This window comes from Grammomys surdaster, unplaced genomic scaffold (assembly GCF_004785775.1).
Source record: "Grammomys surdaster isolate TR1022 unplaced genomic scaffold, NIH_TR_1.0 205, whole genome shotgun sequence".
In the NCBI taxonomy this organism is placed as follows: Eukaryota; Metazoa; Chordata; class Mammalia; order Rodentia; family Muridae; genus Grammomys; species Grammomys surdaster.
The window spans coordinates 6362843-6432543 of NW_021604650.1; the positions used below are offsets into that span (position 1 = coordinate 6362843).

At 47.4% G+C, this 69701-nt stretch overlaps 3 protein-coding genes and 1 non-coding gene across 8 annotated transcripts in view; 3 read left to right on the top strand and 1 right to left on the bottom strand.

The window, feature by feature from the left end:
* Positions 1–653: 653 nt before the first annotated feature.
* Positions 654–38444, top strand: Nap1l4 (nucleosome assembly protein 1 like 4). 4 transcript variants are annotated; one of them, XM_028770983.1, is made up of 16 exons: positions 654–732; positions 8237–8271; positions 10040–10098; positions 11702–11801; positions 14098–14239; positions 14406–14492; positions 16296–16427; positions 18320–18391; positions 22464–22603; positions 24774–24919; positions 27194–27216; positions 27663–27782; positions 30383–30412; positions 31541–31597; positions 33093–33128; positions 37417–38444. In XM_028770983.1, exons 2-15 carry the CDS (start codon positions 8258–8260, stop codon positions 33096–33098), a joined length of 1128 nt encoding a protein of 375 aa, XP_028626816.1. In that variant the 5' UTR covers positions 654–732; positions 8237–8257; the 3' UTR covers positions 33099–33128; positions 37417–38444. The 4 variants fall into 4 exon arrangements, with proteins under 4 accessions (XP_028626816.1, XP_028626813.1, XP_028626817.1 ...); XM_028770980.1 differs by lacking the exon at positions 33093–33128; XM_028770982.1 differs by lacking the exons at positions 654–732; positions 33093–33128 and adding an exon at positions 5669–5727.
* Positions 19047–19173, top strand: LOC114624362. The gene has a single exon (XR_003711911.1). It is a non-coding gene; the product is annotated as a small nucleolar RNA SNORA54 (small nucleolar RNA).
* An 11295-nt stretch (positions 38445–49739) lies between the features above and the next one.
* Phlda2 (pleckstrin homology like domain family A member 2) lies at positions 49740–51181 on the top strand. Its single transcript, XM_028771251.1, has 2 exons — positions 49740–50657; positions 50904–51181. Coding segments are annotated over exons 1-2 (426 nt in total). The 5' UTR covers positions 49740–50232; the 3' UTR covers positions 50905–51181.
* Positions 51182–53161: 1980 nt separating this feature from the next.
* Positions 53162–69701, bottom strand: part of Slc22a18 (solute carrier family 22 member 18) — a 25003-nt gene continuing 8463 nt past the window's right edge. For both annotated transcript variants that reach the window (XM_028771260.1, XM_028771258.1), the window contains exons 6-11: positions 61581–61693; positions 60669–60776; positions 59580–59680; positions 55451–55552; positions 55076–55196; positions 53162–53409 (exon numbers count right to left, since the gene is read on the bottom strand). In XM_028771260.1, the coding sequence (XP_028627093.1) occupies positions 53222–53409; positions 55076–55196; positions 55451–55552; positions 59580–59680; positions 60669–60776; positions 61581–61693 (733 nt within the window). In that variant the 3' untranslated portion in view covers positions 53162–53221. The remainder of the gene's footprint in view (positions 53410–55075; positions 55197–55450; positions 55553–59579; positions 59681–60668; positions 60777–61580; positions 61694–69701) is intronic.

Sequence of the window (69701 nt, forward strand, 5' to 3'; positions counted from 1 at the left end):
AGAGGTGCTGCTTACTGGCTTGGGCAGCTTTCTTTCTTACAAAACCCACCATCAGCCCAGGGATGGTATTACCCACAATGGGCTGGGCCCTCCCCCATCAATCATTAAGAAAATGCCTTACAATTGGATCTTATGGAAGCATTTTCTCAAAGTTCCCTCCTTTCAGATAACTCTAGCTTGTATCAAGTTGACACACAAAACCAACCAGTACGGATGTGTTGAACTTTTTCTATCAGAAGGATAGTCCCAGGCAGGCACCGTAGTCAGAGGGCCAGAAGGCCTTGGGAAGTAGGCGGTGCTTTCCCCAGGCCGGGGAGGGCAGGGGTTTGTAAGTAATCTGGGAAGAGCGCTGCAGACAAGGCCCAGGAAATTCAAACCCTAGAGATCATAGCGGGTTCAAGCTACAAGTCCAAATTCTTACACCCGCCCAGCGGCCCCTTTAAAGAAGCACGGAGCTGCGCGTGCGCCGGAACAAACGTCACTACTCTATTTACATATAGCTCGCGGGCTTAGGCTCGGCGCCATGCCCCCCTCAACAGATTTTGATTGGATGTTGCCTCTCCTAGCGTGGGTGCAGTTGATAAACAGCTCTATTGTCCATTCGTCGCCCGTTTTGCTCGCAGAGGGCGGAGCCTGGAGATACGGCCAATGGCAGGTGGTTTTGTTGGCGACCACGGCGGCGCAGCCCGGGAGCGAGCTTAGGACGGGCGCCACTGCCGCAGGAGGCGCGAGGTGTGGTGCTGGCGGGTAACGGCGCGGCGGGCGGCTAGCGAGGGACTGGGGCGGAGGAGGTGGAGGCAGGGGGTGGGCGGCGCGGGCAGGCCGACGCGCCATGGCGGCGAGCAGAGGCGGGCGGCGGCCCGGTCAGAGGTCCGTGTGGTGGGTGGCGGGCGATGGCGGGCCCGTCCCTCCTCCGTGCAGCCCCGCCCCCGGCTGAAGGTCAGCTCGCTTTGTTCCCGCCGCCCGAGAGCCCACGCGAAGCCGCGCAAGCGGTTCCTTGAGGGGGATAAGGCCTCCCCAGCGAGGCGGGCCTGGAAAGGAAGGGGTCTACTGGGCCGCCGCCTCGCCCTTCCGGGCTTTGCATGCTCTCCGCACAGTGCCCTGGTCAGACCTCACTCTCTGAGCCTGCGGTGCAGGCGGAACTAGCGTAGTGACACACACTGAGGCTTGAGACCCGTGCGCCTCTAACGGGTTCAGGGTTGCCATCAGTACCCCTTCTCCCAGGGGTATCCTTGAGGCAAGTTGCCTTGCACGTCCTCCAACTCTGCTTTGCTGACTTTTGGAGGAATTTCCGCGGTAGCTTCCTGCGCGTACGCTGCCATAACGAGCGTATGCATATTCCCCAGCAATAAGACTGAAGTTCAAGTTTTTGGTCCAAAAATTACATGTTTTTAAGTTACACTGCCGCCTTCCTGTCATAGTGTTGCCTCCTCTCGGTGACTAATCTCTGCTTACTACACACCAGAGGCTCCTTTAAGCTCCTGACGTGTCTAAATTCCATTCACAATAATACGTGATTTAGGTGCAACAGGCTGAGTGTGCCTTAGCAAGAAACGGCTGAGTTCAGAAGTGGTTCGGTTTGTGGAATATTTGTAGGTTTGACAGATGAGCATCTCTAAACTGAAAGTACAAAATGTGTCATAAAACTCGAAAAGAAATGAGTTTGGGGATGTTCTGATTTTTTGGTATAGGAGTGTTCGACCTGTATTGCAAATTAAGTCCCTTAGGTTTAGTGTGATGGTAGTTTGCATCTAAACTCAAATAGATTTAATCTGGCTCAGTTTTAATAATAAACATTTATTATTAAATAAATACCGTATTGAAACAAATACCATTCAGATGAACAGTGAGATTCAGAGAAAACAGAGCTTTGATAGGATTGGGGTAAAAGAGAGATACTTTCACCTGTCGGGTAGTCTACAGTTGTATCATTTTATGCCTTTAACTAAAGTAAATGCTGTAAAACTCAGTTGTTGGTCTTTTTTTCCTTAGTTGACCAATGTTACTGGTTCACAATGTCATAGCATCTAAACACATTTTGATATTTTAGCTTTAGGTCCAGAACTGTTTTTCAGAGTTAATATAGAATCACTAGTGAAAATAATAGCGATTTTATCATTTTCTGGAATTTTGTTACCAAAGTTCTGGGGAACAATGTATATATTTTGGGATCTTCTCAGAAAGATCATGGCCATTATGGCTTATGAACTGGCCATTTGGCTTTGTGTAGTTGAGTATATAGAGTTTACCAGTGGGCAATAAATAATACTCCTGCAGGGATGGTATTCTTAGGGATGAGGTAGTTCACCACTTTGGTCTAACATTGTACTTGAATCTTAAAATGTCCCAACTAAGATAGATGTGGCAGTATACACCTATATTCCCAACTGCTCTGAAACGCTTTAAAATCTATCTTGATAACACAGCAAGATCCTATCTCACTCCCCCCCCCATTTGCCTCTTGTTAGTGAAAGTATGCTATGTCCCTGCTAGCTGTCTTTATGCTGTATATAAAGGTTTGTGTTGTATTTGTATACAAATAAAATTGCCAGTACTTAAAATTTTGTCTTTGAAAAAAAAAATTCTGGGCAAGAGAGTAATTTAGGGGTGGGAGAGATAGCTTAGCAGTTAAGATCATTGGGTGGTCTTGCAGAGGACCTGCGTTTGAGTCCTGTACTCATAGGGTGGCTCCTAATGGTCTATAACTTAAGTCTTAGGGTTCCAGTACCCTCGTCTGGCCTCTGCAAGTAGTGCACAGACAAGCAGGAAAACCACCCATAAACATAAATAAGTTAAACATTTACGAAAGGGTGGTTTAAATCTGTGAAGGTCTAAGGGCAACTCTCAGTATGAAATAGGCAGATAGATGAGTACATTGCTGCTTGGATCCAGGCCCAGGTGACCTGTTTTGAAGAAAGAAAGAAAAAAAAAGACAGTAGTACTGAGCTGTTGTGGACCTCTAGCCAGTGAGCACAAGGTTTTTTGTTTACTTAGAAGGAAGGATAAGTGGATGTGCTGGCTTGTATCTGTATTCCAGCACTTCAGAGGTAGTAGAGGCAGGAAGCTCGAGGCCAGCTAGCAACTACTACAGCAAGAAAGATGAAGTGTGTTTAGGCATTTAGAATTAAAACTGATGTCATTTTGCTGCACTTATTGCTGTAGTAGAGGAAGATGCTAGGGAAATAGCAGGGACTTCTACCCTCAGCCTTTGTTAGGGACTACTACCTGACAGTGGTAGCATGAAGGCTTCCTAGACCACACTTGGGAGACCTGTCATTGATCATAGATCTGGTGGGTAAGAATGGGTAAATAGCAGAGCCTTGGATTGGACTTTTAGGCATTTTGAAGACAAAGTTGGTGATAGGGTAGATTTGTTTTCATTAGCAGTCCAGTCTCCTCTGTCTTCGGTAGAGGAAGCTCACCTGCTTTATTTTGGTCTGCTATTGAATTTTACAGTAACAGGAGGCATATTTTATTTTTATAGTGTGAAGACTACAGATTTACCTTTTGATTTTGACTGCTTGCTGCATAGCCTTAAATTCCTTTTTCCTGTGTTTGTAACAGTATGCTTCAGTCTTGTGTCCAGGAAACTCAGTCTAGTGAGGTGAGATTAGCTCTGAGCTTGCTTGCTTGCTTGCTTTCTTCCTTCCTTCCTTCCTTTTTTTTTTTTTTTTTTTTTGGAGACAGGGTTTCTCTGTGTAGCCATGGCTGTCCTGGAACTCACTCTGTAGACCAGGCTAGCTTTGAACTCAGAAATCCACCTGCCTCTGCCTCCCAAGTGCTGGGATTAAAGGCGTGTGCCACCACTGCCTGGCAGCTCTGAACTTTATGTACAAAGAGACAATTATATTTATGATTTAAGTCACATACAGTTACTTCAGAGTAGCTTTATGGCTTTGTGTCTTAGTCATGCAAGATCTCCAGCACATGTCTAGGGTCTCCAGTGTAAAGCAAATAGTGAGTGGTCTTCTCCTTCCTGCAGCAGGAACAGGTGAGAGTCAGATGTGGGAGGATACTTTTGAGACACCAGAGTCTTGGGAGGTTGTTTGTAATTTCAAATTTGAGGGAAGAAAATAAATGCCTCTTAACAAGAAGAGATAGTCAGTGCTGGATTAAGAAAACTGTTCTAATATCTGCTTGTTCATATTTTCATAACTTCCAAGTGCTGCAGAGGTACCTCTCCTACCAGAGGAGCATTTTGCTTGAGGGGGGAAAAAAACCATAATTTTTCCTTTCTTCCTGAAGCCTGGTGGTTTGGCCTCTAGAAATCTCTGGTGAGATGACCTGCTATTTTCTGCTGGAGGTATTTCAGTACATGTTGTAAGCAGGTGTGACTAAGGAAATGTCCTCATCTTGTGTCTTCCAAAATTGCATAGGATAGGCCAAGATGTTCAAAGGGAGTTCAGTACCATGGTACTTACATCCAGGGATTAACTGGGCCGAGATATCTGGCTACCTGTTTCATGGCAAGTCCTTTGCTAAGCCCTGAACTCTGCATTGAGTCAGTGGATATGCTCTGCCCTCCTGAAAGTTTTCCTTCTTTGGTCCTTGGCCCCACTGATGAGAAGTTTCAAAAGTAAGCAGAAAAGCACCACCCAGCACCTGCACTGATCAATCTAATGTACATCTGGTTGCTTAAAAATATTATGGACTAACAAGATGGCTCAGCTGACAAAGGCATCTGCTGCCAAACCTTAAGACCTCAATGTGTTCCCTGGCTCCACATGGTTAAAAGGAAAAAACTGACTCCTGGAAATTGTCTTCTGACCTCTGTGTACATGGCACAAACAACCCCCCTGACCCCTAAGGGCCTTTTCTGATCTTAAGTTGCAAGTCAGTACTCCTGGTTACACATCCTTATCTTCTCTGGGTCAGCCTGTCATCTTTCAGACTGTGAACCAAGTTACTGTGCTTTAGAGTTCTGTTATATTTGTATACATACATGCATATGTGCCGGAAGTAGAAGTCAGAACAACTTTTGGGAGTCTATTCTTTCCTACCATATGGTTCCCAGTAATCAAACTCACATTATCAGGCTTAGTGGCTAGCACCTTTTATCCACTGACCCATCCCTCCAGGCCAGTTTAGGTTAATAGTACTCATTTGTTTATCTTGTGTTAAGATGTTGAAGACCTTTGGCTTTTATGAAGACAGATAATATATAAAAGTGTAGTGTGAAGTGTGATGCCACTCCACAGCTTATGCCTTTCTTTGTCTTTCAGGAGTGCCAGTTTAGGTGTTCATGGTTAAGAGCACTGGATGCTCTTGGCAGAGGACATGGGTTTGGTTCTCATTACCTATGTGGTGGATCAAAACCACCTATAACTCCAGTTGCAGGAGGATCTGGTGCCCTCTTCTGGCCTCCTTGGGTACTACACATATATGCTACACATGCAGGCAGACATTCATATACATAAAAGATTTATTTGTTTGATTTGTTTTTTAATCTTTAAGAAGTGGCCAGTTTAAAATTTGCTATAAAGTTTAAAGTTTTTCTTCTGAAAGTTTTTTTTTTTTATGTTTGGAGCAAAAAAAAAAAGAAAGGAAATGAACCTAAACCTCTGTATTCTATTAACTTAGTATCCCCTGATGACTGTCATAATCTAACTTGATTGTTAGGGTTTTTGTTTGTTTTGTGTTTTAAGACAGGTTCTTCTGTAGCCCAGACTGGTCACTAACTCGCCATGTAGCCAGCATAACCATACCTTTCAAGTCCTGGAATTACAGGTGTGCATCATTATATCTAGCTCTTGATGCCTTTTAAAAGTAGTTTGCCTAATAAGGCTTTGTGCTATGGCTTCATAAAACCAGTATTTAACCTGTCATTTTAACCTTAAAAACAAAATGGATGTTTCTCTAAAACCTGCATAGCTCTTTATGACTTTCGGTGTTTGGTAAACATAGTAAGGGATGGTGCTGGAGCATGTGCTGGCACTTTGTCTTGCCTTGGTCTCAGTGTTCAGAGAAAAGAATCACGGGGCAGGATAGTCTGTGTGAATGTGTCATAGAGATGGGCTGGCTTGCTGTACCACTGTGGTGAGGCAATTGACCGTCACAAGTGCTTCAAGTGGTTGTGGCTTCTCAGTCTTTGATGGTGAGACTCATGTGCTGAGGATTACTGTACAGCTGGGAAGGGGTGGTGGGCTGGGAGTGTAGTCTGGAGAAGCTGCTTTTAGTCATAGGTAGGTAATGGAGTACTGTAATCGTGGAGCCGAAGTGTAAGGAGTACCCGTGTGTAACCACCTCAATAGTATTTATTATTCATTCTTTAACCCAGAAATCTTATATGAAAATCTTGCCATCTAAGTTAAGAATAGCAAGAGGTAGGAAACCACATTTGACCTAGGTGTTCAGTGGAGACCATGAACAAAAATATATAGTAGAAAAGCCTTGTTGGACATCTGGACAATAGTGTTTGCTGGCATTGAGAATGGTGAACTTTGTAGAGTAGATGTAGGAATGTAGATCTTGTGGCCAGTGGGTTTGGACTCCAAAGAAGATCTGTGGTCTGAGGAAGATTCTTTAGGGGGTGAAGCTGAGTGTGGGAAGCTGCTGTGTTGCTGTGGGTTTGGTCATCTGCAGTACTATTGTTGCTTTACTCTTTTTGCTTCTATAAAATAACTTAATTTAAAAAAGACTAGTCATATGTACTGGCTGGTTTTGTGTGTCATCTTGACACAAGAGTTCTCAGAGAGGAAGGAGCCCCAGTTGAGGAAATGCCTCCATGAGATCCCGCTGTAAGGCATTTTCTCAATTAGTGATCAATGGGGGAGAGCCCCACTGATTGTGGGTGGGATCACAAGTGAGCTGGTGGTCCTGAGTTCTATAAGAAAGCAGGCTGAGTAAAACAGGGGAAGCAAGCTAGTAAGTAGCATCCATCATGGCTTCTGCATCAGCTTCTGCCTCCAGGTTCCAGCCCTGCTTGAAGTCCCTGTTCTAACTTCCTTTGGTGGTAACAGCAATGTGGACGTGTAAGCAGAATAAACCCTATCCTCCCCAACTTGCTTTTTGGTCATGTTTCATTGTAGTGATAGAAACCTTAACTAAGACGTGTGACGTGTTTTTGTGCATTTTGAGTTTGTTTTGAGACAGAGTTTCTTGTGTATCCCTGGCTGGCCTGAACCTCAATATGTAGACACTTGCCTGTGCCTACCAAGTCCTGGGATTTAAAACCACCTGCACATATTTTATTTTTAAACAATAAAAATCTAATAGAAGATTCAGCTAGTTAACTGCGAAACAGTTGTCCATCATCACTCTTGCTGGAACTGTTTTTCCTGTCTCCTGTTTTCCTGGCAGGAGCATAGCTTTCAGAAAGTCTCATGTACACTTGGCAAGTGTGAGGGGCTATGTATGGTTGCCTCACTTCATCATACCCCTTTGAAGTGAGACAGTTGCTTTGAGATCAAGTATTCTTACAGAGTAGTCTTGTGGAGTGTCTCATGGTGTTTTTACAGTGCAGGTGGCATAAAAGATAGATTAACATTATTCCATATATTTGAGAGACAGTTCAAACAATGTGCTTTTGAATTGTTTGAATAAGTTGCTATGTGGGTCTGTTAGGTTTACTGTAGAGAGAAGGCAGATTAAGATTCTGTTCTTATTATGAAGTCTGGTCACATTAGTCTGGTCAGTGAATCCAGAGTGATTCAGAATCATTCTGAATGATGTGAATCCAGCTCAGTTTGTAGCGTACGTGAAGCCCTGGGTTTCATACTCAGTCCTGCATAAGCCCAGCATGCTGGTGTATACTTGTCATCCTAGTACTGGAATGTGGAGGCTGAGGGTCGGACATGGAGGGTCATCAACTACAAAGCAAATTGAAGGCCAGGCTGGGATACATGAGACCTTGTCACATAAAAATTTTTTTTTAAGTAAAGCATGAAAATTCACTTCAGTTTAGTTTTATCTTTTGACATGGTCTCATTGTGTAGCCCTTGTGAGTCCAAGAACTCTCTATACCTCAAACTCATAGTGATCTATTTGTGCCTGCCTCCCAGTTGTTAAGATTAGAGACATGCACCACCATGTCCAGAGAAACCTAGATCTATCTAAATGTACCTGTCTATGAGATTATACATGTGCCTGCTCATATAACTTCAGGTCACATCAGGACATTTCCATTTCCTTCAACTGCCATGACTGGTGGAGTGCCATCATGGTGTTGGCAGGGTAATGCAACATTTGTGTGTATGTGTGTGTGTATGAATATAATTGTGAACTTTCTCATTTGTAGGGGACAAAGGCATTCGTTCAGATGGCAGAAAACAGGTAAGCCAAAATGGACTTTGCTTACTAGACTTCAAAGTTTGGGTAGGGAGCTAGAGCCCATTGTATTTCAGAAACTAGAATTCAAAGTTAACTAGTTTAAACTTCAAGTGGTAATGTCCTTTTTACTCCCTTATGCTGGCAAAGAAATTGATCTCAGACCCTAGCTGTCTCAGACAAAGTTTCTGTAGTCCCTAGCCTTTAATCCCTGTGTCATTAATCTGACATACATCTGACAGTCATTAATCTGACATACCTACCAGGGATCAGGGAAGAGGTTTTTAGTGGGATAGTCAAAGTCAGTGTTGGTTGAGTGTTGTTTTGATTTTTTTTTAGTTGGCATATAAAATAGAAGATTTTATCATGGCATTTTCATACATGTATGTCATTAATTTTGCTCATAATTGCTCTTCATTTTCCCATAGCTCCCTCTGCTTTCATGTCACAGAGATGCACGGAATGAGCTTGTAGAACATTGTCTTCAGGAAGAAATACATGGCTCTTTGGTAGCCAGTCAGGCCTGTGTTTGTGAAGCCCATTGTTTTGGTGATGCTGCATAGTTGGCAGAGCACTGCTGTCATTGCATCTACTGCACAGGCCACTTGTGTGCTCTGCTGACCAGAGAGTAGCTTATTGTTCCAGTAGTGTGGTTTAAGCACTACAGATCAATTATACAATCAAGAGATTGACTGTCAAAATAAAAATTAGTAGGCTGGAGAGATGGCACAGTGGTTTAGAATGTGTACCACTTTTGCACAGACCTAACTTTTTGTTCCCATCACCCACATAAGGCTACTCACAAACTCCAGTTCGGTGGATCTGGTGTCCTCTTGTAGCTTCCATTGGCGTTGCACATTCCCACATGGGGGCATATTCATAAACATAATTTTTGTTGTTGGGTTTTGTTTTTGTTTTGTTTTTAGGACAGGGTCTCAATGTGTTCTAGGCCCTAGGTGGCCTAGAACTCCCTGTGTGCACAAAGATGGCTCAAAATTCCTAGAAATCCACCTGCCTCTGTTCTCAAGTGTTGGGATTGAAGGTGTGTATCATCACACATGGGACATACAAGTTCTTTTTAGGTTTTTTGAGACAGGATTTCTCTGTGTAGTCCTGGCTGTCCTGGAACTCACTCTGTAGATCAGGCTGGCCTCGAACTCAGAAATCCGCCTGCCTCTGCCTCCCAAGTGCTGGGATTAAAGGCATGTGCCACCACTGCCCGGCTTTTTTTTTTTAATTATAGAGATAAAAATGAGGCAAAGTATGGTAGTTCACAGTTGTCATCCTAGGAAGCCAGGGCTACTGAGTTAGACCCTATCTCAAACAGAAAGGGAAAATTAAGAAGCTTTGGCAAGGGCTACAGATTAGACCTATGCAGAGCAGGCTTTCTATTGGGTGTGAGGAAAGAGAGCTGGGTGGGTGTGATCTTTTTAGATGGGAAGACATCTCCCTTAAATAACACATTCATGTCTGTGTTATCTGTTTTGTTTGTCGTCTCCCTTCCTCCTTGGGAGACAAAGTCTTATTATGTAGCTCTATCTGTCCTGGAATTTACTATGTAGACAAGGCTGGCCTTGAACTCACAGAGATAAATTTGCCTCTCCCTCCCAAGTGCTGGGATAAAAGGAATGGTGCAGCATGTTGGTCTTCACCTGACCTGGAGTCTCTTGCTGTACAGATAGATCCCTAATACATTGGATAAACACTCAAAGTGCCAGTTGATGCTATCTCTGAAAGTCTGTTCATAACACTTTTTGTAAACTTGTTGTTTTAGTCTTTCAGAAGGAGGCCCTGCAGATTCTGTGGAAACTGCTAAAAATGCCAATAATACAGGTCAGTGCAATGGATGAAGCATGATTATAGAGGGTTTCCATGTATGGCTGGGAGTCTCTTCTCCAGAACCACTTTGTTACAATAATTATAGTAGCAGTAATGGATTTCTGTCTTAAGAGAAAAATCAGCATTTCGTTTAGTGATTCATTCAGAAATTTAGCTCCGTGAAAGAGAACAATACAACCTCATTCACTGGCTCTCACAATGACCTGAGTGTCACAATGTTAACCAGACTTGCACCCAACTTTGAAGCAAAACCTGGATGTATTGTTGTGTATGTAAATTCACATGCAGTCATGTGCAGTGCACATCTGGTTGAATACATACACACAATAATAAAGATAAAATGGAAAAAAAAAATCTTAATCTGTCTCTAAGCACGTGGGAGTCCAAGCAGGAGGGTCTTAAGTTCCAGGTTCGACTCCATTACCTAGTAAAGGACAGTTCCTACTCTCTTGGTGTCTCCTTTTTTTCTATTTGGGGAACAGGTTCTAAATTATAGCTCAGTATTACAAGTTCAGAACAAAGACATGTGAGAAGTAGGTCAGAGTACTTGTAGGTAGGTTTGGGTAGGGAAAGGGCTTTCCAGGAAGAGGGCATTCTGGGGAGAGCCATCTCTGTGGATTAAGTGGGTGGATGCTTTAGAAGCTAATTTTGTCCTTGGCTTCCAAACACCAGTGGGACTGGGGGACAAGGTGTAACCAGAGTTAATTACCAGCCCCTGAAAGTTGATAGTCAATGATCTCAGGGGCCTAGGGTTTAGCTGGCTACAGGCAGGAGCCTCTGACTATCACCAACCACCTACTGGGGTGATTAACAAAAATACTTTTTTGTTTCTTTTTGAGACAGGTTTTCTTTGTGTAACCAACTCTGACTGTCCTGGAATTGGCTATGTAGACCAGGCTGGCCTCAAACTCAGAGATCCACCTGCCTCTGCCTCCTAAGGCCTCCTCACCCCCACCCCACCCCCAAACAAAGATACTTTAATAAAGATATGTCTCTAAACAAGTATTTTGCTATATTTAGACATTAGGAGTAAAGATAAGTAGACATGTATTGGGAATTTATATAATTGTTTATTTTAAAGCAAATGTAGTCTGAGGTGCTACTGTTTCTTATTATCTGGACCCAACACAGGCCTCTTTTCTTATACTGAATACTGGCTTAAAAATCATTAGAGGATGGGTACTACTTTTTTGTTTGTTTTCTGAGATAGCTCTATGTAGATCTCTGTGTAGCCCTGGCTGTCCTGGAGCTTACTGTATAGTCCAGGCTACCCTCAGAATTAAGATTGCCTGCCTTTCTCCTTCTTGAGTGCTGGGAGTAGGATTCTCTGCCACTATACCCAGCTGGGAACATATTTCTAACAGACATTTGTGATAATAAGGATTGAGCCCCAGGGCTTCATATGCTAGGCAAGTACTATATGGACTATTGAGTTACAGTACAGCTCTCTCTTGGTTTTTTATTATGAGATAAGCTCTTGTCATGGCATTTCCTTGCTCATCTTTTTGAGTGTAGCTTGGGTTAACAAGTTTGAGATCCATGTTGGTGTTTGAGTTCTTGGCTGCTAAATAACTGTTCTCATTCCAACTCCTCATAGAAAAACTCACAGACCAGGTGATGCAGAACCCACAAGTGCTGGCAGCTTTGCAGGAACGTCTTGACAACGTCTCTCACACTCCTTCTAGTTACATAGAAACGTAAGTATATAGCCAGTCGGGCAACAGAACAAGCATCTTCTTGCCTTAGAGTAGGAGCAAGTGTGGTTTTCACAACTCAGGAGCAGCTCATCTTGTCTGCTTGGTAGTGTACAGTGCCACCATGTGGCTGGTACTCAGAGGGCTCAGCAAATAAGCCTGAGTGCTATCTGGCCAGTTGTAGAACACCTGTACCTATACCCTTGTTGGGAGGCCTGTGACCTGACTCTGTTGTATGGTAGAAATGAGAGGCATTGCTTCTCAGGGTCTCCTTGTCTGCCTTCTGGAAGAGATGACCCACCTCAGGCTCCATATTCAGTTGGGTAAGGCTTAGCTATTACAATAGGAAAAGACACTGCACATTTCCTTGTGTCCATTTAGAGGCCTTTCTGAGTTTACTCTACTCAGTGGGTATAGTTTGTCTTTGTCCTGTTTAGCTTGTCTGTCTGTCTTTCTTTCTTTCTTTCTTTCTTTCTTTCTTTCTTTCTTTCTTTCTTTCTTTCTTTCTTTCTCTCTTGATGGAGTAGGTGGTAGGATGTAGTGAGGGAGTTGAGAATGGTGTCTGGTTTTCTGGTTTTGCTCACTAGGACAAAGGCACAGGGTGATGATGGCTTGTGAGAACACAGCCTCACATATCTGTTGGGCCAGCACTAGCTGCTTATGTGGACCTGTATTCAAATTTGCTGTGAACACGTTTTCTTTCATCTGGTGGCATTACTTTTTGAGTTTTAATTTAAATAATTTTATAGGTTAAATTCTTTTTCCTTTCATATTTTGGTTTTTCAAGACAGGGCTTCTCTATGTTGCCTTGGCTCTCCTGGAACTTCCTCTGTAGACCAGGCTGGTTTTAGAACTCAGAGATCCGACTGCCTCTGTCACCTGTGTGCTGAGACTAAAGGCATGTGCCACCACTGCCTTGCATGGTTTTTGTTTGGTTTGTTTTTTTTCTTTTTCTTTTGATTTTAGGAGTGCTCATACAAACAAAGAGAAAAAGAAACTCTGGATCCAAAGCAAAGACACTTTTAGCTGGTGTGACTAGAAGAGAGAATTCTGTGTCGGTATCTATAGACTTCATGTGTCTGTTCAGTTCTAGTGTCAGGGCCCACATAGGCCTGGGTCCTTGTCAGCTAGCCTGAGTCTGGTCCTTGTGTGGGAGTTTTGCAAAGCTCCCATTATTTCATCCTATTGTGTGCATATAGAGGTCAGTTTAAAGGAGTTGGTTTTCTTGTTCTACCTTGTGATTCTCAGGGACCAAACTCTTCAGGTCATTAGGCTTGTTAGTGCCCTTACACACTGAGCCATCTCTTTGGTGGGCTTTTGTTTGTTTTAACTTATGAGTGTATATGTGTGTGTATACATAACTTTCGTGCAGATGCACATAGAAGCCAGAGGCATCTGATTTCCCCAGAGCACGTGTTTTAGGTAGTTCTGAGCCACTCAACATGATGCTAGGAACTGAACTCAGATCTTCTGTAAGAGCGGCAAGTACTATTGAGCCATCTCTCCAGCCCCAGTCTTTGGTTTTTTGAAAGATAAAATCTTATGTGGTGGCCTAGTCTGGGCTTGAATTTACTATGTAGCCAAGGCTATCCTTGAACATCTGATCCTTTTATATCCACTTCTCAAGTGTTGAGATTTATAGGTGCATAACACCATGCCCAGATCCCTACCTCTTTTGTTCGCGTGTGTGTGTGTGTGTGTGTGTGTGTGTGTGTGTGTGTGTGTACCTGTACCTCTGTGTAGTAGGAATTGGACCAAACGCTATCTGCATATTAGGTTAGTGTTTTCACCTGTGACCTACATTTTTCCTCCTTGTTCTCTGTATAGCTCAGAATAACATTCAGCTTTTGTTACTCTTATTGTAGTCTCCTGCATGATGGGATTGCAGGTGTGTTCTTGGTCGTTTTTCACCAGTTTGGTTAGGACAAGAGAGCAGTTTTACAAACTGATCCCCCATTTCTGTTTTTGATATATTATGGGATTGAGTGGTTTTTGGTATTTTTTGTTTTGTTTTTTTGTTTGTTTTTTTTGTTTGTTTGTTTTTTGGACATGGTCTTTGTACATATCCCTGGCTGTCCTAGAACTTCTTAAGTAGATGGGGCTGGGCTTGTGCTCACAGAGAATCCACTTGCTTCTGCTGGAATTAAAGGATTGCATCACCTTGCCCAGCAAGCAGTCTATTCTATTGGCTTGTTTGCAAGTAGGGTTTTAGCAGCTCTTTCTAGTCAGGGTGCTTATTGTATGTATATATGTAGTTGTTTGCTGGCACCAGGTGTTTTATTTCCTGTTTTTTTTATAGTTTACCCAAAGCTGTCAAAAGAAGAATTAATGCTCTGAAGCAGCTCCAGGTGAGGTGTGCGCACATAGAAGCTAAGTTCTACGAGGAAGTTCATGACCTGGAGAGGAAGTATGCGGCCTTGTACCAGCCTCTATTTGACAAGGTGCGTACTTGTTAATGTGTTTGCCTCATGCAGTAACTCCTGTGGGGTGAGACACGGTACCACCTAGAGAATTTGTGACTGTCTTTTCAGAGGCCTGTGTAAACATCTTAGCTTTTGAGTTTGCAGAGAGCCTAATGTGCTGATGGACTCTTGGCTTTTTATGTAGAGAAGAGAATTCATCACTGGTGATGTGGAGCCCACAGATGCAGAGTCAGCGTGGCACAGTGAGAATGAGGAGGATGACAAGTTGGCTGTAAGTTTCTGTTATGTAGTGTTCTTTAATCCTAGTTATTTTTGTGGTATTGGGAGATGAACTCAAGGGCTTGTTCTGCTTCATGGTTTCTGTCTGCCAAGCTTTGTAGAGTGGGACTACAGTAATTCTCTTCTCTTCACTGGGTACATGGGTTTGTGGTGACACTATGGTATCTGAGGCAGTGTGCTCAGTTACCGTGACAAGTGAGTTGTGACCCCTTCTCAGTGATCTATGTACAGCATAGGATTGAAATATAGATCAGGCAAGCAATACTTGATTGTAGTGTGCGAGGCATGGTGGAACATGATTTTTACCCCAGGATTAGACAGGCAGCCAGATTTCCTGAGGCCAGCGTGGTCTACATAGTGAGACCTTGTCTCTGGAACAAAGCTAACCAATGAGAGTTCAAGGCTAGACGAGGTGGAGGTTAGAATGGGTGGGAGCTGCACATCTTCCTCCTCAGTGGGGAGGAAAGCACATGTAGAGAGGGACCATCTGGAGCCTCAGGCTGCTCATCTAGCAGGTAACTGAATGACCAGCAGCATCATGACATCCTAGCCATTTTCTATGGTAGTCTCATCCACATCCCATGCAAAGTTCTAGCATGGTACAAAGTTAATTTTAACTTGTATCCTGGTGGTTTGTTTGCTGCTTTTTTTTTTTTTTTTTGTACTAGGGTTGTAACCCAGAGGCTCACAAGCAAAAGGCAAGTTTTCTACCACTGAGTTACACCGAAGCCCCTGTGTTTTGTGTTTAGATAACAGATAGCTTTGGTTTAGTAGAAGCATCTTTCAGTGATCTTTTTTGGAAATATGTTTAATTTTTATGGTTATATGCAATGCCTTTTTTGAAACAGGATCTCATTATATAATCTTGGTACACATGGAACTCACTCATGTGTAGACTAGGCTGACCTTAAACTCACATAGATGGCATATGCCATTGGCAGAACTTGATTGAAGCTGTGGTTTTGCACTAGTTTGTTCCTAATGATCTAAGGAAAGCCCATTTAGATGGTTTAAAGATCTCTGCATGTTGTTCTGACATAACAGGCTGTCATGACAAGCATTGAGAATTCATTTGGTTCAGCTTCTTTTAACCTACCTACCTTCTTCTGAGGCTGTGTTACAAGTCTCTTTTCATAGTACTGCATGGCCTACCTGATCACAGTGCTGGTGTTTGTCCAGTGTATCTACCCTCATGCTCTGTTTCCTGGGAACTGCATACCCAAGTTGCTGAACAGTTTGCTGGTTACAGTGCTGCTGCAGCAAACAGGTTTTCTTGGGGTTTGTGTGCCTGGTTTATTTGTTTGTTTGTTTGTTTGTTTGTGAGACAGTCTTGGCTGGTCTGGAACTTGGTATATAGATAAGGCTGCCCTCAAATTTATGGCAGTCTTTATGCCTCTGCCTCTCAGGTGCTGGAATAACAAGTATCAACTAGCATACCTGGCCCAAATTGGGATTTTCTTCACATTTGTGGTAATGGATGTGACTCCATATATGTGTCTGCTAGAAGCTGTTGTAGTTTTCATTCTTGTATGATGATAGGAAGCTCACCAAGTCAGACTGAACACTCTTTCACAAGTCTGGTGGCAATCTGTTTTCTCCCCTCGATAGGACATTCATTGTGAAATTACATGTAGACATAATACCATGAATATGTTTTCCAACTCCATGGTTTGGAAACACAGAAGAAAAAGGAAATTATGTAATGGCCCTAAAATAATGTCTTACAGTAAGTCCTTGAACTGTGTTAAATTTTTATTTCAGTGACTTTTATTTATTCTTTTGAATCTGTTTATAGGGAGATATGAAGAATAAAGTAGTCATAGCTGAGAAAGAAGCAGCAGCAGTGGAAGAGCTGAACCCCAAAGGCATCCCAGAGTTTTGGTTCACTATCTTCAGAAATGTGGACATGCTTAGCGAGCTGGTGCAGGTGAGGGGTTTCTGCCTGGTGAGCAGGTGGGTTGGGGAAGACTGAGGTGACGCACAACTCTTATAGTATGTTGAGGGATTGTCTGGTGGTAGTTACACACTGCTTACCTGGGTGCTGCTGGGAGAGTCTTTAAAATAAATGAAAAGTCTCCTTTTGGGGACTGACACTTAGGCAGCAACTCTGATCTAGGGGAGAGACCTTTGTTGGAGGGGGTCAAATTTTCTTTGGCAGTTCTTGTCAAGGCTGACAATTCTGCCCATACCAGAGCTTGAAAGACTGTCTCCTGTACGTCCTATAGAGTCCAGCATTGGACACCAAAACCTTATTCACAAGGTTCTTCCTGTGACCACAGGGAATCTGGGGAGAGGTGTTTTCAGAATCTCCTCACATGGTCCATGTATGGCCCAGGTGGCTCATAGTCTTCTTTGGCTTTATGGGATGGGAAGTGTGTATAAAGGAAGGGAGTGAGTCAGGTTGATGGGGACAGTTGTGTTTTCTTCTGTGGTCCTGAGTGTTGTTGCCCACACTGCTAGGTGGGTTTAAACCAAATAAAACTCAGTTGTAATGAGGTGGAGTTTCCAATGTAGTATTTAGGTACTAGATTGCCTAGCTCTTGGTATCACTCTGTTGTATGTGTGGTCTGGCCAGCTTTCTGGCAGCTCTGGTAAACATGAGGGATGGGGCATAGGACTTGTTGGTAACATTGCTGTGCTTTTGGAGAGAATGTTGGTACTTTAATGGGAGTGCATATGTATGTGCTTATTCTCACACCTCCATGTTGGTTCTCATTTGATGTTCAGACATCCCATTTGATGTGGCAGTAGATGCATGATAGGCTGCTGGGCTGGCCATTCAGATCAGGTTCATAACATAGCAGGCATACTGGTGTAGAGTTCCATGTACCTTTATCAGTGTCAGAGATGTGACTGCTTTTGGTGTGCCCTATTTCCAGAACTATCTTTTGATTTCTTTTTTTCCGTTAAATACCTAATTAATATGGTTTGTTTTTATTCTCTGACGTCAAAAAAAAAAACCTCAAAATTGAGATGTGGCCTTTAGCAGGCTTAGTTCTTAGAGGTTTAGAACCTTAAATTCTGGGATTCAATGCCAACCTCAGAGTGAATGAATTAACAATCTAACCTGTAAGTCAAGTCTTCATTCCTTTAGCTTTTTCTCCTGTAGGCTCTTTACTGTACTAAGAAGTAGTCATTGTAAATCATAGAGCAACAGGAATCATTGACTCCTGTATGTTAGGCTTTGACGTATTCTATGTTCTTTGGTTTTTTTTGTTTGTTTGTTTGTTTTTTGTTTTTCAAGACAGGGTTTCTCTGTGTAGCCCTGGCTGTCCTGGAACTCACTCTGTAGACCAGGCTGGCCTCGAACTCAGAAATCCTCCTGCCTCTGCCTCCCAAGTGCTGGGATTAAAGGCGTGCGCCACCACCGCCCGGCTCTATGTTCTTATAGAAGTGGCATATGCAGATTTTGGATATTAATTGTCCCTGGTTAATACTGTGCAATAAGACCAGCAACTAATTTAGCCATCTCTCCTGATGCCAAGCCTTTTACTTTGTTATTTTAGATGTTGGGAGCCAGAAGTCTTGGTTGGTGACACTGCCAACTGCATTGTCAAGTAGTGGCAGGAGAGCATGGGACTTCCTTGCAGCCAGCATTGATGACACTCTAGAGAGAGGGGGCAGCTGATTCTTGGCATGCTGTTGCTGCCACCAGAGATACGTAGTGAACAAATTTGCATTGCTTTCCAGAAGTTACTACTAGACAAAGACAAGATGCCAATAGGGACAAGTACCCAGCATCTGGGACACATGCAGCTGTGATTGCTGTGAGGTGTGGACTGTTGTTCAGGGTTTTTTTTCTCTCTCTCTCTTTGTTAGGAATATGATGAACCGATCTTAAAACATCTGCAGGATATTAAAGTGAAATTTTCAGACCCTGGACAGCCTATGGTGAGTAGTGACCAAGCTCCTTACCGATTGACTAAGGTGCAAAAGATCTGATTCTTGTCACTCAAAGTTGGACAGCCCTGAGGATGCCTGCTCATGCTCATCAGACTTCTTTTGCTACTGCAGTTGGTAATGGGCACATTTGGCCAGTAACATGGGTCATATCATGTCCCAAGGCTGAGTAGCCAGCTGGATACAGGCTAGTGCCAAGTTGACCTTGCCTTGACTGCTAGGCTGTGGTTATCACCTGGTCAGCCTCTGATTTAGTTGCTGAATTTTCTTGTTTGGTAGAGATGGTTGACACACCGTACTTTTCCTAGGTGTCACATGGGAGGTAGTAGGATGTGGTACATGAACGTGTAATCCCAGGAGGAAGGTGGATTATTTGAGAATAGGAGTCAGGATCAGCCTGAATCACAGCACAGTGAGATCCCTTCTTTAAAAGAATGAGAACATACAAACATGAACAGCACTGGTTCAGAAATCCAGATACTAAGAAAAGTAACCTGCTTGGGTTTAGCCTAAAATAACCAATGTAGATGTGACTGAAACTACCCCAAAACAGCTTCAAACATGGGAGGTGGTCTGGCCTTTGGGAAAATGGGCTTAACCTAGGATGTGCAGAGCTGGTGCTTGCTGAGCCTCACCCTCTACTCAGGAGCACTGTTCGTAACCTGTTAGCCTTGCTGTGGCTGATGGGTTCCATTCCAGTGCTACAGGATTTCCAGTGACACATGACTGACTGACTGGCTAGTGGCTTTCAGTTTCAGGTCTTGGACACACACACACACACACACACACACACACACACACACACACACACACTCTCTCTCTCTCTCTCTCCCTCCCTCCCTCCCTCCCTCCCTCCCTCCCTCTCCCTCTCCCTCCCCCTCTCTCCCTCTCCCTCCACCCCCTTCTCAAGAAGAGATAGGCAAGAGATCTTGAAAGAGGAAGCTAGAGGTTTTTTGTCTTGTCATTTCTACCCCAGGCCCTGGTTAACAGGTGGAGATAGGACAGTGGTGGGATTTCTTTATCATCAGTCCTTGGGGGCAGCTGTATACATCTCATCCCTCTTTCCTTTATAAAAGTTAACATTTGTCAGCTCTGAAGATCGGGCCAGTATGTTTGCTGCCTCTCTTGGTCAGGGGCTGCCAACTTAATTCACGTGGCCACAGAAGCTCCTTCCCACCCAAAGCTCTGGCTATGCTACCTGATCTCTACCTTTTCTATACAGGCAGGTTTGAGATTCTCTGTATTTTGTTTTCAGTTCATCCAGATTAAATTGTACTTTTGCCTTCATATGAATTATTTCATTGTTGTGAGATAGGGTCTTGTTGTGTATCCTGGGCTAACCCAGAATATAGAGTAAGATGACTTCAAAGATGTGGCCCTCTTGTCTCTGCTGCTCATGTTCTGGAATTATAGGCATATGCTACCTTGGCTGGTTGCTTTGTCTGTTTTTGAGATAGACTATTCACAGTATATTTCAGGCAGGCCTGAAAGTCATGACAGTCTGTCCCTGCCTCAGCCTTCCAGGTGTTTAGAATATAAAGCATGAACCCACCTACTCTCAGCTAAATAAGATTAATCCTTCCTTCTTTCCTTCCTTCCTTCCTTTCTTTCTTTCTCTCTCTCTTTCTTTCTTTCTTTCTTTCTTTCTTTCTTTCTTTCTTTCTTTCTCCTTATTAGTAGCCTGTTTTATTTCTGAGGGCTGTTTCTATCCATTCCCAGCCAATCTTGCTTCCTCTGCATGTTAGTTGGGGCTGTACTTCCTGAGGCAAGGGTTACTGCAGGGATGATTAGCTCACATGAGCACTGGCGCGGGTTCTTGTTGGGCAGTTGTGGTTTCCAGGTCTCCGAAGAGACTGGAACACTCGAATTTAACTGAGTTCACTCTGCGCGGTGCTGGGCAGACACTGCAGGGCTCAAGCCTGGGCGTGAGAGAATCTTACTCAGTCTGAATTCCTCCGTGGGCACAGGGCTCTCTAGTGGACCCGTAGGCTGGTGGTCTCTATTCTCAGGCCCCCAGATACCACTGGGGGACCGTGGATGAACAGAGACTGGGGGCTGCGGGCGAAGGAGAAAGAAACCTCAACTATGCCCCTCGGGAAGAGAAGAGTGTTGGGAAGACACTCACTTGGCAGGGTCGGCTAGCTTCGTTGAGTCTGCGGTCCCTGTGGCTAGAACGCAGAGAAGTCCTCCAGGAGAGATTAGATGAGGCTCCATGGTTGAGACCTTCACGGTTCCCCATGGCGGGCCCCAAAAGACACGAGAAAGTCCATGGTTCCAAAAGGGTTTTATTTTCATGGCGGATGATAGATGAATCTGCATGTACCCCCGCACCCCCAGGACGGGCCTTTGGTTAAAATACCATTTGTAAGGAGGAGGGTCTGGGAAAGAATACTTAATTGGCTATGCCCTCTGGCCTTTAGGTATCTCATTAATACGGAAATCTCTTGAGGCTGAGCGGCCTGTAGTCAGGTCCTTGGCCTGTAGTCAGGCCCTCTGCCTGTGGAGGGGCTGGTAGGGGCATTGCCCTACATGCCTGAAAGGTGCGGGTCAGTGGAGATCTTTGCCACATGTCAGGAGTCTGGAATCTGGGAGCGTGGAGAGATAATGTGCCGTCCCTTGCAGGCATGGACACCTCTTGGATATCTGGCTATCTCTAAGCCAGTGCTCTACCAGAAAACAAGCCATCCTTTCACAGCCCCACAGGTTACTGTGAGCATGATCAGCTAGAGTGTGTTGAAGTTATCCCCAGTTCTTCCTTCCAGCCCCATGCTCCCAGAAGTAAGACTCAGACTCAAAATATATTTGGCCATATAGCTAGGCTCTTCTCTTACTAGATAAAACTTAAAATAACCCATTCGTTTCGGCTTACGTTCTGCCATGTGACTGGTTACCTGTGCTCAGGTACCATAAATCTGTCTCATCACATTTTCCTGGACAATCTCCCATTTGGCTCTATCCCACAATCCTTTCTTTCCCGGATGTCCCACCTCTATTTCCTGTCTAAGCCATAGGTCGTGGGCTTTTTAAGTAACAAGTTATACATCCCTATAACACACAAGATATTCTCTCTACCAGAGTGGACTGTTCCCCACCACCACCACCCCCAAATTCTCAGATGATTATTATGGAGAATGTTCAAAACTTAAAACAAGCCAATATGGAGAGCTTGCACAGATCTCTCACCTTCTGGTGCTGTTTCCTATTTGAATTCTGTGTAGAGTAAGCACAGTAAAGAAAGCAAAACTGCCTCTTCAGGGGCTCCTTACTCTGAGAGTCTGTAGGGGTGTCACATAGTCCTTTCTAGCTGGGAAAGTACATGTGTTTGTGCTCCAGTTCATGAGCAAGCACCAGTGAATCTGCTTTGTCTTGATAGCTGACTCTTACTCTTTGTGTGTCTGTTTCTCGTTATGAATAAGTTGAGGGTGAATCATATCACCCTAATATTTCTCTGGTGGAATAAATTCCCAAAATCAAGTTGTTAGGTCAGGCACATTTAAATTTTTTGATTACACAAATAGGCATATGTCTCAGAGCACTGCTCAGTCCCACAGAGGTTTTTGTTTTGATGCATTCTGCCTCAGAAAATCATCCTGCTTGTTGTTTTCGTTTCTATGTTTTTTTTGAAACCAGGTTTCTCTGTGAAGCCCTGGTTGGCCTTGAACTCAGAGATCTGCCTGCTTCTGCCTCCCAAGTACTAGAATTTAAAGTGTATACTAACACTCCACATTTTCTTTTCTTTTTTTTTTTTTTTTCTTGTTGCCATTGGACTTGATATACCTGTTTTTCTGCAAATGTTGTCTCCCTGTGTGTTCTCTGAAGAACTGTGCAGCTTCAAGGGAGCAGTTGACTCTGTCCTCTCTATTTACCTCCCATGAAGAATCCTGTTTTCACTCACTGCAAGGCACAGAATCTTATCTGGATTTCAACCAGAGAGGGACTGGAGCAGGGTGGGGCTGCCACTGTTGATTTTAGTAGGAAGGGCTGTGGCCCATGTGTTGTGAGTTGGTTCTTTAAGTTCTTTGTGCAGATGTTAGGTAGTTCTTACTCTGGATTTTTGCTTCAGTCTTTTGTGCTAGAGTTTCACTTTGAACCCAACGACTACTTCACCAATCCTGTCCTGACGAAAACATACAAGATGAAATCAGAGCCAGACAAAGCCGACCCATTTTCTTTCGAAGGCCCTGAAATTGTGGACTGTGATGGGTAAGAACATGCCTTTCTGCAACAAAAGCAGTAAGAGTCAGGTGTAGGGGTGCATGAGAGTTCAAGGCCAGGCTAGGCTACACAGAAAGATCTGTGTACAACAAAAGGATCAGAAATGGGAATGATGTAAAAAAAAGTCTTAGGGGCAGAGAGATGGCTGTGTAATCACGAGAATTCAAACCTTAGCACTTATATAACAAGCCATATGTCTATAGCCCCAGCTTTGAGGATGCAGAGAACAAAAAGATTGCTGGGAACTGAGCCCTGGGTTCAGGAAGACCCTGCCTCAAAGGATTGGGTGAAAGTGTTAGGGGAGGACACTTGATACCCTCTTCTGCCTGGCATTTGGCCTGTGCATATATGCAGACACACACACAATTTGTACTTACAGCTATACAGTATTTTTTTTTTTTTATGATTTTAAAACAGAGTTTCTCTGTCATGGAATTTCCTCTGTAGACAAGGCTGGCCTCGAACACAGAGATCCACCTGTTTCTGCCTCCTGAGAGCTGGAATTAAAGGCATGTGCCACGATCACCACTCAGCAATAATTGTTTTTTTTTTTTTTTTTTTTTAAAAAGCCTTTTTTTTTTTTTTTTTTTTTTTTTAATTTTTATTTATTTATTATATGTAAGTACACTGTAGCTGTCTTCAGACACCCCACAAGAGGGTATCAGATATCATTACAGATGGTTGTGAGCCACCATGTGGTTGCTGGGATTTGAACTCATGACCTCTGGAAGAGCAGTCAGTGCTCTTAACCACTGAGCCATCTCACCAGCCCCAGCAATAATTGTTTTAAAAAATATATTTTAAAGTCTGGAACCACTTAAAAGCCCTTCAAAATTGTGTACAGTAGCTTATGGTTGGGAAGCTGCAATGTGGACATGGCCAAAACTGGAAGGTGTGTCATGTCTTAAGATTCAGATACACTTGGAAGCCTGTCCTCAGTTTCTCTTTGAATGGGACCATGTTTTGAATTCTTCAGATAACCAGGAATTAAAGGTGATTTTGTTTTTGTTTTGTTTTTTGTTTTGTTTTTGTTTTGTTTTGTGGCATTGAAGATTAAACCCAGGACCTTTACATAGAAGGCTTAAGTGCTCTACCACTGGCTTGTGTCCTCAGCCTCAAGTTTTTTTAAGATTTATTTTTATTTAATGTGTATGAGTGTTGTGTCTGCGTGTGTATCTGTATCTGTACCGTGTGCATGTCATGCCTACGGAGGTTGAAAGAGGCCGACTGATGCTGAGATAAGATGTCATTAGATAGTTCTGGCTTGCCTAAAAAACTTGCTTGTTCTGTAGACTAGGCTGAACTTAGAGATCCACCTGCCTTTGCCTCCAGACTATTGGGATTAAAGGCTGTGCCACCATCGTGTTCAGCAAAGCCCCAAACTCTTAAGAGAAAAAGTATTTGTTGAGTGGTGAAGTTAAATCCATGTCACAGTTCACTGACAGCTTTGAAATATGGCACCAGATTTGCTACCTGATAAATGACAGTGTTAGTTTCTAAACCATTCAGTAGAGATACAGCTTGACGTTGACTCCTGTGGTTATGACTCACTGTTTGGGAAACTGACTGTTGAAAGTAAAACACGAGAACTAGTTCAGTGCTGTTAATGTCACTAAATGATTTTGGGCTTCATTAAAGTCCTGCTTGATTCAAAGGCTTGGAGTATTCAGGGTTAGGTTAGAGGAGATCTTTTTCCAGGGCCAGTCTGTCATGTAGGAGAGGGTTTGGCTTTTCCATGTGTTCCTGAGTAGACATCATTCAGCTGCCACCAAAAGTGAGATGGTGGCCCCTGCTGTCCTGTTCACTTAGTTGATTTCTGAGTTGGAGTACATGAGTGGTAACCCTAGATGTGCTCAGATATAACAGGTGATGAGTTCTTGAGCATTCTGTGGACTTGACAGGGCCTTGCACAGGAGACATTTCAGAATCCTTGTGGAAGAATGCTGTTGTCATTACAGAGCTTTTGGGCATTGGTGATCGAAGGATGACAGGACCAGGCCAACCCTTGTAAGCTGCCATACAGATAGACTTTGGGATTCTTTCCCCTGATTTGCAGATGAGTGGTGTCAGATGTTCCATAGGGCTCTGGCTTCCTTCCTAGATAGTAGTGGGATTTCTCTTGGGGCAAGTGTCTATAACAGCTGCCTTGTCCCTGCAGGTGTACAATAGACTGGAAGAAAGGAAAAAATGTCACAGTCAAAACCATCAAGAAAAAGCAGAAGCACAAGGGCCGGGGTACTGTACGAACCATCACCAAGCAAGTGCCCAATGAATCCTTCTTCAACTTCTTCAGCCCCCTGAAAGGTGGGCAGGGGCAGCTCTGTGTGCTGTGTAAAGTTGTTCCATTCCCTCGTATTTGGTTAGCTCTTAGAAGTTGTGTGTGCACCTCAGGAGAAGATGAGCACTTTTCTGGGCATATGGAGGGGATAGACTAGCTTCCTAGGCAAGGAGGCAGGCACAGATTCTCTAGGACCCGTCCTGGCAAGCTAGTCACAGTTACAAACCTTCTGAGTCACCAGTTAAACTTCTTTTTCTTATAATTCAGTTTTCCCTAGTTTTATACAGTTTGACAGAGCACAGGGCTTTACTTGGAAATATATGTAATGAACACATATAGGTAGTTTTCAAGTCTTTAAAGGCTAGGAACAGAGTTTTAACATTGAAGCTTTTAGTTTTCTGAGCTATGTAATGAAGATGGGACCTTGAGCCTAGTTATAATGACTGCAGTCTGCTTGGGGACTCCTATCTTGGCTGTCCCACAGTAATTCTATAATTGGGAAGGTGTTTGGCCACACCCTTTCTTAGTGTTAAAGAATTATCATTTTCCACGAAGGGACCGTCATTGGACATAAATATTTATCCCTGCTGTGAAAGTTATCCAACGTAGAGTTGTTTGGGGGACCTTAGGCACGTCCATTCCTGGATCTGGGCACTTGGCTTTGCTTTGTTCCAGAACTTGCTGCTGTTGTCCACCATGTGTTCCTCATGGGACACTTGGATGATGTTATTTTAATGGCCATTTTCTATGATTTAACTTTGAACCCACAAAATACAAAGTATGTTACGTTGGTAAATAAGAATAAGCTAGTGCTTACATTTCCTGTGTGAGGAAATTCCTTTAGAGCATACATTAACATACATGTTTAGACCAGGCTAGCTATGTAGACCCAGGTGGAGCGTCCTTGCCTTTAAGAGTCAGCTTCTCAGTGGGCATAGTGCACATGCCTTTAATCCTAGTATTCAGGAGGCAGAGGCAGGCGGATGTCTATGTAGTTCCAGATTAACTAGAGCTACGTAGTAACACCCTGTCTTAAGAAGTTTCCTTGGACTGTTCTTTTTTTATTTTTTGGTTTTTCAAGATAGGGTTTCTCTGGGTAGCTCTGGCTGTCCTGGGACTCATTCTGTAGTCCAGGCTGTTTGGGACTCACAGATCTGCCTGCCTCTACCTCCTGAGTACTGGGATTAAAGGCAAGCACCACCATGCTCAGCTCCCTAAAACTGTTCACAAAGTCACAGTGAAAGTAGAATTCATTGATAAGCAGATGTGATTTTAGGGGTGATGTTTTATAGTGGCACAACTCTGAAATTAGCTCATTCAGTTTCCAGCCTGCATTTTAAAGGGAAATGAATATAAAACTGTTAACAATGCTTTCAGGAAGTTGAAAAGGAAAAAATAAGGAAGTGGCTACAATGTTAGCCAGGCAACATATGACAGTATCAAGTGATGAGTTCTAGGAACAGGAATGGAGGATGGTGGCCAAGGGCTGGGTTACAGATTTGGGAATGGAGACACTACTAGTGTAGTCCTCATTGTCCTCATAGCCTACAGAATTGGCCTAGAAGGCTTATGCCATGGTGCTTGTCACTAGGGAGACAGGGTCCAACCCTCAGACTCTGTTCCTTGCCTACATGGTAACAGCCTCTTGTGGGTGGTGGTCATACACTCAGTGCTGTGCTTTGTATCAGTGAATGCTGCCAGTCTGTAACAACAGATGACATGAGCCCCGTGAGAAAAGCTGGCACCACAGGTTTTACAGAGATTAGCTCTACATTAGATCTACTCCAGCACATAACTAGTCGAGGCCCAAAGCATCTGTTAGGTAATGGTTGCTTGGTTTCATGAGGGTATGGTAAGAAGCCCACATCTTCTGTTTGACCTGGTGAATGTCAGCACCACTTTGATGGTCTTGCATGTAGGCCCTCATGGATACATCATCCTTGGGTGAAAGGCTGCAACCCCCTGCAAGGACATCAGCAGAATGCACATTCTTCTCTTTCCTCAATAGCAGATAAACCTGCACCATTCAGCATTGTACATTGTGCAGGATCAGTCTCTGTATGGTGCCAATAGGACAGCTGATTCACCTACCTCCTGCTCATCCTTCAAACTCTCAGCTTTTTTGACCCACTGCCTTATCTAGCTGAAATTATGGTAACAGATAGAGCTTGTGAAAATGTTCACAAGGTGCCTCAGTGCTTTGTTGGGGTCTGGGAGAGCTGCAGCTGAGTTCCCTTCAGTATGGATGTTAAAACATTGGTGTCGTTGTAATATAAGTGTGTTTTCTTTTCTTCTTCTAGCTTCTGGAGATGGAGAATCTCTGGTAAGATATATTGTCAAAAGCCCTGATTTTCTATCAAGTATTTCTTGAATAAGCACTTGTTCTTTCTGATCCATTCTTCCTCCTTTAGTTTCTGTAGTTAAGTGAAGTCATTATACCTTGGGTCTTGAGAGAATGTTTTTTTTTCCTATGCCTGCCCTTTAGTCCTCAGTAGAGACCCCAATCCCCCACTCTAAAGCATAGGACACGCATCAGAGCTTCAGCCCACCTGCTGTGTTGTTTTCATGGTATTTTGTAGTGTAATTTGAACATTAGCTTTAAGGTCATTTTAAGTGGCTTTGAATGTGGTGACTGTTATCCAGCAGTGCAGATCATTCAGAAGTAAGGGTTTGAGGGGAGGGAGGGTACTTGGAGGGTACTTGAACACATCTTCGCCCCACTAAGATGAGTCCCACTAAAATGAGTTAATTATTTGTTTTCCCTCTCAGGATGAAGATTCCGAGTTCACCTTAGCCTCTGACTTTGAAATTGGGCACTTTTTCCGTGAGCGCATCGTGCCACGGGCTGTCCTCTACTTCACTGGGGAGGCCATAGAGGATGATGACAATGTATGTGGGGCAGGAGGGTGGTCACCTCGGTGCTTAGACCTCTGGGTGCTCAGACACTCTGAACTGTGGCCTGGAAAGCTATATGTATTGCTTCATTATCTAGACCCAGGGCCCTACAGCTCTCTGTGACAATAGACTAAAGGGAGGTGGCTCCTAGAAGCTGCAGTGAGAGGAGGGGGTATCCCACGAGGCTGTCAGTCCTCAGGTACCTGGGAAGCTAGCATGTGACTCATTTAACCTTGCCTTCTTAAGACCCTGAGGATCAAACTGTTCTGTGGAAAGCCTGAGAACTTGAGAAAACTTCAGTATGAAGAAGGCCCTTCCTTCGGGAGATTGGGCCACACCAGACAGTTACTGGCAGTGGATTTATACTGGTATATGTCATAGTAGTGCCCTACAACAGAGGCTCCTACCCTGTGTGATGTGTTCCAGGTATTACTTAGTAGGCCACACTTTTAATGTGACCTGCCTCAGGTTCTCTTGGTGGTTAAGGCTTGGATTGTCCCAAGTTATCACAGTCTGTAGAGATCAAGTTGTTAACCTTTATTTGAAGAGCTCATGAGTCTGTTGGAGCTTTAGGTGGGCAGTGAGGTGATCAGGCAGGTCCAATGGCCTGTTTCTGATACAGGGAGGGCTGCCTCTCCTGATTCTTTTGGTGGGTGTTAGCTTCAAGTCTTGCTTGTTCCTTAGGGAGAGATGGTTATGGATACTGTTCAGCATTGGTGGTTTCCCGCAGTGCAGAGGCCTGGGTTTTAGGACAGTCTAGTTACACAGCAATTCTAAGGCAGCATTCTCAAGATGGTGGCAGTTGGGCTAACTGCATCACAGACGTGTGCCGCTGTAAAGATAGAACTGATGTTGAAGTTAACCAGAGTCATTGGAAAGTTTGCCCCTAGTTCAGTGGTCTTCATATTTGACACAAGGTCTGAAAGGCCTAAGCCAGCAGTGTGAGACTACGTATGTGTGTATATATGCAAGAATAAGAAACATAGTACTACTGGAACCACAAGACCAGAGGGCTGTTAGGGAGGGGAAGCAGCTGGCCCTGTCCTGCTGTGTACTGTGCACATGTGGGAGGTGAGCTTGGTGCAGACCCTTTTGACCCCACTAGGTGATTTTTTTTTTCAAGATAGGCTCCTGATAAAAGAAATGTGCTTAAATCTTAAGATATTGACACTGCAGCAGGGCAGTGATGGCGCACACCTTTAATCCCAGCACTTGGGAGGCAGAGGCAGGCGGATTTCTGAGTTCGAGGCCAGCCTGGTCTACAGAGTGAGTTCCAGGACAGCCAGGGCTACACAGAGAAACCCTGTCTCGAAAACAAACAAACAAAAAAAGATATTGACACTGGGCTAGTTCAAACATAACTTCTCTCTTGGATTAATGCAGTACAACTGTCATCCTGGCTCTTAGGAGCTTGAGATAGAATTGAGTGTTTTGAGACTAATTTGGGCTATATAGGGAAGCCCTCATCTGAAAAGCAAACAAAAAAAGACCTGTCTTTTAGAAACCTGCTTGAATGCCATAGGGGAAAGACACTACTTTGTGGCTGGGTCCTACCTTGTTGCTTTGTGGTGCCAGGAGGCCAGTGGGTTCTGGCTTTCCAAAGTTGTACTTTCATATTGTCTCAAAGGAATATGTGAGTGGTCTTATTTTATAAATGCCAGTAGCCAGTGGTACTGGAGTGACCAGCCTTTAGGAACTTGCTCATGTTTGGAACTTGAAATTATCTGACCAAAAACATGTTAGACAGAAATTGACACAGAGCCCTGATGGTGGTTTGACATTAGTTTTGACTAAACACCAAGATTTTATAAATGTTTATAAAATAAATATATAAAAAAGAAACCTAATAAAGGCTGTCCCGCCCTGCTGTCTGAGGTGTGAAATGCCAAAATTTTTGTATGCAATTAAACAGGTGATTAACTTAGTTTAGCCTTGGTCTTAGTTGGGTGTTTGTCACTGTGATGAAATACCATCACTGAAAGCAGCGTGAGGAGGAAAGGGTATTTTGATATTACCTGGATCTTCCATCATCCAGGGAAGTAAGATTAGGAACCTAGGGGCAGAAACTGGTGCAGAGACCATAGAGGAATGCTGCTTACTGACTTGCTCAGCCTGTCTTCTTCTAGCACCAAGAACCACCAGCCTAGGGGTGACACCACATACAGTGAGCTGAGCCCTACTGCTTCAATCATTAATCAAGAAAATGTGCTATTGGCTTGCTTATAGGCACATCTCATAGAGGCATTTTCTCAGTTGAGAGTCCCTCTTCCCAAATGAATCCAATTGCCCCGTTTCTGTCTGAAGGTAGAGAGGGAGCTATCCAGCATGTTCAGCCCACAAGTCTTGTCACCCCTCCCCATCCTTAACTCTTGAGCCCCTTTCTGTCCTGGGAGGCCCCTCTTACACACAGTGCTGATCTGCTGGGCCTGCAGGAACAGCATGTGAATCATGGATACCTAGAGATGGAGCCATCACTGCTTCTGTAGCAGCACAAGCTTCATGCTACCTTTAGCCTAGCAGGGTACTTATCAGCTTGTTATTGGGGATACATTATGGTTCTAAAAATTTAAGTTGTTTTTCTGTTTCCCTTGCAGTTTGAAGAAGGCGAGGAGGGTGAAGAGGAGGTAAGGAAGAAGTCACATACAGTATTGTTACTCGAACTTTGTGAGGCTTTGCCTTGTCTGCTTGACATTAGGAAGTCCAAGGGCCTCACTCTGGTTTCAGTTGCCATTTTGAAATCATTTGGTTTTGGTGCCCATAGATTTTGACCCTGTAATTGCTTATAAAGATGTATATTAGGGCTGGAGAGATGGCTTAGCACTTAAGAGCACTGGCTGCTCTTCCAGAGGTCCCAAGTTCAATTCCCAGCAACCACATGGTGACTTACAACCATCTATAATGGGATCTGATGTTCTCTTCTGGCGTGTCTGAAGACAGTGACAGTGTACTTAGTTAAATAAATAAATTTATATATATATATGTATGTATAATGTTAACTTCTTTTTAAAAAAAATGATTTATTTATTTATTTTATGTCTATGAGTACACCATTGCTCTCTTCAGACACACCAGAAGAGAACATCAGATCCCATTATAGATGGTTGTAAGTCACCATGTGGTTGCTGGGAATTGAACTCAGGACTTCTGGAAGAGCAATCGGTGCTCTTAACCACTGAGCCATCTCTCCAGCCCAATAAATCTTTTTTTTTTTTAAATGCATATTAGTAACCATTTAATAAGGAATGTCTAATTTTTTTGGAAATGTTTCAGAATTATTTGGGAAAATGAAAAGATAAAGAGAGTTAATTATTAGTGACTGGCCCTAATGCAGGATTCTGCTGTGATTTGCTTGTGGAAAGGAGACACCATAGGAAGCTGAGGTTCTGGATCAATCTATTCAACTAATTTTTTTTTCTTCCTCTATTTAAAGGAATAATTTTTTAAGATTATGCACGTCTGTCTGGGCATGCATGTGTGCTTATGTGCTCATTCCTGTACAGAAGGCATCAGATAGATCTAACGCAGAAGTTTGCAGTGACTGTGAGCTGCCTGACAATAGGTGCTAGGAACTGAATTCATTCTCTCTGCAAGGCTTTTTTGTGCTCTTAAGCATTGAGTGTCTCTAACCCTGGCCTCTTTTGTAAGAAAAATTGTGTGTGTTGTGTAGACTAAGCTGTGTGTCACTTTGTACAGGTTCAGGTGATGCCCTACAGTCACACTCTAGTCATCACTCTTTTGTCTCTTTAATACAGGAATTGGAAGGTGATGAAGAGGGAGAAGATGAGGATGATACTGAAGTTATCCCCAAGGTTAGTTATTTGGGGACATCCTGAGCCTACCAGTACTGCACAGTGGGCCTTTTGAAGCTGTTCTTGATGCTAAGAATACACATGTCAGAAAAATCCACAGTTGAGGAAAGGCAACTTGTGTGCCTGGAACATTAGGTGTCAGATTCAACCAGGTGATACTCAGCTCTGTAGACTGGAACATGCATTGCTTCCTGCTCTTCCCTAAAGGGCTGTTGTGACAGGAGGCAGCCATGTGCATCTGCAGAGCACCTGGTGTGGATTGTGTGCTAGAATAAGGAGGGCATTAGATTGTGATCAGAATTTCTGCTGAAAAGATTCAGAAAAAGCATTGTATGTACATACACATATGCATAGTGGTTGATTGAACAGGACAAGCGGACTGGCAAAAGAAAAGACAGTCTGCACTATCAATTTTACCTGGAACTTGGGGTTTTCTGTGTGGTCTCAGGAGACTGTTAATTAGGGGGCTGTGGCATCCGATGCCAGGATGCCCTGAGCTGCTCTTGTGTAGCCGTACATACTTCCCTGTGTTTGACTGTGTGGGGTCTGTTAGAGTGCATCCCTGCCTGGTGTCCCTGTGCTTTGCGTCTCTGACTGACTAGTGTCCATCTGTTGCCCTTGTTTTCCCGGTGTGGAGTGTGTGCTAAAAGCTGTCAGTGCAGTGACTTGGTGTTGTGGCTGCTGTGCTGCTGGGAATGCATGCACACACTGGGAAGTTCCCTGGGGGAAAATGGGAGAGCTGTTGCCACTATCACCAATGCACTCTCTTCTAAAGATCACTCTTGGGTCATGGAGACAGTACTACCTGGTGAGCCTTGGGGTGTTGGTTGTTCATGCTCTGTGGGCAGTGGATGGACACATGGTCATAGTGCAGTTGGCAGGGACCAGGGCAGCTTGTCACGTGCATATTCCACCTTGATGCACCTTTGCTTCTGTGTTATGCTTGTCTCACTTAGCCTCCATTGCATCCCCTCTCCTCCCATTTCTTTTTCCTGTTGTTTTCCCTTTGTCACGTTGCAGAGCCTTCTGTCTCCTCTCATGTCCCTGTATTTGAAGAGAGCCTCTCACCCAGGTTATCATGTGATTAGTAGAAAACCTTGCAGACACTTGGTCATTGTCTAGGAGTGGAAAGAAGCTTCAGAAGTAGTGTAGGCAATGGGGTACAGTGGAGAGCTGTTGTTGCAGGCAGTCCAAGGGGTGGTCCTTCTGTCCTTAAGTCAAGGTGTGATTGTTCTGTGGCTTCATGTGCACCCTCCAAAGAGAGTGACTGGAATCGTCACTAAAAACTGCACACAGTGTTGTCTGGGAGTTGTTTATTATAAGAGGGCATAAGGTTTGACCTCAGGAAGGCATGCAGCTCTGCTGTGCTGAAGCTGTTCCTGCCCCTACTGGAAGCCCTTGTATCATGAGAATGTGGCTGCTGCCTCCTGTATAATTTTGTACATTTCATTTTCTTTCATGCTGACAGTTCCTTTCAATTTTTTTCCCCATTTAGGTGTAATTTTTGTGTTAATCATTCATGCGTTTCTAGGTAAGGTGGAATCTGTTCATACCTAACTTCCAAATTGCTGTGTGTACTTGATTCGTTGCATTACTCTGACTTCTGGGACATAGAAAGTTGTGATTCATTATATTGTATAGGAGCTAGGGCTGCCTCTGGGCCTTGTGAGTGGCACTTGTACTGGCTCTACAGTTAATGCATTTGTAAAACCAGCAGAACAGTGAGGCTTAGCTCCTGCCTTCAGGACCTGATGTTTTTCAGTAACTGGGCAATGGGCTGTACTTTGGGGAGCATTGTCACTGGTAACGGAACAAGAGGCTCTGGCGGTCAGCAGCTGACAAGATGGCCATAGGAGCCACCCTGGACAAAAAGCCCTGATAGAAAAGTACCTGTTGTCTACACTGCACCAGGCTTAAAGACACTGTGACTGTAGTCGCTCTGGATTTGTCTAGGTGTCTGTTGAGGGTTTATACACTCTACCAGGCATTGTGCAGACCAGTGAGTGAACAAAACGATCAGGTCAGGTGGCCTGGTGTCCCTGCCAGTGTGGCCACTATAAAGCCCCACCTCACGATTGGTTTGGAGGATGACAGGGCCAGTTGTGGACATAGTGTGGAGCACCTTGTTTCCCCTGTTTAGTTTGGAGAGCACACTCACCTATAAGTAACTAGCAGTGAGGGGAGGCCCTTGCCAGTGACAGGGTCTTATCTTCCCTGTGTAGTGCTCACGTCTTTTGCACATAGCTAATGCAGTAAGAAAAGGAAGAAAGGCCAGGTAGAGTGAGGCACCATAAGGATCCCATAGGTAGGCCCCTGCCTTATTTTACTTGTAGACAGCAGTTTGTAAGGAATTGTCCAGAATGACAGCAGTCCAACGGAGCCTTGGCCTTTGATGGGCTCACTCTGGGACCTTCACTTGAGCAGCTAGGTGCAGTTGACTGTCAGTGTTAAAATATCCCTCTTTATCAAGGCCATAGTAGCAGACCATGGTGGGTGTCCACCTGCAGGTAGCTTTGGCGTGGGCCTTGCTCTCTGGTGCAGCTGACATAGTGAGGTATAAGTGGCCTCAGCTCCACCTTTCCTGAGTCCACTATGCCCATGATAACCCCACCTATGTAGTCCTGTGGTGATCAGGGTTTTGGCCGACTTACACATTTTAAGTGCTAGTGCTGAGGGGCCAATTTGTCATTAAGATTTGTGAGGTAGCAGATGCTACAGTTCAGTTGTAATTTAGTTTCTGACTGTGTCCTTCAAGGGGTTGTTAATCCCAGCAGGAATGTAGGTGGACACTACTGCCTACTACCTGGCAGGGGTGGGGTCTGGACCTGTGGTTTCCCTGTGTAAACCTGCTGCTTCACTGTTCTTGCCTTTCCAACGGCCTCTTCTGCCACCTTAATAAAGATTATGCTCCTTGGCAGCTTCATTACCTAAAGTACTATGGTCTATGTTTTGGATTTTTACATCCTCAAGTTTTGGTTTTATTAAAAACAAAAATTTTACATTCCTGTGGTCAAAATGCCACTTCATTTAAGAAATGGGATAAAGTTTGGAATGCTTGTGTTCTGAGGCAGGGTAGGGAGGCACCTACTCATTGCCCACTAGTTTTCCACCTGCAGTGCCTTTATTTTTCTGTGCTGGGGGCAGACCCCAGTTGCACCCCAGCCCCTAGAGCTTCCACTCCTTCCCTTGTGTGCATTGCTTGCCTTCCTCTCTTCTATCCCTGCTGTACTTGCTTGGGACACCCTGCCTCTCTGATGTTCTCTAGGTCAGTGGGCTTGACCTTGGCCACTGTGTTGACTACCTCTAGATCTAGCCTTGGCTGTCTTCTGACAGCTTTTGCTTGGTTGGCATCTGTATTGTGCTTCTCTAGAGAAACAACTGATAGAATGAATCTCTCCATTATAAATGGGATTTACTAGAGTGGCTTATAGTCTGTGATTCAACTATTCTAGCAATGGCTGTCTCCCAGCAGAAAGGTCAAACATCTGATCCTTATTTGGTCCACAAAGCTGGGTATCTCAGCTGGTTTTGTGTGTGTATGGGCATCCCAAAGAAGTAGGCTCTAACGCCAGTGAAGGAATGGACTTGCCAGAGAGTGAAAGCAAGCAGGCAAAGAAAAGAAACTTTCTTCTTCTATGGCCTTTACATAAATTACCACTAGGCCTAGATTTAAGGTGGGTCTTTCCACCTCAAATAATCCAATCAAAAAAAAGTCCCTGCACAAGAGTGACCAGCAGCTTGAGTTTGAGTTAATTCCACATACAATCAAGTTGACTACTGAGAGTAGCACAGCATCTCTGGGCTTGGGTTCCTTGTTGACTTACAAGATTCCTGAGAGATAAATAGGGATGGGATCCCTAACCTGGAGGGCTCAGTATATCCCTGTTTTCTTCTTAGGCTAGAAAGATGGCTCAGTAGTGAAGAGCACTAGTTGTTCTTGCAGAAGTCCTGGGTTCAGTTTCCAGCATCCACACAATAGCTTACAACCATCTGTAATTCCAGTTATAGGGGATCTGATGCCTACCCTCACACAGACATAACATACATATAAATAAATACATTTTATAATTGAAAAAAGTAGAGGTCTAACCAAGCCAAGGTTCTCTCTTGTGTGCCTCAACACTGCATTTTTGCCCCTGAAGTGTGATGTCTCAAGGTAGACTCTGGTTTCATCTTATACCATAGACACTTCCAGTGTTAACATACATGTTCACACAATACAGATTTTTCTTCAGCACCCCCCAGCCATAGTCTTTTTTTTTTCTTTCTTTCTTTTTTTGGTTCTTTGAGACAGCGTTCTGGTTTGGTTTTGTTTTGTTTTGTTTTATATAAACAGCCCTGGCTGTCCTGGAACTTGCTTTGTAGAGCTGGCTGGACTTGAACACTCAGAGATGCCTGGCTTCACCTCCTGAGTGCTGGGATTAAAGGTGTATGCACCACACAGAATAGCTTTTTAATAAATTTATTTTATTGGGGCTGGAGAGATAGACTTAGCTTAAGAGCACAGGCTGCTCTTCTAAAGTTTAAGTGCTAGTGCTGAGGGGCTGATTTGTCATTAAGATTTGTGAGGCAGCAGATGCTCCGTGGCAGCTGACATACAGCTCTCTATAACCAGTCCCAAGTAATCTGACCACTCCCTCTTCTAATCTCTGATGACTCTAGGAACATACGTGGTGTGCAGACATACATGTAGGCAAAACACACATTTTATCTTAGCACTGAAGATGGAGGAACAGGCAGAACTCCCTGAGTTCAAGGCCACCCTGGTCTACAAAGTTCCAGAACAGCCAGGACTACATAAGTGAGACCTTGTCTCAAAACAAAAAAGTAATTTTTTTTTTCAGCACTTGAGAGACCAATGCAAACAGATCTTTGTGAGTTCAAGGCCAGCTAGGGCTGCATACATAGTGAGTCCTTCTCTAAAAATAATAGATTTTTTTAATGTGGTGCTGAGGATCAAGTCCAGGGCCTTGGGCACACCAGACAAGTGCTACACTACTAGGCTGCATCGCTAGCCTTTGTTACTTGGAGGCATGAGTCTCACTATGTGGGTTAGACTGGCCTTGAGCATGCATTTCTCTGCTGCGGCCTAGAATTACAGGTTATACCATCATGATTTTTAGTTGTAGTTCCCAGGGATTCTGGGAAGCAGATGAGTTGAGTACATATCTTAGCTCTGAGGCAGCAGTAAGGTCCTTATTTGTCCTCAGGCTTTTATTGTCCTCCATACAAAGCTCCCAGAACTTGAATGTGTTTTAAAGACACCAGGTTTGTGTGTTAGGTTAAGTTGAAGTCACTTGCTCTTCAGATAGGTGTGATTTGGACTCCTGTTCTGTGAGATTGATAGACATGGCTCTTTATAGGAGCTGGCTTCTGGCCATTTGCTCCTGCACTATGAACCACTGGAGTTGAATCTATTCGGGTATTAATGGTGAGAACCAGCCTGCTGGGAAGGACTGACTTACCTTCATGAATGCCCAGGACAGGGCTGCCCTAGAGAGAGGTAATTGCTGGCACAGGCAGGTGTGATCTGTACCAGCCACAAAGCCCCTCATGTGGCTAGTTCCTTTTTGTGGCCCTAGCAAGTCTCTGCCTAGCACATTCTGAGTTAGACTTTACATTAAAACAGGAAAGCAAACATCTGGAACTCTTCTCTGGAGAGCTGACCTGTTTCTGTGTCAGCTCTTAAAAGTGCATTTGTGGGAGCCATCTTTTGGGTAAGAAGGAATGAGCTTATTGAATCTTGGTTCTTGTGGGTTGGAGAGGCTTCATGAGTGATACTGGTTTTATTTTCTTCAAATCCTGTATTCTCCTTGCAGAAAGAACCCAACCAGCCACCGGAGTGCAAACAGCAGTGAGAAGCAGCGACCCTGTGGGGCCACCTCGTGGATGGCTATCAGGACCGCAGGCCACAGGCAGGGGCCTCAGTCCCTGCCTAAGCAGAATTTTGTTGACAGTGCTGTGACATCTAACCATTTCCAAGTGCATGATTCCTCTCCCCCTTCCCTTCTTACTTTGCTAAACTTGTACAGTGGAGACTGCTGCAGTCCAGAATAGGAGATTTAGTTGTAGCACCTGCAGCTTTGGTGCCTGAAGATCACTTGGGGTGGGCCGAGGTTGTGCCTGGGATTGACAGAGTCTGGTGATTGTGTGCACTCTGCCCTCCCCTACTGAAAAGGCCCCATGATTTCCAGCCTCTGAACTGCGTGGGAAGCTGCTCCAGCTGCTGTGCCCTAGTCATCTCCCAAGCACTGTAGAGGAAGCTGTGCTCGCCTTAGAGCATTTTTTTTCTTGCGTTTTGGTTTTAGGGGTGGGTGGGTTGTGGCACACACCTCTGAGGCCAGAGCTGTACTTATTTATTCACTCGTGCTTGGGGGGCTTTGAACTTCACTGTCCTCCCACTTCTGAGATCACGTCACTGACTTGATCAGGAGGATGTGACACCCAAGTGGAGTGAGGCCCATGGAGGAAGCCCTGCTGCTTCCTGCCCCCAGCTGTGCTGTGCCATGCAGACTACATGTTGTTATTGCCGCTGGAAGTTGGCAGGCTGTAGCCAGGGGGCAGACGTCCTCCCTCACAATGGGTCTCTGGCCTGTAGAGTACAGCTTCAGTTTGTACTGTGCACACCAGAGCCACACCTGGGTTTTGTGACCAGTTGGTGGCTGGTGTGTGTGTGGGGGCGTTTCCGAGTGTGTGGGTTGGTCTCTGGTAGCCAGGACAGCCATGTCCACAGTGACCAACCATGTAGCTCAGCCTTACCCAATAACACATTTGTAACTGAATACGGTGTTTTCAATTTGTACAGAATAGTTAGAATATTCTATTAAAGTTGTGAAACACAAAGTGAGATTGGTTTTTGTTGTTATTTGCTTTTTTGACAGCCCACTTGTTCCTTCTGACTGCCCACAGTTGGCCACACCCTGCTGGACTGAGCTCTTGAGTGGCTGGACCAAGGACTCTGGTCTGCAGACTTAACCCTTGGTTGATGAGCCTGTGAAAACTCATTCTTAGAAGAGAGCTGTTTGACTGGAACCAGCCTGGGGCTCTGGGAGCATTTTTCTACTGTAAGAAAGGCCTTAGCAAATGACCATGGCGGGCTTCAGAGATGGCTCAGCAGTCAACAGCACTGGCTTCTCGTCCAGAGGAACAGTTTAGTTCACAAACCTACATGATGGCTAACAACCTTCTATCCTGTTAACTTCTAGGGGCTCCAACGCCCTCTCTTGGCCTCTGTAGGTACTGCATGCACGTGGTGCACAAATCTACATGCTGGCACACCCATACAATAACAAATTAGGAAGACACCTCTGGATCTGGGACTGCGTCTTGTAGATCAGGATCTAGGAGAGATCCATTAAAAACAAAAAACCTACAAAAAGATCATAAGGGACTGGTGATGTTTTTAATAAATTTGGTGGGAGAGGGATGGCGCTGAGATGATGTTGCTATATACACGCCTCCTGCTTTAGCCTCCCAAATGCTGGGAAGTCAGACTGGTGGCCATTTCTGACTGAGCTTAGTGGGGGAAGACCTCCTTCCTGGAGTGCCTGCTTTGCAGGCTCAAAGTTAGCTACAAAAGTGATTACCTTTCCCTACAAGCCCAGTGTCTCTGGCCTGCTTACATGGCTGCCCTGTCCCTAGCCTCATAAGAGCTACAGGACAGGGCTGCAGAAGTCAGGCTTGGAGGTGGGCATGCGACCTTCCTTCATCCCGTGTCCTTCCCTAGGGAATCCTGCCTCATCTGTGATGATAGCCCTATATGCTGCTCCTTATTCCTAGGCCAGTGTAATGGAAATCACTGAGCAACGGGCACCTAGAGAGTCCATCTGAGCCAATTAAATTTCATTTATAAATGCATTTCACACATTAGAAGATTAGGTAACTGTACAAAATGATGTGCTTGGGTAACTTTCAGGCATATTAGCCTGCAACCCAGCTAGCGTCACAGCTACATAAAAGGGTCGCTTTCTGAGCTGAGCTTGCCTCTGGGCAATTTTACCACTTCTGGGCAATAGGCCTCAATGAAGGAGAATCAACAATGGCCACCAGCAGTGTGTGCAGTATTTCACACCAGGGCATCTGCACTCAAGTGAGGCAAATGCCTTTGGCAGACATCCAACAGGTGAAAAGTGCTGTTGTGCCCAGTATTGTGGCAGACTTCTTAGTGATGAGCCATGACAGTGCCACCCTTGGTGTGAGAGGGCACAACAGGAGAGCAGCTTGGGGAATGACCCAGAATAGAGGTAAGTTTCTTCTCCTTTCTTGACGTGAAGTGTTAAGGGACCACCTGCTTGGGACTGAGCCATGTAGCTGTGGTCAGAGGTTCCATGCTCTGGGGTCACAAGATTGGGAAGATGGCCCCTCAGCATGGAGCCCAAATCCCTGACTGGCCACTGTTAGGTGTTCAGAGACCCCTGTAGTATGTATGTAATCTCAACTGGAGGTTTCTACCCTGCCTTTAATTATACAGTTCCCAGATGAAGGCACATGACTTTTATAATAAACCTTTAAGGAACTAGAGCTGGGCAGATACTATCCTCCATGCTATTATGTCTGTCTCCCTGCCAGTAACTCCAAGACACAACATGCTCTGAATGGGCCCTCATCCTGACTGGCCAGCCCATGTGGCCAGTTTTATGATTCACCTACCTCATTATGTCTTCTCCACCTTCTCTCTCCCCTTATGCTCCTCAGACTCCCAGCCCTGGAATTGAAACCCCCGCCTACCTACCTTCTGCTCAGTTCTTAGGCTGTCAGCATCTTTATTCAACCAATAATTTTAAATTAAGGAGCAAGATCACCTAGCATTACTTTGTGTACCTGCAGGTTCTCTCAAGGCCTTGGGAGTTAGTATTTAGCGTTACAATGCATAGTAAAAGAACAGACCTCAAGGAGATTTGCCATCCACTAACCCCAGCAGCAGACCTGGGGTAGCTAAGCCTCTATACCCCAGGCACTGGGCAGTCAACTGGAGTATTCCAAATGAGGCATCTAACTAGTCAGAAGCTGTGTCTTCTAGCTTCCTCCTGCACATCAACTCTCCCCAGGCTTTTGGGGTCAGGGGCAGAGCCAGAACCCTGACAGTTCTTCTGGTATATGGGAAGGCAGTGGCATCATCTGCGTGATAGACCCTAGGCCATGGAAGGGTGAGATGGCATTTAGCCACAGATAGCCCCTAGAGTCCCAGGCTAAGGGATGCTATGTTGCCTAGCTGGTCTTTCTCACTGAAGTGTCTAGCCCCAGCTCCTCTCTGGGTGGAGCTAGCTAGTGTTAGCTTGCCATGGTCTACACTTGATGGTGAGGGTTGGGTGTTAATACCATGGAGGAGCTCTGGCTACACCTGCTACATCTGTCCCCATATGTTTGGCTATTGCGAACTGGCTCAGGACTAAGCTCCCAGTGAGTGCCACCACCAGCTCCAGCCTACTGGAGATCTTGGCCTGCAGAGGGTTCCTGTTAGTGGGGCCAGGCCATCAAAACAGTCTCCAACATAGCTCCAGGCTTTCTGCCAGCTACCTACAAAATGAGCATGAGGCTCTTTGGCCCAGGCCTGCTGAAAGCCAGTGGTGAGTTTCCAGGCCTTCTTCTACAGGCAGAACCCACACATTCTTTCACCCCAGACTGGCCCTGACCCCACCCACAAGCTGGCACTGGCCTGGCAGGTGTTCTAGAGCCCTAGGGCTCATCTGGCCTGCTTTCTAGAGTGTGTGGAATGATTTCTAAACATGGACTTTGAAGTCCCAACAAGAAGTTGCTGCCCAGGGCACACAGGCCACTAACCTAGAGACAATTCTTGGTCTCCAGTGGCTGAAGAATAAGGCCTGAGAACACCTGCCAAGTCCAAGTCACTTTTATGCTCCTGGGTGGAGCCTTTGTGGCAACAGTTGCCTGGCCATACTGACTCAACAGGTGGAGACCGGATTTTGTCCATGACAACCTAAGATGTGGTGCACAGGGCAGATCATACTCTCCCTATGGATGCTTCAGCTCCAGTGTCAGCTAACTCACTTCCCAGGACTCCACTGTCTAGGCCCTGCCCCTTACCACACAAGCCTTCCCAGTCCACCACTGGAGGACACACATCATCTATCAGCAGGATGCTTGTCACTAGGAAGCCTGAGCACACCTTTGGGTCTAAACCTGCTCAAATTCTGACTGGACTGTCACCCCCAGAGCCCATGTTCATCTGGGGAACAGAGAACAGGTGGCTTCTGTGGCTATTTCATGCAGAGACTCAAACAAACCCCACTTGGCTGGCCATCCATTCCCAGTTTTGCTGTGATGCCAGGTAGGGGTCTGGTCCCTGGGGGTCACTCACCTCTGAGGGTAGAGCTAGGGGCAGTGAGGGGCTTGAACTCACTGGTCAGGTCCATTCTGTGTAGGATGGTATGCAAGACAGGTGCCCTCAAGTTGTCCTCCAGGTATATAGCGGTGGCAAAAGAGTCTGCATATATACTCAGGTAAGGGAATGACCTTGGGAATGACCGCCTCCTTAGTCTGCCTTTGCTAAAACTTAGTGCCCTGCTATGCTGACAGCCTTTCCAGCTGCTTCCTCAGCACACCTCAGGACCAAGACAGCCATGAGCTGGATGCCAGGGCCATCAGACACCTCCATAGCCCACGTCAGTGCTTCTACACAGGTTGTGAGTGGAGCCAGAAAAGCTACCTCAGGCTTGCCCTTGGCCCTGACAGAGCTTCTATCAGAGCCCTCCACTAATAACTGAGGAACACCAGTGAGCCTTTGCCCATATCCCAGAGTGAAAATGACTGTAGACTTGTGTCTACACTAATTCCCCAAGTCCTGAGAAGAGTGGCCCTGAGAAACACTGTTAGCTAGCTATTGCATCTGTGTGCCTCTAGGGATGGTTACCCAGACTGCCCTCAGACCTGCTGGTCATGTGACTTCCCGCTGTGGCACTTAAAACACAGTTCCACAAATACGGCAGGGCTTTGTCCCCTGCAGACTTCAGAGGGTCTTTCCATCTACTCTCAGCTCTATGGGCTCCCTGTGTCCTTAGGTTGTAGCCTTGTCACTGGCATCTGCCCAGTCTTTACCTGGACTCTTCCTCTCCATGTATCTTATAGGAAAATAGAGATGTCCTGGTATTTCTAGCCACCTGGGAAATACATCTTTAGCCTATAAGGGCCACCACTCAGCCAGGTGTGGTGGGACCAGAAGTGTCCACAGAGACCCCAGTTTGGGAGCTCTCGAACAGTTAAGTGCTATGGTGTGTGCTGTATAGGGCTGCCCCTCGGATCCCTCTCAGTTCTGCTTCCACAGTGAGTTCTGTTTGCTCCTTCAGCTCTTTAACCAGAGGTCCTGATAGGACAGGACTCACGAGGCTCTGCCTCCCTTTTCTGTCAGGAAGGTAGGTCTGCTCAGTTCCCCAGGCCTGGCCAGCAAGACCCCATTTCCCAGCCCTTCAGGCTCCATACGGAACAATCCCTGAGAAGAGCGAGTCTGTGCTCCACCTGCCAGTGTGGCTCAGGGCACCCAGGAGCTACATCTTGCTCTTGCAGACCTTATGTCTGGCCTATGCTATTGGGTAAGGAGTGGGTCAGATGAGCTTTTGACTACCTGTCTTCAGAATCATCTGAGTGCCTTGACTGGTTCTGGCAGACATTTCTGTGTGCTACATTGCAGGGCTGACGACCTCTGAACAGGGCCTTGAGAACTTAATCAGCAAGGTTACTGTAGGTGACAGTGCTGACATGTTGTAAGCACCTGTGAGCCAGTACCACTTCAGGAAAATAGGAACCAGGGACAGCTCTGGGAGGCTGAGCCCAGGATGATGGCAAAAGCCTGAAACCAGGTAGGGCAGGTAGATGAACCTCTGCCCCAGACCTCTGGCTTTGCTTAGACTATAGCTTGGGAGGAGAAATGATCCAAGGCTGACCTAGCTCATAGGTCCTAGAGTAGGGGCTATGCAGGCCTAAGATAAGGTGGTGTTAGGTGCTGATTCAGGCTCCTGCTGTACACCCAAGCACCTACACTTGAGAGGGAAGCCTCAGACACCCTAGCAATTCTAGAGGAGGCATGGTAAAAATCTTGAAAGCAGGAAAGCCATCCCACAGAGGAAGTGGGTGGCATTCAGTCCCGACACCCCCCCCAATATGCCCATGATACACAGTTTCTTCACAGGCTGGCTGCTTCACAGGCTGGCTTGTCACCACAAGGAGGTGACCTCATTCGGGGAGTTTCAAAGAGGTGCCTTGTTCTCCCAGCTGAGCCGGGGCCTCACCTAGTTCAGCTCCAGTGCCTAGGGGCCAGACAGCTGGATGGGACAGCAAGTGTCCAGGCCAGAAGTTTAGCAACACATGGCCCACTGTAGCCTGCCTGGGTGGCTCACACTGTGTCAATCCAGATACCGTCCCAATAAATATTAGTAAATTAGGCCAGGACTGATGTGAGAGACTTAGCACCCCTCCCTGACCTTCTGATAGGTCCTAACCTAGCACCCTCCCCACATCAAGTTAAGGGCACTGAGTACAATAGAGCTAGGGTGGGTTTTTTTTTTTACTTGTTTGGGGTGTGTGTGTGTGTGCACGCACATGCGTGTGCACATACATGCTCCAGTCCATGTGGAGATCAGAGGACAACCCATGGGAATCAGTTTTCTCCTTGTACCATGTGGGTCCTAGGGATCACAGGTTGTTGTCAGGTTTGATGACAAATACTTCAACTTGTTTAGCCATCTCACCAGCACCCTTCCCCCTTCTGAAAAGAGTTGTTATTGATAGGCATGGTGGCACACACCTTAAATCTCAGCATCCGGAGTCAGAGGCAGGCAGATCTCTGAGTTCAAGGCCAACCTGGTCTAATAGCGATTTCCAGGACAGCCATGGCTACACAATGGGACCCTGTTTCAAAATTAAACAAATGGGGTTGGGAGGTGGCTGGAGAGACGGCTGAGTGGGTAAGAGCACTGGCTGCTCTTCTAGAGAACTAGATTCTGTTCCCAGCACCCACATGGCGGTTTACAACTGTCTAAAACTCCAATCCCAGGGGATCTGACGTCCTCTTCTGGCTTCTGTGTGTACTGTGTGCAGCACACAGACATACATGTAAGGTAAGCACCCATACATATAAAATAAAGGTAAAGAAAAAAATAAAAAGATTTCATTTATATATGTTCATGTGAATGGATGCCACATGTATGCAGTACCTATGGAGGCCAGAAGAGGGCATCCGATACCCAGGCATTACTGGCAGTTGTGAGCAGCCTACTGTGGGTACTGTGAACAAATCAAATTCCTAGGCTCTCTGAATAGCAGCCAGTGCTTTAACTGCTGAGCCATCTCTTCAGCCTTTAGTTAGACTTTTTGGGTTTGAATCTTATGCACTTCTGTGTCCCATTAGTTGAGTCGTTTTGCCTCTCTGAGCTCCCTGCCTTGACCCCACAGCTTCCTTGTAGTGTAATCAAAATGGAAAGGAGAAGACCCCAGCTTGAGCATGGAGCAGGGCCACACTGGACCCTCTTTGGGTGTCAGCTGACCTAGAGCCCAGGTTCAGCATCCCTCCCAGGAGCACAGCCCGATCCACACCAAAGTTTGTCCTCGTAAGAAAGTGAGGCCTGATCTTTGTACTAGGGTTGCTCTTGGCTGTCGGGAACCTGAGTGATAGAATTCAGTTGGCAGAGTGCTTGTGTAGTGTGCGTGTGACTGGTTCAAGCCCTATCCCTGCATAAGAACAGGAGTAGCACTGTGCAGCGGTAAACCTAGCTCTTGGCAAGTGGAAGGAGGATGGAGGCTCCGTTGAAGGTTATGCCTCCTGAATCCCAGGCCAACCTGGTCTCCCTGAGACCCTGTTTCAGAAAAGAGTAGCAGGGCACGAAGGTATATCTCAGTAGAGCTCTTGTCTGGCACTCAGGGCCTAGAGTTTGATGTCCAGAATCATCTAATTAATTAAAATTTAAAGGTTTTTTAAAAATGTTTATCTTGATTCTGTGATTTTATGAATGCTGGCTTGTATAGACATCCGTGCACCACGTGTATGCAGTGCCTGAGGAGGCCAGAAGAGGGTGCTGGATCTCCTAGAACTGGAGTTAGCCTGTTATGAGCTGCCCCGTAGGGAACTGACCCGCAATCCTCTACAAAAGCAATCTGTTCACTTAACCCTGATCCATCTCTCCAGCTCTTAATTTAAAAGGTTTTTTTTTTTAAGAATTTGTATAAAAGGAACTGGGGGGCTGGGTGAGACCTTCAAGACAGCTCAACAAATAAAGACAAGTAACAGCCTGACGACCTGAATTGGGTCCCCAGAACGCATGGTGGAAGGAGAGCACAAACTCCTGGACTCGTCCTTTTTCCTCCATGTGCTGTGGTACAGGCACACCTGTGCACATACAGAGACAAGTACAAATACTGTAAAAAAAAAAAAAATTAACTCTTGCTCTCTTGCTCTTGCTCCAGCTCCTTACTCTCTCTCTCCCACACTCCCTTCCCCCTCCACGTGCTTATCGCCTGCCTCTTCTCTTCTCTTCTCCTCTTCTCTCCTCCTCCTCCTCCTCCTCTTCCTCCTCTTCCTCCTCCTTCTTCTTCCTCTCTCTCTCTCTCTCTCTCTCTCTCTCTCTCTCTCTCTCTCTCTCTCTGCCTTCTTCTCTATGCCCTGAATAAACTCTATTCTATATTATACCGTCGTGTGGCTGGCAAAGGCACCCCTTCCCCCACACCTTAACACACCTCCACCAAACTTATTCCTGGTTTCTCTTTCTTTTTATAAAATATAACACTGATTTTTTTTTTTTTGGTTTTTTGAGACAGGGTTTCTCTGTGTAGCCCTGGCTGCTGATTTTTTTCTAATAAATAAAAAAGAAGTAAAAAGAAATTAAAAATTAAAAGAGGGTACTGGGCGCTGGTCAAAGGTCTGTGTTTGAGCTGTACTGCATAAAACCAGGATGGTCCCGAACACCTGTAATACCAACACTTAACAGGTGGAGGCAGAAAGAGTAACGGTTTAGGGTTGTCCTCTGCTACACAGCAAGTTCAAGGCCAGCCTGGACTGCATAAGATCCTGTCTCAGCATACTAACAACAAAAAGGTCTGGGGTCCCAGTGCCTCTCATCTGGGCTATTTCCTGATGCCTAATCCAACAGCCTGAGAAGTAGGCATCTCAGAACCCTTACTCAGGAGACTCAGATGGTCTCTGAGAGTTGGGGACAGAAGAACCTTCCTGGCAATGTAACCCTGACACAACACTGCTCTTTCAGAGTGCCTGTGTAGGGCAGCTGTTCCCTAGGGTGTCTTTAAGAAAGTCTTTACCTACCCAGGAGCATAATCCAAGGTACCAACTAGATTCTTATTGACATGGCCATGCGCGACCACAGGAAGTCTAACAGCTGTCTGGTGACCAGCCACGGGACTCTTTGTTGACAGAGGGTCTAGCATTGTTGGTCAGCTCTACCCAACTGGACAGCAGCTCAGCAGAAACTGTCACATCTCACACCCAGTTTGGACTTTGTCTGAGGGGCCTGGTGTTTGTGGACATAGAGATCTCAGGAGGATGATGAACAGAGGGCTGTGTTCCATGCACGGCCTCCCAGTTCCCTTTCCCACTTCCTCCCCCACTGCAGGACCCTGCTCTTGGGTCAGTCCTAACTTCCATAGAGCAGTGGGGCTTCCAGGTAAAGAAAGGAGTTGGGGTGCTAGGGATCAGCCCCAGTCACCTGCTCTGTTCTCTTTGAGTGCTCACCCTCCTCCTCTGCCCTTGGGGTCAGCCAGGCCCTCTGTCCCTTGCGCTTGTTCTCCAGTGACGCAGGTTAGAACTTTCAGTCTGTATCTCTGGGATGGTGGTGTTAGTTAGGCCAGTGCCTGGTGCTTAGATAGCAAACCCTGCCCCGCTATGACCCCGCCCCCCATGATCTTCTGGGGACCCTTCCCAGATCCTCATAAGCACCAGATCCCTGTTCTCATTCCCATGGTCAGTGCCTCCACTGGGAAGAAGGGTTTCCTTTGCCGCTCCAGCATGCAGGCTAGCATGCAGAGGTGCCTGAGCAGCCCCAGATGTCTGAGAGGCCTGGAGCAAGAGCTCCACTGAGCTGCACAGAGCATGGAGAACAGGCTGGAATGCTGAGGAATGGGGGCCCAGGGCAGCTGGAGACAGTCCCTGTTCCTTCCCTGAACTTTCAACTTTGTAGAGTGGCTCCTGGAAACAGATGAAAGGGCAGCACAGGCCATGCTGCATCTAAGCAGCCTGGGGAAGGGACACTAAGGAAAGCTGGCCCTCTCCAGGAGTTTTTCTAGCCTGCCACTGGTCAGGTTTGGGACACCTCCAGTGTGAAGTCACTACCTATCTTACCCAAGGGCTTCAAGATCACTCTCCCATCCACTCTCTGGCCTGCTCTCATCTGAGGCAGGCAGGGCTGGCTGGGTCTCTCTGTATTTTTACTCCTTTCTTCTGTAGGTATCCTGGACTGCTCTTCCACACACCCCTCAGGGCCTGGGGAGAGCTTGTGAGGCTCATTTTTCTTCAGGGACCCTGGAAGTCAGGACTCTGTGTGTATTGGAAACGGGAGTGGGAGTGGGGGCCACTTGTGGAACACACAGTGAGAGCCAGCGGGGAGGTCCACAATGGCTTTGTTCATTTCTTTATTTAAAGATTTTTTTAAACAATACTTATGATCTCTCTCTCTCTCTCTCTCTCTCTCTCTCTCTCTGCACTCAAGCATACAGTGTGTGTGTGTGTGTGTGTGTGCGCGCGCACGCATATGCACAAAGATCAGAGGACAATCTAAGGGCCTCAGGTTCTCTCTTTCCACCATGTTGATACCAGGAATCACACTGAAGCCAGCACAGTGGAAAGCATGTGTCTGTACCCACTGAACCATCTTGCCAGCTCTCTTTTTGTGGTTTTATATTTACATTTATAAAAACTAGCTCATTTTATGTGTTTGAGTGCTTTGCCTGCCTACATGCCTGCATGTGTGCCTGAGGGCATCAGAAGAAGACGTCCTTTGGGGTCATAGATGACTCCTGTAGGGGCTGGGAACCCAACCCAGGCCCTCTGAAAAACCAGCAAGTACTCTTAACCCCGGAGTTCATTGGTCCAGTCTCAAGTTTCTTTTTATTTTTAAGATTTATTTTTATTTTAATGGTATGTATGTGTGTTCTAGGGGGAGGGGAGGGCCGGAGAGAGCTCCCTGGAGTTGGTGTTACAGATGGTTCTGGTTGTGCGTTACCCAACTGGAGCAGGAACCAAACTTAGGTCCTCTGCAGGAACAGCAAGCACTCTTAAGCGCCAAGCCACCTCTCCAGCTCTCTTAGTTCAGTTTTGCTATGTGCCTTTGATTAGTCTCGGCCTCGCTGTAAAACTTAGACTGACCTAAATGGGTCCTTCCTGCCTCAGCCTCCTCACTGCGGTATAAATTTGCCTTAGAACAAAACCAGGCCACCGAACTGGAGTTTTAGGCTGCCAGTCTTAATTGTTTAAATGGAGGAACCTGAGTTTTCACTGGGAGCCAGCCCGCCTAGAAACACAGTGTCTGGTTTTCCAGCAGCCGGGGGTGGGGGTGGGGGTAGGAGTAGCGGTGGGGGTGGAGGTAGGGGGTGGGGCTGAGAGTTTTCTTGCAGCGCCTCTGTCCCCTATCCCACCTCAGCACCCCTGCCCCATCCCACCGTAGCAGGGGACTCCTGGGGTCCCTCCCCCATCCCTGGGAACCCTGGAGGAGCAGCGTCTGCTTCCTGCTACTATTAAACCTTTAAAGGCAGAGGGTAAATAAAATCGTGTACTGAAAGGCGATGACTCAGCCGCCCCCGCCGCCCCTGGCCCTTAGGTCGGTCCCCGAATTCCCGAAGTTAGCTTTGCTAGCCCCCGTGAGCTTCCAGCATGTCGGAGTTGTACTGTCGCAGCCCGAGGTGTCTGTTGCCTAGATTGGGGCACACAAGGAAGGAGGCAGGCCTTTCTCTCCACGTGGCTGAGCACTGCAGGGTGCTGTTCCTCCTTCCACTGCTTCACTGCCTAACTTACCAAAGGTCATTGTCCCATTTTACAGAAGGGAAAAGAAACTCAGATAATTTCGAGGCACAACTCTGGGGAGCAACTTGGGTGATAAAGCCAGTTGCGGCAGGGCTACTTCCCAAGAAAGTCTAGTGGGAGGCCTTTGGATGCTCGCCCAAGGTGGGAGGAGACGGTGGCCAGGGCGTGGAAAAACCCAGTAGATCCACGATCCTCGTACTCAAGAGTCTTCGGTCTCCCCGTGAGTGGGATTCTGAGCGTTGTTGTTCCGTCTAGGGGTCGGGGCACTTCCCGGGGCTTCCCGCCACGTGAGTCACATCGGGCAGGGACCGCTGAGGTGCATTCCTCTGCAGGCAGGGCCGGAGCCCGGGCGGGGAGGGGACTGCAAGTCACTCCACCTGGCAGCTGGGACGTTGGGGCTGGAGGGAAGGCTTGGGGCTCCCGTCAGTGAGGCGCCAAGCAGTTCTCGCCCCCCACCCTCCGTCCTCCGATAAGCGGTAGCTTTAAGCAATGGGTAAGGGGCAGCCTGGGGCGGTTGGTGGGGGTCAGCTCCGAGAGGCTGCCTGGGTAGGAGAGTGCCCGACTTCGGGGCGTGTCTGGGCCGCGGGGCGGAGTCCTTATAAAGACCACGCCGAGGCCGCGGCCCGCAGCAGTGCGAGCGCATTTGGTGCAACCTTTCGAAATGGCTTCGAACAAAACCGAGAAGACCTCCGACGAGATTCTTTGCGAGGGCGAGCTGGAGAAGCGAAGCGACAGCCTGTTCCAGGTCTGGAAGAAGAAGCGCTGCGTGCTCACCGCCGACCGCCTGCGCCTCTTCTCCGGGAACAGCGGGCGCGTCAAGGAGCTGTGCTTCAACACCATCCTCAAGGTGGACTGCGTGGAGCACACCTCCAAGTACGTGTACTTCACCATCGTCACCAACTTTTACAAGGAGATCGACTTCCGCTGCACAGGCCGGAGCTGCTGGAATGCGGCCATCACCATGGCGCTGATCGACTTCCAGAACCGTCGGGCGCTGGAAGACTTTCGCCGCTGCCGCTACCGATATCAGCGCTCTGCGTCTGAAACGCAGTCCGAGCCGGGAGAGCGGAGAGCTCTGGGTCCGTGGTGAGTACCGCCCTCGTCCGCGGCATCGGACTACCGGGCATGGGGGTGAATGGATGGGGGTCGGGTCATGCCTCCCAGTAGGGAAAACTTCGATTTTAAAAGCTACGGGGGGAGGGGGGAGAAATCCTACGACTTTGAAAGACCCTTTGGAGAGGGGACCTGGGACGCGTGGTAGGAGCTCCTCGCCCCACCTGGAGACTTAAAGGCTGCACCCGGGCAGCTCCTGACTCAGTCTTCTCCCTACAGAAACGCACGGGACCAGTTGAGCCGGGAACCAGCCCACGCTGCCGCATCAGACAGGAGCCCAGGAGCCCAGGGGATGGATGCCCCGGGTGACGCCGCCGCTGCTCTTCACCGAAGATATTCCCGTGCTTGCTGAGCCTTGCCCCCGCTGTGCGGGTGCGCTAACTTATTGGACCGTATTTATATTGGTTACCTACTTCCAACCCACCATTCCGTGTTAATATTTTTTATACCATATTTTCATTCCAAATAAACAATGCCATTTCTCTTTTTTTTTTAAACTGTGTGGTTCGCGTAGTTTCTGCTGGGGCGCATATGTGGAAGGGTGGGACAGTGAAAGGGTCTCCTATCTAGTGTTATTCCCTCTCCACATCCCAGGAACCATTCAAAGTGCCTTTGAATGAACTGTCTTCTGGCAGTGGGGCTCACAGCCTCTCCAGGTCAGGAAGTACTCTGGGTGTGGTTCGGCCACCTTTTGTTCCTGGGTGTGGCTTGAGAGGATACCGCTGGTGGCCGGGATTGCTCAGAGTTCACTAGTTAGCACCTCCTGGACATCTGACAGGTTGCTCTGTTCACTAGGGTGGCTGCCCTCATTCTTCCCTCCCACCCACAGACGGTCTGACCAGCAGTAGATTCAAAGGACCACTGATTGTTTTCATTGACAACCCCCATCACTGGACCACAGTGGCTTGAGATAGCCCTCCTGTCCAGAGCCTAGGAACAGGGATAGCACACTGTGTACAACTTTTGTCAAAGATGGGAGGCAGGCCTGGCTGTCTCCAATGATAGAGCAGTGAGACCCAAAGCCGTGGCCCGGTGTGAAGTCTGGGAGCTCCCCAGACATCTGTCCTACCTCTACCCCACTTCTCGCCAGGTAGGTATCAACTCTGACTCCTCACCTGGCTGTGTTCCTGTAGAGACTCAAAGTCTGTGTCAGGTAGGCAGGCAGCCTGTGACAGAAGTAAATCTCTTCCTCCAAGGTTTTACTGGAGGATAAGCCCCAAAAGGCTGAAAGACAGACACTGAGTCCCTGCCCAAGCAGGTATCATCCATCCGGGGCCTCTCTGACTATAGGAATGCCATGAAGATGGGGGTGTCACACGCCTTCCAGCTTGGCCTTGGAAGCCAGCACTGGCAGAGGGAGAATCCCCCCTTTTTCCTTAAGAAGGAAGGCTTCAGACTAGAGTTGTTTTTTTCTTACAAGGAATTGTCTGTTAGAGCGAATGAGGGAGGGGCTTTCTAAGAGCAGGAGTGATAGCAGGTCCCAGGACCCTTCCATACCACTTGTTTAAGGACCTCCCCCACCACATCTTTTTATGGTCAAAAGACCAAGCTCACCAGCCTCTGCTGCTGGTGTGGTCTAAACGAACACTGCGTCCTGAGGTGGCAGGTGGACAATGGATGGGTCCCACGGTTTAGGGACTGTGGAGTTCTGATGTTTGAGGATTCTAAGGTCGTTGGGTCCTTTGTTGTTTGTTTGTTTTTGTTTTTTAGAGACGAAGTTTCTCTGTGTAGCCCTGGCTGTCCTGGAACTCACTTTGTAGAACAGGCTGGCCTCAAACTCAGAGACCTATCCACCTACCTTTGCCTTTGGAGTGCTGGGATTAAAGGTGTGCACCACTAAGCCCAGCTTGTTTGCTTGTTTGTTTTTAATTACATTTTATTAATTGTGTGTGTGTACCTGTTTTGTTTTCAAGACAGGATTTCTCTTGTGTAACCCTGGCTGTCCTGGGACTCTCTCTGTAGACCAGGCTTGATGGGCCAGGCCAGTGAGTGTCCCTGGTGCAGCTCTGAAGGTGGTGGTGGGGCTATGTGCTTGGTTTTTAACAGCTCCCTCTCAAGCCTTGTTTTCCTCCTCCTTTTCCTCCTCCTCCTCCTTTTCCTCCTCCTCCTCTTCTTCCTCTTCCTCCTCCTCCTCTTCTTCCTCTTCTTCCTCCTCTTCCCTTTAAAGACAAGGTCTCACTATGTAGCCCTAGCTGACTCAGAACTAGCTAGTTAGTATACAAACCAGGCTGACCTTGAAGTCAGAGATCTGCCTGCCTCTGCCTCCTGATTTCTGGGATTAATGGCCTGCACCAACACAACTGGCCCCTGTCTTTTAAACCGACCTGGATTCATGATCTGGAACTGGCAAGTCTATGCTCTCTAGATAGAGCCTTGGGCCCAGCTGTAGTTCCTCCTTCACAAAGCCCTCTGGTTTGGCTCCATCCTTGAGTCCCCCCAGGTTTGCTACCCACAGATCTAGGCAAAGCCCAAAGGACTTAAGAGAAAGAGGTTCTTAAGTTTATTGCCTGACTGGACCAGGTCACTGGGCTTTGTGGTCACTGGGCTTTGTCTCCCTTCTGGGACAATGGCTTCTTCCAGAGGATCAATAGGACAAGCAAGTTCACCATGAGCTGCACATGGCCAAAGATGTGGACACCATAGCTACGGTACAGCAGGCCACCTAGGGTGGGTCCTAGAGTGCGGGTCAATGGATGCACAGATGCAGAGAGGCCCAGCATGGTCCCTGGGAGAAAGGGGGAATAGCAATCAGACCCTAGGCAGGTCTCTGGACAGGCTGCCTACCTTCTGGCTATAGCCCAGCCTTCTGTCCATCCCAACCTGCTCTGCGCATTGTTCACAGATGGCTTGAGACACTTTCCAGAGGACTTGTCCATCCTCCTCACAGCTGCCCCTCGACTGCAGCACCCTCCCACCCCAATTAAGCAGATCATCCTCATCCCACAAGGTCAGTTTCTCTGTATGGATGGGGCTGAGCCTCTTTCCTGCTCTAGCTATTTCCCAGGTAAGGAAGGAGTCTGGGAAAGGGGTCAAAGGTCAGGAATAGGCCACACCCTCCCAGACCTGTTAGTGTAGACCTGATCTGCATAGTTTGGGCTCCACCCAGGACATCCAGGGTGCTGGCTCTCACACTTTCTCCAAACAGTGACTGAGATGGCCAGTGAATTTGGCTAGGGAGGGTCCCCTGAGCCACTGTACGGCTCTAGGGTTGGCATTCTAGTTGGGCATGGTGTCCCTACTGCCCCTCATATAGCCCTTCCTCTTCTTGTCCCTCCACCGTCCTCCCATGGATTCAATGGGTCTCAGGGCAGGGCCAGGGTTGCGGGCAGGCTAAAGAGATGTGTACGGGTCCCAAGCTAAGAGCACCAGTGTCCTAGCCTGAGCATGTGAGTCCATATCTCCACACCTCTGGTCAGCTTCTTAGGGTGGACGTGCTGCACAGGACCTTGTTAAAGCAGCTGTGAGTGGAGGAGGGCCCTCACTGACAGAATCCCCATCTCACCTTGCATCCCCAGATGGGAGTCCCAGTCTACCCCCCCACCCCAGCCTCTTCCTGCTTCAGAAGGTGGCCTCCCTGCCTCCTGAGACCAGGCTTTTCAACTCGGCCAAGCCGAGGGCCTGTAAGGCTCCACCCACACCCAGGGCCTGCTGTGGGGAAGCTCAGGTGCAGTCTCTCTCACTGCCCACACGCCTGCAGACATTAACTGACAGGGCAATTACTGCCTCCTCTGCACCTCCTGTTCCCAGGTAACCCAGGCTTGGCTCTTCCCAAGCTAAGGGGTGGTGCCACAGGCATGACTCGGCCTTGGTGGCTTGGCCTGCTCCTCCTGGTCAGCCCCACCCTCCACTTGCCTGGCCTTAACACCCCCTTCCTCCTTCTCTCCTTCTCTCTCAGTCCTTTGGAGCTGCTTCCCAGACAGCATGGAGTAACTACCCTAGACAGGCTTGGAGGTCAGGCCCAGAAGATATCCCTAGCTGTGTGGATTTGAACCCTCTATTCAGAAAGCTCTGAGCACTGTGTTGTCAAGGACTGGCAAGTCTCTCCTGCTGTCCTCCCTGTTTGGACTCTTCACCATCCCAGCACCAGCTGACCTCCTACGTGGCCTCTGTAGGCCCTGCAGGTCCATTTCTTTGCTCATCTGACCCCTGCCTGGACAAAGCCTCTGGACTCACCTCTTTTTAGTGAAATTCTGGAATGGATCAGAGCCAAGCCAAATGCCTCCTCCAGGAAGCTCTCCACCTGTACCCCTGACTGACTATGGACTTGTCAGCAGCACTGGGAAGGGGGCAGGATCTTTACCAGGACTCTTTTGTCTTGTCACATCCATCTTATCTGGCCCAGCCTATTGGGAGGAATCCTGAAAGTTGGGCCCCCGGTATGTTCAGCTCACCTGTGTCTGAAGCGGACACAGCCTTGGTCAACATGCTGTCTGTGACTACGTTGAGAGTACAGAGACTGAATACCAGTCCAGGTGTCAAAATGCAGAAGTGGAGCACATTGGACATCAGCGCCTGGCAGAGTAATGGGCAGGGCCATGCTGGGTAGGGATGTTCCAAAGCTAGACAGCAACCCACCCTGAGGTCCTACCCACAATGCTCTACCTTGGAAGATGCCTGGACTGGGGAGGAGGGACAGTGCCAGGTGGCAGGCCAGGCACTTGGGCACACACAAGACATGTGTGGAGGATGGCCTGAGACCTGCTTCACAGGGTAGCTGTGTGTGTGCACGTATGCTTGTGTGTGTCTTTGTATGTATGTGCTCTCACCATGCCCAGTCCTACAACAGCAAAGACCAGCACACTGGATCGCAGCAGGGCTTCCTCTGGAAAACGGGTGCTCAATCTCCCAATGACCAGGCCTTGAATCATCTAGGAGGGGGGGTGAGGGGAAGGGAAGACAGTCTAAGCGAGCAGTTCTCAACCTGTGCATTTCATCCCCTTTGGGGGTCAAATGACCCTTTTACAGGGGTCTCTTAAGATCATTGGAAAACACAGATATTTACATTATAATTCATAACAGCAAATTGACAGCTATGAAGTAACAAGAAAAAAATTATTATTATTATTTTTTGTTTGTTTGGGACAGGGCTTCTCTGTGTCGTCTTGGCTATCCCGGAACATACTCTATAGACCAGGTTAACCTCGAACTCAGCAATCAGCCTGACTCTGCTTCCCAAGTGCCATGATTAAAAGTGTGTGCCACCACTGCCTGACTAACAATGAAAATGGTTTTATGGCTGGGGATCACTACAACATAAGGAACTGAATTAAAGGGTCACAGCATTAGGAAGTCTGAGAACCACTGGTATAGATAGACCTTGGCCTGGTCTTCTGAAAGAGTTCTGTCAAGAGAGAAGATATCCAGAAGACACACTTGTGAGCCTCTCTTTGGCAATCAGACCACTGAGACAACGGAACCCAAGGCATTGGACTTGCCCCAGGAGTCTCACGCTGGGGAGGGAAAGGCTGAAGTCTGGAGACAGACAGAGAAAGCTTGTCTCTCAGAGACCTCCTAGAGTTCTGAGAACTTGTCAGATCACCTTGCAGGAGAGACTAGAGACAGTGATGGATCAGCGACGGGCAGGACCACACCCTGACCAGGATTCGTAGCTCTGCACTCCTGCCCTCTGTTTAAGCCTGAGCCTCATCTCTGGACCCAAAGATAAACTGGAGGGCCACTGAAGCTCTTTGTCCCTCTTCCCATTGTGGTCACACCACACGGGATGAATCTCCTCTCTCTGCTTTTAACTCTTTAGTTGACCTATTGAGAATTAGCAGCTGAGCCAAAGTTGTTAGGGCTACAGGACCTTAGCTCGGATCCTGACAATTCCGATAATATCTTCAAGGGAAGGGGACTTCTGGACTGGTGGCTGGGTGACCCTCTGCATCCCTTGAGAGGCCCTCCACCCCAGCAGGCCAGCAGGCACTGCAATGCTGAGCCACGCAGTTCCTAGAAAGCCAGAAGGTCACAGAGCAAAGGTTCCTCTAACAGCAGCAGCAGCAGCAGCAACAGCAACAACAACAACAACAACAACAACGAAAGAGAATCCAGACCGGGAGACTCAGGGACACCAGAGACATGACTCAGCAGGCCAGGTAGCCCAGGGTGAGGTTCCCTATCTCCTTTCTCAGATAGGAAGTGCATGTCTCTACTGGAGAAGGAAGTGTGTGGGACCAAAGGCCAGGACTGAATAGAGTCAGAGCAAGGAGCTGTCAGGCTGCTGGGGCCAGTAGTTGTCAAGGTTCACAGAGGTTGGACCCAGGCTTCTAGAGCCCAAACCGGTCCAGCCACAACCCCTACTTATGCTGGGCAGAACCTGGTTGTTTCTTACAGAACCATCAATGTCTTAGAAAAACAAATCCTCTCTAGACTGGTTTTATGGGAGCATTTAATACTGGCTCAGCCACTTGGACCTACATCCTGACTAACTGCCCCAGCCTCAACTTCCCTAGTAAGTTGAAAATAAGCTTCTAGATGCCATGCAGACCTCACTGTTATCTGACAAAAACAGTGAGTTAGTCAGCCAGCCTAGAAGGCCACTTTCCCTCAGTCCTCCCAACTGTACTCTCTGGCTTCCCACATGCCCAGTCACCTAACCAAGGCAGTCACTGCTGCTGCCCCTCTACCTATCAGCTAAAGCCTATGATCTCCCCTCCTTTACTCAGTCCCCTACTACTCCCAGTAGACTGGCAGGCTACCTTTCCCTGTGAATGTCACCAAAACCTTGTGTGGTCCTACCAGGATCTTTGTCCAAATGGAGCTCACATTCCCTGACCCTAACCCATCATCCACTCCTCCATTCCTTGCTTTTTCTTCTTCCTGTGTACTTTCCATTTTTACAGTGACTCTTTTTCTTACTCAGGCTCTTATTTGTTGTCCTAGTAGCTCTGAACTGTCCCTACCTCAGTACCCTCGGAATGGCTAGCGTCCTAGAACAAGTCTGGGTGACAATCAGGTATCAGGGCTACCATAGGAGTCTCTCTTGAGGAGTCCTTAAGAGATATGGTCTGCTAGCTGGGCGGTGGTGGCGCATGCCTTTAATCCCAGCACTTGGGAGGCAGAGGTAGGTGGATCTCTGAATTTGAGGTCAGCCTGGTCTACAGAGTGAGTTCCAGAATAGCAAGGGCTATACACACAGGGAAACCCGGGCTTAAAAAAACAAGTGTGTAGTGTGTGTGTGTGTGTGTGTGTGTGCAAACCTGCTGAAGCCATGGTCCTGATCCCCTATCTCAGGACTCTCTGCATGCCTCTCCCCAGAGCCCCCCAGAATCTGGGAACCTGTAGGAGCAAATGGAGTAGGCAGGATGTGGCTTGAATGGAGTCTTTCTTCTTCTCAGGGAATATGGTGATATGGTTGGGACATCCTGATGTAGTTGGGACATGCCTGGCCCTCAGTCTTACCCTCTTTGCAAGAATGCAAATCTACCCACTCCTTGCTCATCTTGGGGCCCAGAGCTTTGACACCTGCTCTTCTGCTTCCCCTTCCCTGCCTTGTGCCAGGTTTCTAAGTCATACTCTTCTTTCTAAGCTTCTGTAGCGATTCCAGATTACCACACTAATGTGTCACAGCCTCAAGTGGCCATAACCATAGATCCTAGAAGAATCTGTCTCCAAGGGTCTCTGAGGGTTTGGACTTCAAATGAGTACAGGCTTGTGTGGTCTGGAGCAAGCAAGTGACAAGCAGCCCATTCATTCATTCATTTTTGAGGAAGGGTATTTTGTAGCTCAATCTAGACTAAAAATTGCTATGCAGTGAAGGATGACTTTGAATTTCTGATCCTCCTGCCTCTGCCTCCTGAGTGTTGGGATCACAAGCTTGCACCACCGTGCCTGGTTTATGAAGTGCTGAGGATGGAACCCAGGCTTTGTACAGGACAGACAGGCATTCCACCAACTGAGCTATATTCCCAGTAAGCAATCCATCTTGAATGAAGGTCTGCTTAGCCATGGGTCAGTGTTATGGGTTTTGTTTATTTCTTTTATCCCCAACAGTGTGGCATTTCTTGCTGGTGCAGATTAGAGACTTTCCTTGTCCTTGGTAGGTAGGTTGGCCAGAGAGTAGGCCAGCTTTGGGCGTGGATACTCAGGGAAAAGATGTCCCAGAGGTTCCAGGAATGCCACCAAGCTTCCAGAGTGATCTGGACCCCTCCTCTGCTAGTCTCAGAATAGCTACTTCTGTGCACCAGCGGTTAGACAGTCAAGTCATACTGGGCCATGGCTGTACATCACTACCTGTCTCTGCCACCCAGGGTCTGGTCAAATGCTAACAGGAACCAGGGAGCAGGTAGCTGGCTTTGACTATTCTGGCCTTGGGTTTGGAGCTAAGGGGCCCTGAGGGGCTGGCTGAGAGGATGCTTGACCCCTACCTCAAACTGGCCCAAGGGTACCCCTGACCCCAGCAACCAGAAGCTCCTAGCTCCTAAAAGGATAGCATATTAGATGACTATGCCTTGCTCTTAAGAAGATCCTTGAGTGCCCAGGATCTTCCTATGACATCCCAGCCACCTCATGGGACATGCATTGTAGTTAGTATCACTTGACTAAGAAAGAAAATGGAGCCTGGAAACTTGTTATGTTACCCAGCTAGGGAGAACAGACGCTGACTCCAGACAGAACCCCATCATAACACGTCCATTTCTGTATCTTCAGTCCCTCCAAGTCCTGTCTACTGCCCCTCACTGAGGCATGTACTAGATTGACATGTTGTAGGAGGTGAGTGTTTTCTCTCTGTGTGTGTTTCTCCATGGGTACTCTGTCACTCAAGACTGGACCCCCCCCCCCCCCAGGTGGTTAAGGAGGAAGCCAGGATGGCCACTCAGGCAGGTCTCCCAGAGAGTGATACTGGTAAACCAAGTCTTCTCTGGCCTGCAGCACTCGCTACTCATGCCCACTCACCATCTGGAGGATCCCAAAGAAGGACATGAGGTAGCCAGCCTGTGCAGCCTCCAGCTGGAAGAATTCCATAGAGATGATGGAGAACATCACCATGAAGAGTCCTGGGTAGAGGAGCAGAGCAGCTGTGGTGCCAGGCCCCAGTGCAGCACACATCTCCCTCCTGTATCCTGGCCAGGGGATTTGCCTGACTAGGGAGGACATGTAACACTACCTGGGATTCTATAGAAGGTGATTCCCTGGGTGGGGGGCTGCTGGGAAGTAGTCCATGTGAGTTACAAGGTGCCAGGATGGGGACCCAGAGAGTCATGGGAGCCCTCAGAGGCTCCTGACATGTAGGTGTGTGTGTGGGGGGGGGCTGCATTTCTCAGGTTCCAGTCACTAGAGCTGAAACATACAGCCTGGATGGGTGGACCCTATCCCAGCTGGCATGGGGAGCAGCTTCTCTGTGGCCCCTTCCAGCCCTGCCAGGGGTTTTAGTCTGGTGTTTCACAGCCACAGAGCTTCTGGGTCAGGAAGGAGCTGAAGCTTTGGGAGTTTAGTACCTCTGAGCCCATAAGGAGAATAGATCAGTGGTAGGGCCCTTGCCTGGCTTTCGTGAAGCTCTAGATTCTATTATCAGTACTACAAACAAAACCTTCAGACTGTGGTGGTCTCTGAACAATGGCGTCACTATGGCACATTCAAAGCTGGGCAGATTGTATATATGGGGTCCTATGTTCTTTCATCAGATGGTTAGAACAAGACTTGCCAGCATCTGGGTGCCTCTCAGACCTATGTGGTACCTCACGAAGCCAGGCCTGAGTAGTGAGGCTTAAAGATGAGCAGGAGTCTGTGGGCTGTGTGTGAGGCCCTGTGGTGACAATTCAGAAGGGGACCCAGAGCACAGCAAGGAGAACCCAGACTCCCTTCTCCTCCCTTTGTGCTAGCACGCAACTGAAATCTGCTCTCACAGGGTGTGCTGGAAGCTCCCACAGGTGTAACTGGACAATAAGGACTCCTAGGCAGAACACAGCGACACCTAGACCTGGGTCCCCAGCCTTGGTCATCTCAGACTGTAGACACGAGTGGGGGTGGGAGAGTGTGACTCACCTGAAGGGAAGCCAGAGATTACCTTGATCAGGAATACAGGCAGCACACTAGGCAGCAGCAGCAGGCGGGTGATGGCCTTCAGGTCAAATACACTGGCCTTGGTTCGACCTGGCCACCAGGGGGTATCAGTCAGAACACTGGTAGTGGGGCTCCGGCCTTGTCCCCCACGCTTAGAGCTGACTACTCTCTTGGCAGCCTTCTCCCACAGCCTCTGAGGGACAATGGGCCACATGTTGGCCAACCCAGTGTTCAGGAGAAGGTGCACCTGGCACCAGGTAGCTCTGCTAGAGCATTCCTAGAGCATCAGCCTTCTTGCTAAGGGCGGTGGCTCCCAGTCCAGCTGGAAGGCCGTAGTAGCCAGAGAGGCATGCCTTCACACTCAGGACACTCTCAGCCACAGGCTCCTAGATATGCCTAGGTGTCCCCTGGGATCCTACTCTTTCTTCGTGGATTATAACCTCTTGTCCTAAAGAGTCTCCAGGGTTAGTCTCCATGTTAGTCACTGGGCAGAGGCACAGAGGTAACCGACACTTCTGAAGAGCCAGCCTGGCCTATATTTTCCTTCTCTGTGCCTCACTTCCTTCCCACCCACTGAGCCAGGAACCTCACATGGCTCTGGACACTCAGCACCTCAGAGACTAGCAGCCACCCCGTACCCCTGTGTCCTGTGTATTCTCTGGCTTTTCTAGACTTGCCTCCCTGCTCAGGGCCTTGGCTTGCCTGAGTCCCAAAACGATGCCCAGCTTGTCCGACCAGGAATCTGCAGCAAGAAGTGCAGAAGAGATCCCATCCCCTCTTTGAGACCCTTGAACCCCTTGTCTAAAAGATCTTCCCTCCATCCCCAGTACCAGGATGCTGGTTTCTTGGGCAAAGTGGTGCTCATTGGCCCAGTTTGTGGGCAGGTGGGCTTACCTTGATGGGCTGACTGGACACTAGCCTCCTTGGTGGTAGCAGGAACAAAGGTAAAGCTGAGGACAGCTCCTAGGAGGGTGACCACAAAAGCCAGGATGGCAGGACACTGGATCCTAAGGACACAGCCTGGGTCATATGGTATGCTGTTGTATAGATACACTCTGAAGCAGCCCCCACCCCCACCTTGCTCCTTTGGCTCCATGGAGGCCTCACCTACTAAGGTCCCTGCTCCTTGATCCCTTAAGGCACATTTAGCAAATGACAGAATGCCTCAGCATGCAAGCCCTGCAGGCTCTGAGAGGTGGGGGTGGGGTGGGCGTGGAGCAGTCCGTGAGTCTGGAGGGTTGCACCGCTGAGGCAGGTAAGTGGCCTTGCTCAGGGTGCAGTTGGTTCCCAGGTTCCCCAGAGTCAGCTAGGCTTGTGGGTATCTCTGAGGACAGCTTTAGAGACCCAAGACCAGGTACAATGTCCCCTCCCAGTGAGGATGGGCTGGGCACTTGGTAGTCTTTAAGAAATCACCTTTCTTCCTTCACAAGGCTATACTCTAGGGGGCAGGGCATGCCAGGGCTGGGGGAGTCTGGGTTCTGTGTCTCAGGCCCCTAATGAATGACTGTAGGAAACCCTCCTGCCTACCAGAGACTCGCTGTCCCCTCGGTGCCTTGCAATGAGTCATGGAACCTGCCCCTCTGGGAAACACAGGCACCTGGGAACAGGTCGTTCACACTTCATAGTCTCCTCTAGCACCCAGCCCAACCTTTTCCCTGAGTGGAGATTTCTCTAAGCTAGCCAAGGACCCTAGCCTGTAACACCCTTTCCTTCTGATGCCTGCGCTCCTAAACAATACATGGGCTCTTTCCCCCAGCCAGCCCCCTGCTTTCAGCACGGTTCTCTTTATCATATGTTTAGAATCTGGATTTCACGAGCAGATAGACCTAGGCTGGACCCTGCATGGAAGGTCCAGCAGGTAAATGTGAGTGGCCGTGTCACACGGACTGCCAAAGAACTGCCCCAGACCTCAGCAGTCCCAACCTGCTTAGGCTTCTGGATGGACTTGAGTCCAAGTCAGGGAATTAGAAAAGCCCTGAAGCTACCAAACAAGACCAGTTCAAGCTGCCTGCACTCCTCCCCATCACAGCCACAGGTGTGCACATGCATACATGGACATGTGCTTACCATAAATACAGAGCATGTCTCTCTCACACAGAGGCACAACATATTCAAATACATAGGCATACACAGGTAGCTTTGCAGTGATTCTTATGTACACCTGTAGACAGGCGGTAACAAGGAAACTATCGGGGCCATCAACAGAGATTAGATCTCAACAGCTCTCCTTGGTGTGGGGCTGGCAACTCCCCCTTGGTGTTTCCCTACCCACCCAGGGCAACTGAGCATCTTGTGCTGGATGCTGCAGTTCCTCAGTGGACACCTTCCTGGACCCAAGAGTGAGACCTCCTCAGGCCCCATAGGATTGGCAAGAAGTGATGGCTAACATTTGGAGGAACATCCTCCCCAGTGGCTCGCCTCAGAGGCCTTTCTTTTGGCTGCTGGTCTCTGAAGCCCCACCATCACTGCATGAGGCCTGGCCAGGTAGGAATAAAAGTCTGCTTTTTAAATTAGATGGTCCAGAAGCACCCAGGAGCAGGTGGTCACCCACGATGCTATTTTAGGAACCACTGACAAGTGAGGGTCTAATAGGTGCTAAGTGCCTTCTCAGATCCTGTCTTCTGAGTGGTGACCTGCAAACCAAAAGGCTAGTACTTTCCTGGAAATACAGGTCCTGAGTCTGGGATACTCTGCGGAGTCCCAGGAGAACCTAAGCCCACAAGTCTCCCAAAGTCTGAATGGACTGCTGCCTGTGAAAGCTGGGGTGCCATTCACTCAGGGCTCAGGGCTCCACAAACACAAAACACTGAAAGGACAGGCAAGAAGGAAAGCCAGCACTGGAGGTGGGGCTGTGTGGCTCAGTGCTGATGTTCTTGCCTAGTGTATGCAAGGCCCTGAGTTCAATCCCCAGTACTGGGGCCTGGGAGTGAAACTCTGAGCCAGTGAGATAGTTCTCAGAGAGTGAAGGCACCTGGAGTTTAAGCTCCAGATTCCACATGTTAGAACGAGAGAACCAACTCCCGTGCACCACTGTCCTCTGACAAGCACACTGCTCTCGCTCTCTCTCTCTCTCTCTCTCTCTCTCTCTCTCACACACACACACACACACACACACACACATATGCTCGCACACACATACACATGCACGTACACATACACACACAATGTAATACAAAAACTCAGGGGACTGGAGAGATGGCTCAGCAGTTAGGACTCCTCACTGCTCTTTCAGAGGACTCTAGTATAATTCTGAGCACCCAAATCAGGCAGCTCGCAATTGCCTAGAACTCCAGCTCCAGGGAACATGACACCTTTCTCTGATTTCTCTGGCTTCACACTCACATGTGGCATCAATACACAAATAAAAATAAATGTACTTAGGAGGTAGAGGCAGGCAGATTTCTGAGTTCCAGGGCTACACAGAGAAACCTTGACTCAACAAAACAAAACTAAACTAAAATAAATGAATAATAAATAAAAACAAGTAAGTAAAGAAATTACACACATACACACACACACACACACAGACACACACACACACTTTAGTAATGGCTGGCTACAGAGCCTTGGCTGGTGTAATACTTGCTGTGTAGACCCAGCAGGCTTCAGATTTTCAGAGAAGCCACCTGCTTCTGACTCTCACCTGCTTAAGACATGCACCTTGCCTGGCTAAAATTATATCATACTTTTTTTTTAACCTAAAAAAAAAGAAGTAAAATTGTAGGGCAGCTAAACCCTAAGGCTTTCAAGATTGCAGGATATTGTGACATCTCTTCAGGGCCTTGAGGTTATCGCTCCCCAGAATGTAATTCAAAGAGCTTCCCCCTCAGGGTCCCTCCTTTTGACTTGTGCAGGTGCAAGGCCACACTGCACAGGTTCCTGGATGCACTTTGTGCCTCATTTTCTGCCTCTCCTCTTTTCTCTTTCTCTCTTTCTCTCTTTTTCTCTTTCTTTCTTTTCTTCCTTCCTTCCTTCCTTCCTTCCTTTCTCTCGTCTTTCTTTTTTCCTTTTTCCTTTTCTTTCTTTTCTCTTCCCCCTCCCTTCCCCTTCCCTCCCCTCCCTTCTCTTCTCCTCTCCTTTCTTTTCTCTTTTTTAAAACAGAGTTTCTCTGTGTAGCCCCGGCTATCCTGGAACTCACTCTGTAGACCAGGCTGGCCTCAAATGCAGAGATCTGCGGGTCTCTGCCTCCAGAGTGCTGGAATTAAAGGTATGGGCTACCAGCCAGCTCTTTTTTTCTTTCTTTCTTTTTTTAATGATTAATTTATTTTTATTTGATGTGAATTGTTGTTTTGCCTGTATGCATATCTGTGTGAGGGTATTAGATCCCCTGGAACTGGAGTTACAGTTGTAAGCTGTCATGTGGTAGCTGGGAATTTAACCCAGGTCCCGTTTCTTTCTTTTCTTTTCTCTTCTTTTCTTTTGAGGCATGGTTCTGCTATGTAGCCCTGGCTGGCCTAGAACTCACAGAGATCTGCCTGCTTCTGCCTCCCAAGTGCTGGGATTAAAGGCATGTACCAGCTGGGCATAGTGGTGAAGAGGCAGAGACAGGCAGATCTCTGTAAGTTTGAGGCCAGCCAGGGCTACATAATGAGACCCTGTTTCAAAAAAAACAAAACAAAAATCCAAAAATAAAAATATAAAAGCATGTGTCACTATACTTGGTACATTTTATTTATTCTTCTTTCTAAGTTGAGCCAAGACTTCAAGAACATCAGCTCAGCCTCTCATTGTCCCTTGCCCCCTTCTTTCCATCCTCTGGACAAGTGGAAACTGGATGCGTAGGCAAATGGATACCTTGGTCAGAGAACTGGAGTCCTCCATGGACACTGTTCCTGTCTCTGCCCTGGCTACCTGACTGCATTTCCTCAGTTGCAAATGAGGGCTGGACCACAGCCCTGTCTGTCTTCTTCCTTCAGTTCTCCTGGCTGTCCTGGAGCCTGGCTACCCACACCAATCTGGCAGCCCCTGGGAGGCTTCTGGCACTGCAGCCATAGCTCATCAGACAGTAGTCTCTGCTCTTCTCCAGGGCCTGTTTGTACCGCTGAGGGTGGCCATGGCCCTCTGCCTGGCCTAGACTCTGCCCAACCCTATTTGGGCTCCTGCTGTGTTCTAGGATGGTAATTCCTTCCTTACCATTCTGGACTCCTGCCCAATGTCTCCGAGGCTCTGAGAGGGGACTGGAGAGCCAAGGTTCTTGGTGCCAGGAGTTGGCGTGCGGGTGTGGCTTAAGGCCTTCAGCTACACATTTTCTCTTTCATAACTCAGAGGACAGTGTGCATATGGTATCTTTCATAAGAAGTGGGCCAGGGGACTCCAGAGCACCACTGAACACCCAGCCTGGGGCTCAGTGAGAAACTCACCTGTGTCACCTGCTCTGTATGTGCCAAGCACTCAAGTCCCGTGGCTAAGAGATATCTGAAAACAAAATCCTACAGGTGGGATTCTCCTATAACCCCCAGACAAGTTTCAAATCACCTTAGCCTACTGCTTTCTAGCCTGGAGTTCCCTCCCAGTTCCTTTCCCCACCTCTCCATTGTGACATAAGACTCCAATCAAGTGACCAGTTTCTTCTTGCCTGGGGCCTTTGAAGACTTGAGGGGTGAGGGGCCTTTGAAGACTTGAGGGGGAAGGAATAACTCCCCTCCTCCCTGGTTTTGAAAGGCCTATGCGTTAAGGCCTCAGGGACCAGATAAGGTTTTGCAACCAATGTGTGGTGTCTTCTGGGTATGAGCAGGAGTCACAAGCCATTTGGTATCCAGGAGGAGGGTTTGCAGGTGGCCACTGTTATCTCGGGCAACCTGACCCTCAGGGTCTGCGGGCTAGATACCTTGCAGCCCTACCAGACCTGGTGGCGACTACTTAAATTCCTCCTCTTTGTGGGTGACTTAGAGCCCAGACTCTTAGGCTACAGGCCCAGCTGGGCCAGTGATAGGCTAGATGGCCTTACTGGGACAAGTGAAGAAAATTTCTTTTTGCTGTGGCCCTGGGTCACCTCCTCTTGGGTTTGTTCTGCCCCAGGGCCTCCTTGTTTGAACCCTATGAGACCTGAAAGCTTGGGTCTGGAGAGGTGGTAGGTACAGTTGAGGCTGGTAACCACCTCAGCTTTGCTTACGTGATTCTCAACCTGTGGGCTTTCAGATATTTACATTATGAATCATAACAGTAGCAGTTTCAAAAGCTTCAAAATTTACAGTTAGGAAGTAGCAACAAAATAATGTTAAGGTTGGGGGTCACCACAGTGTAAGGAACTGTATTAAAGGGTCACGGCATTAGGAAAGTCGGGTACCACTGGCTTACAGGCTGACCTGTTTGCCAGTCATTGTTGCCGCAGATCTTGGTCACTGACTTCACCTCCACAGCTCTCAGGATTGAACTTAGATGTCTCATTGTCTCCTAGGGTCTTCTCCTGATACCCATCAGTAAACCTGATTGCTCTACCTTCAAAAGAATGAAATCTGGCCCTTTTGGACAGCCCTCATCCCCAGCCCCCAGACCTCGTCTCCCCAAACCACCTAAGGCACTCACTGCTTATCTGCTTCCAAATGGCCAGTACTCCAAATAGCAGGGACTTTACTATATGACCACTGGGGACTGCATAGGTCTTGTGTTCCATACTCAGACAATATCAAGGGTATCCTCAACACCCCCAAATGCCCCTTCGGACCTTGCTCCCATCTTCCTGGCTCTGGTCACTTTTAACCCTTGGATCTTTTCAAATAACCAGGACATTCTATTTACAGGACTATGCCTCCATTAACCGGCACCTCAGCTCCTCTCTGGCCCTGGACCATGGCCCTGAATGTGCTTAAGTTAGCGCACATTCTTAATACCTGAACTGGCCCTGAAAGCCAATGGCTCAGGACCCTCCCCAAGTCCAACCCCAGGCTGTGAGATGTTGGGGTTCAGGGTAATAAGTCATAGGACCACTCCCAAATGCTGATGTGTGGGTAGTGGCTCTGGGTTCAGGACCCTCCTTGGTCAGCCTCCTGGGCTCAGCCTCCTGGTCCTGAGCAGTAGGCTGTCCTAAACCAGTTACACCAGTGCCTGCCCCTGCAGGCTCCAGTGCCAAATCCACTTCCTCCTCCCACCTGCTGCCCCGGGGTTCAGAAATGGGCATGGTTGGGATCTTGCAAGGGGACAGGCTCCCAGAGGTGGGCAGAGAGTCAGGGGACAAGGAGACCCCTACGTGGGCTTGATTACCATCAAGGAAGGGGAGGGTAAGGTATGGGTGTCTCTTGCCTGAGGCAAAGTCAGGTGTCAGGTACAGGCTTAGGCGTGGAGTGTGGGGTGGGGTGCTGGGAGGTGGGGTGGAAGATAGAAGAGTAGGGTAAGGAAGTCTGGGTCTTAGGGCTGCCTCCTTGGCCTCTATGGGAATGAGAAGTGACTGCAAATGGGTTAAATATCTAGGCCTCCGTGCCTTGGCAAACATGTGAGGGACAATCACACAGCTGTGTGAATCCTGGAGGGCTGCTTGGCTATGGGTGTGGCTAGTCACATCTGAATGGGACAAAGACAGACTCCTCAGCCATAAGCCACAAGAGAGAACTTTCCATGGACCTCCCACAACTTAGGACAGCTTGAGGTCTGGTCATGAGAGGTCCGTCTTACATGTGACAACTTGAAGACCCCCACTGTCACTGTGCACTGCCCCCAGGTCTGGGCACTGGACTGCCTCTTTTCTTAGAGCTCAGTTCCCCAACTCATTAAATTAGAACGCTGAGGTCAACCGCTTTCTATAGAATGTCTTGATTATAGAATGTCAGGATAAAAGCAGCCAGTGTGGCTGATAGACTATCCTGGGTGGTGAAGCAGAGGAGAAGAGCATCTTGGGAGCAGCTGAGAGGGAAAAGGCGCGAGTGGTGTCCTCTGAGCCAGTGGCTGGGATATAGAAAATGCACAAAGAGTGTGGAGGGGTCTGGATGGGTAGACTGCTGGTGGAAAGCGTGTGGCTGGCAGTGACTGTACCCCATCAGGGCTGCTCGGTACCTGAGGGTGAGGTCACCCCTGCAGCAGCGCCCACATCACAGGTAAGAAAACATGTGGAAGTAAGGGACTGTACCCCTGCCTCTGGCAGCAGGAGGGTGACCCTATGGATATTGCCTACTCCTGGGTGCCTACATCTTATTCTCCCCTGCACAACCATAGTCTGCCTTTTCTGACCCGTCTGTTCTTTCCTCCTTTCCTATGGCCCACTTATGAACCCCAGCACAGAGGCCACAGGGATAAGTCTTTGTCACCTTCTGGGACTTGCTATTGCCGCTCAGGTCCTGGTTCTCTGCAAGGCACGTCCTCAGTTCCTCTGCCTCCTAAACTTGAAAGGCCAGGAACATCCAGGGCACCCTGGAGGACGTGGCCACTACTGTCCGCCACTGGAAGAGGTGCTCAGCTATAATCTCCTTGACAGGCCTTTGGCTCAACAGTCTCCATGGGACCTTCAGCAGTTCAGACCCCACAGGGCGAGCCCAATTTGGACCACATAATTAGTGTTGAGACTTGAGTTTACACTCCCTCCCACCCATGGGCAGAAACCGGCAAGAATCTGTTCTTTGTCCCGACCCCATGGCCATCTCTGATCTAGTCACTGTTCTTACTCGGACTGTGCTGAGTCTTCATTTCCACCCCACCCCCATCTCCCTGTGTGTGCTCTTCCCTTCTCCCTCCAAGGCTTGACTCCTCCCCTTCCTTGGCTCCTGCAGCCACTAGGCTACCTCACTTCCTTGGACCCTGGGGTTTTTACACCCTGGGCTGACTTGCCTCACTTCTTTCTTGAATTGTGTCTCCCGCTCAAAATTCACCTGCTTAGAAATCCTATCACCTATCCCCTCCCCCACACCTCAATCCTGATTTCTTTCTTTCCGTATCTCACATAGTTCAATCCAACTTTATAACATCCGTGGAAAATGTACCGTCTTTTCTATCAACTCACTAAATAAGACAAAACGTTATTTAAAAAAAACAAAAAACAAAAAAAACTAAACAAACTGTAGAAGAGCCAGATGTGGTGGTGGATGCCTT

Coding starts and splice junctions, on each gene's coding strand:
- Nap1l4 (XM_028770980.1), top strand. Junction 27,217..27,662: donor CTGGAGATGGAGAATCTCTG/GTAAGATATATT, acceptor TTTCCCTCTCAG/GATGAAGATTCCGAGTTCAC. Junction 31,598..37,416: donor ATACTGAAGTTATCCCCAAG/GTTAGTTATTTG, acceptor TTCTCCTTGCAG/AAAGAACCCAACCAGCCACC.
- Phlda2 (XM_028771251.1), top strand. CDS start 50,233: ATGGCTTCGAACAAAACCGAGAAGACCTCCGACGAGATTCTTTGCGAG.